General features: G+C 36.3%; 2 protein-coding genes across 2 annotated transcripts; both read right to left on the reverse strand.

Annotated features, from left to right (window-relative positions):
• Nucleotides 1-40,418: 40,418 nt before the first annotated feature.
• On the reverse strand, nucleotides 40,419-40,963 carry LOC143559872 (blue copper protein-like). Its single transcript, XM_077048314.1, has 2 exons — nucleotides 40,741-40,963; nucleotides 40,419-40,627 (listed from the first exon to the last, which is right to left on the reverse strand). The coding sequence occupies exons 1-2, from the start codon at nucleotides 40,961-40,963 to the stop codon at nucleotides 40,419-40,421; spliced, it is 432 nt and encodes a 143-aa protein (XP_076904429.1).
• A 5,347-nt stretch (nucleotides 40,964-46,310) lies between these two features.
• Nucleotides 46,311-46,855, reverse strand: LOC143559882 (blue copper protein-like). Its single transcript, XM_077048321.1, has 2 exons — nucleotides 46,633-46,855; nucleotides 46,311-46,519 (listed from the first exon to the last, which is right to left on the reverse strand). The coding sequence occupies exons 1-2, from the start codon at nucleotides 46,853-46,855 to the stop codon at nucleotides 46,311-46,313; spliced, it is 432 nt and encodes a 143-aa protein (XP_076904436.1).
• Nucleotides 46,856-72,089: the final 25,234 nt, after the last annotated feature.

Consider the following 72,089-nt stretch of genomic DNA (forward strand, 5'->3'; position numbering starts at 1 on the left):
ACATATTTTTCAAATTTGAACTTCCACTCGGTGAACCCCTGATGAGATAGTAAACAAGGTACACGAGTAGCAGTTCCCATGATTGAGTCCAACTCTTGATATAGAGCAGCATTTGAGGATGTGTTAGTCAATTGGTCCATTTTAAAACTAAAGTCCAAAGTAAGTAGTCCAAAAATAAAGACCCAATAGAACAAGCCCAAGATCAGGGAACCCAACAACTAATGCCCATCCAAAACCAAAGACTGAGAACCCTGATGATTCACCGAGAACCCTGAAGTCAACCGAAAACCATGAAAATCAACCGAGAACTCCCAAAATCTCCTGAGAACACTGAACTTTTTCCGAGAACGATTAGGAATGCTCGAGAACGACCAAATATGACCGAGATCACACAAAATTGGCCGAGAACAATGAGAAGATGCCGAGAACCCTTGATTACAGCCCGAAAATGATCAAAACTTATCCAAGAACACCCAAAAGATTGACTTGATATACTTTGAAAGTAAATCAAATCCCGAGAATGAGGGGATTTGAATTTACACCAAATATTAAGTCAAATCTATCCCAAAACAGTCTCAACCAACCCCGATGAAAACGAAGAACACTGTTTTAATGATTTCTAGAAATCTTTCAAAGTTGATCAACCAAAAGCACAATGCGAGATTAATGATATCACCTTACCCAATCCTAGAATAGGTCTATAGGCTCTTATACCAATTGTAAGTCCCGCGAGAGAATCTTTCAATGTGATATCACGCAAACTCGTTGTTAGGCGAAATCTATCAACAAATGGATTCAATATAAAGCAAATAAACACAATAAGAACACAATAATAACGCTTTAAAACACACATTTATAACGTCGCATGCTTAAGCCTTTCGTAAATGATTACAAAATGATTTTACTTCTCTCGTCCCTTTCTCTCTCGTGAACGTCCAACCAAAAATAGTTAACATTACATCATATATATATACGCATGCTAACCCCGAGCCCAAACACACTAAGCCCACCGAAATCATGGATTTCGGTTTACATCTAGTATACCAAAAATAAGCCCAATAACCTAAGCGTAAACAATTAAGTGTGTCCATTCTTCTAGTCCTCTACCAAATTAAAATTTATGGTGCCCATGAAACCGTCCAGCTTTTCATCCTAACTTGCCACTTACATATACCTAAATTATTTAAATGGCTATCGAAAGACGAACAAACTGCGGAGGCCGTTGAGATCGAGTTTATGAAATAATCAATATCATAAGTATAAATATAATCTAGACAGTTTTATCGGTCCATTATATATTATATTAGATATAATCCAGATTATGCCCATGTTTGTGAGTTTAACATTAGAAATTAAAAGATCATAGTAAGTTCTTTAAATAACTGTTGTTGGTGTTAAATAAGTTAAAAGATTCACATCCAACTTGCAAATCAAAATCAATAACTTTAACCTATTGAGTCTACATTACAGACGCAACCACTTAAATGAATGCAAGATATAATACTTTATTACAAGGTCATGGACTCATGGGTTCAAGTGGAAGTTAATGAATCATAACCGACCATACCTATTTCGACCCCTACAAAAACTTCCCATTTGACTAATTAGCCAAATGCCCATTTTGCCACTTTCAATTAAAAAGGATCTCTTCTAACAAGTACAAGGAAAGCATATAAAGAAGTCTTTATATATTCAAAAACTTGAGTACGTTATTTGCACCAAAATGTAATGAACCAACCGTTTTACCATTTGATGTAACAGCTCCGTGCTCCGTCACATGATTTGTAATTAACATAAATATGTAGTTAAAAAGAGTTATAAGTAAATTATGATCTATGTAGTTCTACTTTGACTGCAAAATCTAACAATAGATTTGAATAAAAGTACAAAACCATGCATTATTCAACATGAAAAACGACGAAACAGTTTCCCAAATACTGAGAATTTGTTATTTATCCAGCACCACTCTTTCAACTTAATCCGTAATCACACAGTTAGAGACTAAATTTACACCTTAAATGATAAAATTAACATTAAATACTTGATAAGCTAATGTTCCGGAACCAAAAATGAAATCAAAAGGGAATCAGTGATTCTATAAATTCATTGAACTCAATGAATACCTGAGCTCGTCTAGCTAGAGCTTGGATCGTTTTACTTGCGTGAGCTAGAGCTAGATTCGTTTAACTTACGAGAGCGAGAGCTCCGCTTGATTCAAGCTCTTTTTCTAAATGTCTATTTAAAATTATATGAACAAATACATAAAAACAACGTAAATAACATAAAATTGAAATCAATCAATGATTCTATAAACTCATTGAACTATATATAACATCAAAATTAAAAATGATAGTAGCTTTGTAAAATAAGCTATACTAACAAATAAATTTCCCTTACAAATAACGGTCATACCTTTATCCCGAAACCCTTTTAGCTTTCTTAAATTATCTAAAAATATTATTTAACCATACAAATTTAGCAAATAATAAACAAAATCAACCTGGTTTGTTTGAAACCAGGATGATTGAAGATTTCATCAAACCCTAGGGTTAAAAACTCACACAGCCATACAGAAGGAAGATGATGATGATTACAATTTGGATTCGGATTAGATATATGGACAATATGAGAAGTTGAAAATGATAAGAGCTGATTACTCATTAATTTGAAACTGTCGTTTGTGTTCCCCAGTGATATTGTTTGCTCATTCATTGGAATTAAATGGCAAGTTAATCAAACCATTAAATTGTCCGGCAAACACTTAGTTTAATTGTCGGCTACTGAAACAAGAAGCATTTAATTTTACAGGTGTCTTATTTGGATGGGTTGAATTACTATTTTGTCATATTATATGCTTTATAGATAATATAGATATAGATTATGATTTGTTAAAGCGTATAAAGAAGATATATCGACTTGGGTAATTAATACGTATTTATTTTCTTAATCAAAGTAAATAACCTCATTTAAAATAAACACTAACTAAACCAAGAATGTTGTCATGAATACAATAAGATAAAATCAAACTTTAATTTTTCGATTAAAAGAAAAATACGGATGACATTGAGCTAAATGAACACAATGTTGGTTGATTAAAAGCATAACGTATATCACTAATCTGCATAAGACAACTAATTAGCAAACAAGGTACGGATCCTTACCCCTTCCTTTGTTATCTATTTCGATTGTAATTAATAAACCTTGTTGACTAACAGCTGGAACTCTTAACATCTATGTGTTTCATGGTTCTTACAATTATTTGTTTCACTACAACAAGAACTATGAAACCTATATGTTTCAGGAAGGTAATATGAATTTCAAACATCTTGGGAAACAAAACATTGATAATGTATCCGGGTGTGGTGGATACACTATGGTACATCCTATATATAAACGATCAGCAATATTGGCAGGGTATCATGAACCAAGATTTGCCGGTTTCATGTTACACTTGGTTTTCCAATATGTTATACGTTGGCTAGTAATATATTAACTGCATGTTCATTCATATTCAGCTTATATATCTTGTTATTGATATTTAGTTTTGCCTTAAAGCATGTGATTGAATTATGACTATACTGTACTCATTGTCGCATTTTCCGATATTAATGTTTAATTATTTGTTTGATTTGACGTTTTTAGAGCGTGCATAAGGTATTCTATTGAAGTACCATTTCATTTGTTGTATTATGTTACACGAACATTCCTACATGTGGTGGTGATCGCAAGCATGACATTGTGGCATCAATGGTGTGGCACTGGTCGTGACGGTGAGCCTAAATTATGGCGTCTCTTAAGAAAAATTGTAGTCCATGGCTATTAGGAGGCGTATGGATCGATCCTGTGTAATGTGGATATGTATGGTATGTTAGTGGATGTTTTAGTGTATGCCAACACCGCCATCGCGTTGTCGGATGCATATTTCTATAGTGAAATGTAGCTCCAGTGGTATGTTATATGCTTTGTATTTCGGTACCATCCATATGATACGATTTATTTGATTGACTTGCTTTACTTTGCATCGTATAATTTTATGTTATGTTGTAACATCATCTATTTATACTTGTTGTAACTTGAATCTGTTGTTCCCTACTGGGCATTCGGCTCATTTCGTAATTTTTCCCTCACACAGGTTCACATGTCACGTCAGCCTTTTCCGGGTTGGGGTGTTAAAAAATTTATATCAAAAGGTAGATAAAAATAAAAACGTTGCGAAAATATGTTTGCATTTACTTAAAACATAATATACTCAAAGATATTTTTAAGGAAATAGTGTAATAAAATTAATATTTCTTAAATTTATAAAAAATGGTGTGGATAAAGATGAAGGTGTGGAAAAGTTAATATTGCTTAAATTCATAAAAAATTAGCAAAGATATTGGGAAAATCGTAACTTATTTTAACAAAATTGAAACACACGTGGTATTAAATAATACAATTACTCTTTGGCCTCTCTTTAAACTTGTAAATTATGCTTTAAATATTGTGAAACTCTTAAAATGTTAATATTAATTGAGACTGTAGCTCCTGCTTTATGTATAGCTAATAACTATTATACTTATGTAGTTAGGTTTTTAAAACATGTTGGAACACTACAAAAAACTTTTGATTGCTAAGTATAAAGTTAATTTATTGGGTATTTAACAATTAAAAAAGTTGAGGGAATAATGTAAAAAAAGGTTACCAACTTGTTATAGATATCTTCAATCTAGTAGTAAGACACGTGAATTTCAAAGTCGAGTATGTGTGGTGTGTGAAATGATGACCGAACAGAAGGGGAATGCATACTTGTTTTTTGAACCAAGGTTTGAACATATTACTTGTCGTCAATATATAGTAAAATCTTGTGATATTTGAACACAAAATTTAGCTGGCTACAAAAGCTAAACAATTGATATCGATGATAAAAATCTAAATTTCATTATTATGTAATTTTACATTTAACTTAATTATTTATTAAAAAAAGAAGGTTCATGACCGAAATTGGCTCTAACCAACATAAAATATTATTAACACACAACAAATTTATATATATATATGTATATATGTATATATATATATATATATGTTTATATATATATTACGTTCGAGAACATAACAACTTGTCATGTCCTTGTTAAGTATCCAGAATTTCATTTTGCTTTGACAATGGCGAGAAACTTCATGCCCTTCATACAATCATCCCCAACATGACTCATGAAACCAAATTTTCCTGGTGCTGTAAGGACTATCTCATGACGTCCAAGCTCCCTAACATCCACAATACGTGAAGCACCACAACATCTGTTAATCCCGTCTTCGTCAACCACCAAGATACAATGGTTAAATGTCAAATCAAACACTGCGTCAACAAGTAATATAATTTAGTTAGTTTGCTTGCTTGCCTCCTTCATGACATACATAATTACGTGCAAAAATAACAATGAGTCATGTATGAAGATGACAAGAATATACCCAATATGTCTCCAACACGGAAATCCTTCCCCTGGACCCAAGCATTGTAATCAACACCTTGTTGCCATCCTTTATCATCTCCAACTATATACTTTGTTCCTTCCGTACATGGTCCAGCACCTGTTACCACAATATGTTTATTTCCTACCGCAAGATCGTCCGCCCGAACTACAACTATTGAAGTTGTTATAAGAATGAAGATGCACAATTGTTTGATACCCATTTTGTTTATAATTTTGATCTGTTTGGAGATCAAATATATAGAGAATGAAAGCTTGCTAAAATTTCTCTACATCTCAAATTTTCTTGAACAAGATATTTTGTAGCCTAATAATTTGTTAAAATATTCTAAAATTAGTCGTTTCAATAGTAATTAAACCCATAAACACACAAAAACACACACACATATATATATATATATATAATTTTCTACCATAAAATCCTACGTGTCGCTCTCACGTGGCTCCCCACCCCTTCTAGAGCCACTAGATTGCTTGATTTCTGAATAGAGGTCTCTTATTGATTAAGCCTTATAAACTCGCGGGTCATGGTATTACCCGTCAGATCCTCATAACCCGGATATAAAATAACCCATTTCTTCACCGTTTCTTCACCATGGCTTTCATTGTAAACCTTAATACCTTACAGCTCTTCCACAACTTCGTTTGTTTGATTTAAGATGGACTGAAATAGAGATTCACTACAAGATTAATTGTTCACTTAAATCACGTTTCAGTCTTCGTCTTCAATGTTGCTTTGCGGCATCCATCAATCAAAGACATGATGATTAATTTAGAAAGCTCAAATCAGGGTTCTAGGAGTCACAGTTGCCGTATGACTGATTGCACATTTAATCTGATTACTGATGTGTGACATTGAATCCAGTAATAGTGAATCTTGTCAAGCCCCTCGATTTCAGCGGGAACTTACTTAATCATGTCATAACTCACACAGATTAATGTGCCGATAAGAGAGTTGTAACACCCCGTAACCGCAGCGGAAACGTAAACGGGATGCAACAGACACATCTGATATCAACAGCATTGCTTATAAAGAAAACACCACTACATTAATTCACACCATATTACAATGTTCTGAGTTTAGTTATCGTCTAGGCGATAGCACATAAGTTTTACCAACAGTACATTAACATAGTTAATACAAAAAGATCATTAAGCTTCCACAAAAAGCACGCATTATCAAGCATGTAGCAATTATTCCAGTTTGGGAGTACCTAAAAAGCATGTAAAGAAAAACGGGTCAACTACGAATAGTTGGTGAGTTTCACTAATTTAAACAAAATGACAAATCATTATAATAATCATATATTAGCGATGTAATATGCGGAGCCCATAAGTGAAACCTCTGGGGACACTGTTAACCCAGTACTGTACCCATTCCGGGGGCAATGTTAACCCAGAAACACTCCTAGGGACTTCTGGGGACACTGTTAACCCAGTACGGTACACATTCCGGGGGCAGTGTTAACCCAGAAACACTTCTAGAGATATCTGGGGACACTGTTAACCCAGCACTGTACCCATTCCGTACGAATCCCGTACAATCAAATATTTATAAATACACGCAAATCCATGCGTTCAGTATGTACTTAAACATTTCAATAGTAACATGCTTCCGCCCCGGGAAAATATTTAAAAACAGTTCAGAAAAAGGGGCTCGTGAAACTCACCTTATCGTAGGCAATTAGGTATCACAGTACACCAGCTATTGGTCCGGATCTGTAATACGATCCCTAAGTTCGTTACTATACATTCATTATTAACATAACTTTAACCGTGTTAACCGGTACATCTGGGGACACTGTTAACCCAGTACTGTAACCGTTCCGGGGGCAATGTTAACCCAGAAACACTTTTCCGGACTCAGATTGTGATATTGTTTAGAGTTCACTAGTCAAAATTACTATTAGTCGTTTTTCCCGTTTTGCATGCCTAGCACGATTATCCATTTTTACGTTTCAAAAATGAGTTTGGTCACACACTACCCGAAAATAGTGGTTGACTGATAATTTAATTAAAGATGTGAAATTAGAGCTCGGTTTAGACGCCCCGATTGGCCGCGGGACCCGTTTCCGTCTTTAGCGTACCGGAAACTGTTAAAATTACTCAAATCATCCGAATTATTTTCGGATGATTTATTTTTACTTGTTTAAATTAGTTACATGAAAATAATCCATTTTTAGGGTTATTATACACCAGTCAGCTCGCTTACGCGAACTTTACCGGTTTACGCTTTTTAAGCTTTAAAAGTTTGTTTTTATCTTCTTTTTAGCACAAATAAATATCCGTTTAATCTCGGATCTTGAAATTTTGCACAAATCACTTTTTGACAGTGGGGATTTTTATAAAAAAATTTCCAGAATTAATTTTTATATTTAAAATTTATTTATCTATTTTTAAACACCATTTAAACACTAAATATGTCGTAAATACCAAACGATCTTAGAAAAATCCCAAATTTTTCCTGGATGACCCCTGCCATCCACATAGTCCCCTGTAATTTTTACAGAACCAAAATCTCATTTTACATGCCATTTTCACTAAAACCGAGCTAGAAAACCCTAGAACTCGTTTAACCGAAAAGCCTACTTAGACTTTTCCAACTGACCTCAAATTTTGTGTGTGACTTATACATTTTATAAAAAGCTTATCTGAAATTTTCCAGAATTTTTCATGATATTTAACTATTTTTCACCATTTTTGGCCAAAACCGAGCATTAAATTCACCAAATATTCATCCTTTGTCCAAAAATTACCAAAAATTCACAGAACTCATATTTTCATGACCTAAATCTAAACGAGTCACAATCTGTCCAAAACTTAATCATCACACAAAAACCGAACGACCTTGTGTTTCTAGCTTCAAATCGCAAGGATCTCGCTTTCTAGCCTTTGCTATCAACTAGATACAACACCTACAAGCACAATAACACCACACCAAGCAAGTTACACCCACAATCAAGCCATTTCTTTCATGGTTTCGGTTATGATATAAAAACAAAGATTTAACCGTAAAAATTCGTTTTTGGTTCGTTTAACCCCTTTCTTGGACCAAGATCCCTTGTATAACTCGTATACATCACTTGATCATGCAAGAATCGGTTCCATCTCGGGTTTTCACCCTTTTTCACTTGGAAACCTCATTTTCTTGCAAGAACACTCAAGAAACGAAGATAACACGTACATAACACGATCTTTACCTCGTTGTTCTTGCTACAAAACTCGGTTTTTAGTTTATGATCTTGAGAGAATTGAAGATTGTTGAAGATTTTTTTTAGAAAAAAGAATAAAGGACTTGGGGGATATCCCCTATAGTCCGATCGGTTCAAGTGGGGGGTGGGGTGGGACCCACCTCTCCATTCCTATCCACATATTTGGATTCTCGTAATCCGGATAATGTTTTGGATAATCTGGTTCAGTTCGTTTTTCGGTTAAATGTTTAATTCGGCTTAAAACGAGGCTAAAACGGTCGTTTTTCGGCTTAAAAATGAAATTTATATAAAACCGATTTAAAAACTTCAAAAACTTAAACCATGACATTTATTAACTTAAAGCATCATATTATTAATTATTGCGCATCTTTTTCGGCTTGATCGATTGTCTCTTGCTCGGTTTGGTATTAAAGGTTTTGTTTAACGTACCGACGTATCATTAAATCGAAAATTCTTTTTCTGTGCTTTAATTCACTTATCCCGAAGCTTTAATACTTCGTAAACATCACTAAATATCATATATCTCGTCTATAATGTATCCTCGATTCGTTCGAGCTTCAATAACCGTTATTCGGTTAATCGTATTTCCACTACGATTAACTGTATAATCGAGTATAATCCGTAATGTGAATCATACATACTCGTATAAACGCATTATAATTCATATATTCATTATTAAATAACACATAAATAGTATATACTGCCTAGGGTATACCTGAATTTGCCGGAATCGTTACAAGAGTTAACGACGGGTTGCTATATTTAGAAAGATATCCGTTTGTTAAAGGTGGAATCAATAACAAACATACGGTTGCTATGAATAATCAAAGGTAGAAAGCACACACAGGATTCACTCAAAAGATTTCCATCTATATAATTTTCATCATACAAAGTGGATAATCGATTTAGGGTTTTTGGAATCCTAGGACAGCCGTCACATGATATATTCTATCTCAATAAATGTGTCTGTCTATCCTTATTGTGCCCCCTTGGCGGCATGCCCTAAACATTCTATTTATAGGCCTGCCAACCTAGGACAACTGTCATTCCTTCTGGAAACCCTAAATACAATCATACATATTCAAAATAAACTAAGTGTAAAACAAGTCCTCCGGGTAGGCTTTTCATAAATCTTCATTTTCCGAGTACGCTGTGTACTCTGCCATCCTTCAGGACTTGGTAACATAGAAGTGTACTCGAAATCAGTTTCCGGGTAAACTTTACTTGAAAAGTATTTTACCAACTTCAGTCTTCTTGGCTTGGTCAAACTTTGCCCGACAAATCCTTACGAGCAACCTTGTTCTTCAATGATCCATTTCAGCTCTTTGCTATAAAATAACTTATTAGCAAATTGTACTCGGGAGTACCGTTCCTTTATTGTGCTGAACCTTGTCCGATATTACTTAGAGATATTCCTTTAGATCATCAAGCATACTTGGACCATACTTATTAATGAATACCTCGCCCGGTCTTCCAATCACTTGGCTTCTTGGACTTGGTTAACCAAACCTTACTCGGAAGAGTAATATACTTGGCTCTGAAGAACAGACTTGCTTGATAAAGTGAACCTTGCCTGGATTTACATAAACTAGTGTACCTCGCCCGGCATTGCACTAATTTGCAAACCCTGCTCGGATATCCACTAAAGAAGACTTCTTGAAGTAAACCTTGCCCGATAGACAAAATATCATACCCGGCTAAGTAAAACCTTGCTAGGATGTCTAAGGTGTGCCCGGATCCATACTTAGTGAATTCTGAGAAGGTTGAGAAGATTCCAATCTTCCATATACTTCATTCTGGTCAAATATTTGACTCAACAATCTCCCCCTAAGGTCAATTGTTTGACTCAGATTCTATCTTTGTCATTAATTATTCTCGATCATCGTATTCATCAAAGGTATTTTTTCACTAAATCAGTTTGTTTAGACACTTATTTGTTCTGATTTCGTTTGAGGTCACAAACCCTAAATGGAATTAGGATTTCATTTGAGATTTTGATTTTGTATGAAACCTTAATTATGCAATCAGATTTGATGGTTCACTTATGTTGATTATCGTTGGTCTGTATTGTTATATATTATTTCATTTATTTTGTTTCTGCAGATTACTAACTTACATGAATCTTATTCACCCAGGGTACCACAGGATGTTGCAGGTACATGTGGAAAAAGCTTGGTTTTGAAATGGGTCACAGGTTAGCAGTGATCAAAATCTCAAATGAAGGCATTACAACTTGCAAGAGAAGACAGAAAATCTAGTCAACAGATCCTGAACCAGAACCAGCACTCAAGTTCAGTTCTTGTGCAGCAATAAAGGTTCAGGGAAAACATTTATTGATACTGGAGCTCTAAGAAAGCATTCTCACAATCACAGAAAAAGACTATGTTTTCTATTATAAGAATTGTGGAAAGGTTAGTCTATTTTGACATTTATGCGGTAGCAATTATATGGTTGATTTATCAAAGTGCCAAAGCAGTGAAACTTATGCTACTTTGTTTGAACACGTTAATCTAACATTCAGATCACAGATCTGATATATATAATTAACCCTAATACGGATCTAGTTCATCATTGCACTTGATTGTATGTTATCGTTATATTAGTTGTATGTATTTGTATAATATTAATATTGAAGCTTGGGAGGATATTTGGGCAGAGGTTCGATAATCTAACTCAAAACTTAAATATACAGTGGACTGAAACCACTATAAATAGAAGATTGATCTAGTTCGTTACACATTCCGTAACGAACTAGCATCCACTTCGTTACATATATAAAATATAAATTACTTAACAAATCACCCCCTGATTCGTTAAACATCCTTAACGAATGAGGAGGGACATTAACTTAGAACTAGTTCGTTAAACATCCTTAATGAACTAGCCTATACTTTAACGAACTACAATAATAACTTAATACTTTATTACTTAAATAAACGACAAATACATTAACGATAAATACAAAGACTCGAGACGTAAAACTGTGTACTAACTGCCAATCTCTGCAACTATGAATCCCGTTCTCAAAACATACACGCAAAACGCGTTGGAACTGCATATCCAGATCATAATCTTCATTGCGCTCGAACAATATCTTATTCTTGTGTAGCACGTCGTTGTCGGTCTCGGTTAAGTTAACAAGCCACATCGGATCAATGATCTTGATTAGCTCGGTCTTCAAACCATTGCCCAGGACAATGACGGCCTCGATAGTTCGGTTATCTTAATACCAGCGGTTGAAAGATAGATGCATGTGTTTATTCAAAGTCTTCACTGGTACCCGCTTCATGGTCTTTGGCGGCTTAACCTTGAGGATCAACTTTCTCCAACCCGTCCTTGGATTAATTTCATCTATACGTTTTCGGGTTGGAACCTGAGGATTTAAGAACTTGAAACTAGAGTTGACTTCGAACAACAATTGTTGATGAAACCAATCTGCTATTCGGTCACCCCCTCGGTTGATAAATGGACGACACGCGAGGGTACGAACATCCCAATACGGTAAGGTGAGAACATCCATTATCTTCTCATAATATTGAACCCCCTTTTCCCATTTAACAATACACACTTTCAAATCAGAATCAAATAACCAAGAAATGGTATCACCTTGAACCTTTGACACGTTCTTGAATGAAGTCACTTGGTTGGTTTTGGCACGAGCAGCGGCCTCATCCTTCTGCTCTTGATCTACATACCTATACGCCTCGATAATCTTACGGGTTCTCTTGCTTCGATAACCAAACCATCTTTCTATATCAGCATCGGTCAGGTTTTCAATCGGATTGAATCTCATATCAACCACACTTTTACCCTTTGATAACTTATCCAAGTTATCCTCAGCTACTTTAAACATTCCTCATTAAATATTGTAGCACCTTGATCAACATTTGTGTGTCTAAATAGGTCAGGATACTCCTCAGCTGTGACATCTTCAACCTTGACCTCCTCATCTTCATAAATAAAGCTTATATTCATCTCAATTGTCGGATCATTTAAGAACTCTTCATCTTTCATAACTTCTACATCAGGCTCATCTTCTAACATAGTCAATTGATCATCATTTAAGCTAAGCAGTAATGAAATCCGCTCTCGTGTTAGAGATTTTTGCACAAACTGCCCCTCTTCGATCTCATCCCGATTCACCACACCCCTGACCACCCCCGATCCATCAACAAAGATTACAGTGTTAGCTTTGATCATCTCAATAGGTTTAGCAGCTGTGTAATCTTGATAAACGATGATCACCTTGTCCGAGTCACCAACTCCATTAGTACCAGCACCTGAGGATGAACCATGAGATTTTTTAGGCTCACCTCCTGCACCAGACTCATCCGAATCTTCTTCATCATTCTTGATCTTTTTCAGTGCATCATCCTTGCAAGTTAACTCCAAGATCAGATCCTCCTATTCTTTGATCTTCACCCCCAGAGACTTAACAATCTCACGAAGATCTTTTGCTTCCTTTTGACAAAAAGATATATATATCCCATCAGCCTTTGTTGATTCTCCATCATTCATTCTTGAGTCACACGGTCAGCAGACATTTGATTTTCGTATAAATTAAGTAGACTCTGAACCATATACATCTGTTGATCATGTGTTATAGAATGAAACGAAGCTGGGATAGGCTGAACGTGATCTTGAGGTCGGTTAAGCCTCAAGAATGAGAAATCCTTTGGCTGTGGAGGCAACATAGTCGGTGTAGGAGAAACCACCGAGGTTGCAGTTGAAGGCCTTGGTATAGGAGATAAAACGGTTTGAGGAATCATATAAAGCCTAGGATCAAACGTAAGCGTGGTCGTTAAAGTAAGCTTTGGAGTGCTAGTAGTAAGCGGCACCGCCGGGCGTTGAGGTGTAGACGACCTTGGAGTTTGAACTCCGAACGAAATTCCAGCACCAGCTGACACACGTCGCTTAGCTGATCCCTCGGTTGCCAATTCCTTGCCCTTTCTCTTTCGTTGAGCGGCAATTGTAGCAGCTAAAGCCGCTTCAACCACAGCTTGTTATTCAAGAATAGCCGCATCACCATCACCACCATTACCACCATCACCTCCATCATCACCGTCATCACCACCATCATTCCCACCTAGTCCCTCCTCACGCTCAGAATCCGAATCGTCAGGATGCAGCGATCATTGTTGAGACATACATACTTCGGATTTACCAAATGACCAATCAACCGTTTGGTCGGAGGAGGATCCTTCCTGTAGACTTTTATCCTCCGAATAGTATCAACTCTCATGTGCACGATTGGCATCACGTCGTTGACAATAGCTTGATCGATCACCAGATTAGGAATCAAGTCTACGATAATTAATTGGAGGAAACGAGGATACATTAAAAACTTCTTTTTCTAAATCGTTTGAAGACAGTGTTCTTTAAGATGATAGAAAATCATCTCTGAAAAGTTGAACGATTTGTTGAGAACCAATGCAACGAATGGTGATTGTAACATGCCTCGACATTCATCATACCCACCCTTACGACCTCCCAAGCAATGGATCAATACATGTAATAAATACTTATAGGTCGGGCATAAACCGTTCTTGTTGTACATCGAGTCTTCAATGTTGCCACCATAGAATACCCGACGAAACAGACCCTTGATCACCTTTTTATCAAACTCACATGGATGATCAACGGTTTCTCCAAAACGAAGCACACGTCGGATTACGTCAATATCAACTGTGATCGGAATTTGGTTGATTGTCGCTACAATGTGATTCTCCACTTCAATATACCTTTCCGTACTCCAAAATTGGCGAACTATACTGAAACGAATGTCAGGATTTGCAGTGATTGCATAGTGAATACGCGAGCATCGTAGAAACTCCAATAACCCTCCCAAGATGTTCTCATCCACAAAATTTGTACCAACAAAGGCACAAATATTGTGTTTCTTATCATAAGGAAGCACAAGCAGATTTTGTTGTTGTTGTTGATCAGCAATTGGTGGATCTTGGTCCATGTTATCAGCCATGACACTAAATAAATAACATCGAGAATCAGTAACATTCAAAAATTATAAAACTTTGTAAAATTTTGAAAGTTATCATTTAAAATTAATAAGAAAATTAATTTAATATGTCATTCATTAACAATATACTGATTCGTTACAATATTATAACGAATCGTCTGTTTCACTATCAAGTAAATAAATGACGAATTAAGAATTAGCGAATTACGAAGAAAAGGTAACGAATCTACCATCTAGTTCGTTATATTTAAAAAACAATATGTTTCGTTATAGAATTAGACACGAATTAGTTCCAATTCGCTAAGTTTAACCAATGACCACAGCTTAATCTTTGACTTATCTGGTTCAGGTCAAAATTACCAAGAACACTAAAAGTGATAAACGCAAATCCGATATCAATTACCCCATAATCATCGATGAATATCCGAACAAATGACCACAAGGATCTCGGAAACTCATTGCGATTAGAGTGGTATCGATTTGGGTTTCCAAAACATGGTATAATTCTCTTAAATTAGGGGTTTAAACAAAGCATAAAAACCCAGTAATAAAAGTTAATGATTAACCCAGCAATCATCAATCAAAACATGATCAAAGATCACTATGGATCTCGGAAATCCGTTCCGATGATAATGACATCAAAATATAGGAATCAAGCACCCAAATTAAGGTTTATGAAAACCTCAAAAACACGGTAATAATCTTGTATAATTAACCTATCAAATATGTATCATTTTTGACGAAAAACACAAAGGTTTGATCGTCTATACCTTAGGAACACAGTGGTATGATCAAAAATACGAGATTCGAAGATCGAAAAATTAGTGGAAATTTTGTGAGAGTAACAATACTAAGTGAAAAAGAATAAGATGAATAGTAGGACGGTTCGTATGCAAGCCGTCCTATATACTGACATAGCACAACTCCCAATGTAACGAATCAGATGATTCGTTACGTAAATTAATAACGAAACAGATTTTATTATTGTTGTAATTCGTTTGAATGATCTAATTCGTTATTCAATTAACGAATTACTCTTTATTTAATTTTAAATGAAAAAATGAATTAAATATTTAAAAAAAATAAAGAGTTTAAATAATGCAAAGTTTAACTTAAAAATGAATTACCGAGGACCTTTATCTCGATAATCAAATACCTTAAATCGTTTCTCGTTTAGAAACTTATAAATTAAATTAAATAATAATAAATAATAGTGTACGGTTTTGTTGTCAGTAGCAATCGAATAAGTTAATTATACTTTGTTTATTAAAAAATAAACTGTTTACAAAAGAAATATCCAAAAAATAAAAAGCATAGAATAGAAAATATTTTTGTGTTTTTGCATGGTTTTTCAAAAATAGTATTTTTGAAGAAAAACACAAAGGTTTGATCGTCAATACCTTAGGAACACAGTGGTATGATCAAAAATACGAGATTCGAAGATCGAAAAATTAGTGGAAATTTTGGCAGAGTAACAGTACTAAGTGAAAAAGAATAAGATGAATAGTAGGACGGTTCGTATGCACGCCGTCCTATATACTGACACGGCACAACTCCCAATGTAACGAATCAGATGATTCGTTACGTAAATTAATAACGAAATAGATTTTATTATTGTTGTAATTCGTTTGAATGATCTAATTCGTTATTCATAATTAACGAATTACTCTTTATTTAATTTTAAATGAATAAATAAATTAAAAAAATGAATTAAATATTTAAAAAAAATAAAGAGTTTAAATAATGCAAAGTTTAACTTAAAAATGAATTACCGAGGACCTTTATCTCGATAATCAAATACCTTAAATCGTTTCTCGTTTAGAAACTTATAAATTAAATTAAATAATAATAAATAATAGTGTACGATTTTGTTGTCAGTAGCAATCGCATAAGTTAATTATACTTTGTTTATTAAAAAATAAACTGTTTACAAAAGAAATATCCAAAAAATAAAAAGCATAGAATAGAAAATATTTTTGTGTTTTTGCATGGTTTTTCAAAAATAGTACATATTTTTGGATTTTTGTTAAGTTTGAGCAGAGAATCATATTGACTGAATTGCCCTTCCATCACAGTTTTATATTTCAGCGATATTATGGTTGGCGTTAAGTCGGTCATTGATATTGTTATCCACTTAAATCTTATAACAAATCTTCAAGCATTTTTGTGATATGATTAATGGTTCAATTAGCGCAGAGAATATCAGAAACTATCAGCCTCTAATCTCGGTTCAAGCTTAATTTGATTTTTGCCAAATCACCCCAACTTGACTTAAACCATTATTGTGTTGTTTAAAATTTAGAGGATTTTATAACTTTTGAGCAATGCATCAAGTTTCCTTTACTGTGAATACTCATGCATGAGTCCATCTGACGGCTTACATACATTGTATCCCGTGGGGTCCGTTTCATATTGGTAATGAGACGCGCGCAAGGGAGGAACAGATGTATGACTAACTGCGGATTTTGATCAAGTTAGTAATTTAGATTGTACGAAGTACAGTAGTGATCAATTTTAATGACTTTGGGTTTGCTCTAAAAGCGAGTGAAATATTCATGTTTATAAACTCCAAGATGATTAAGCCGCATAAAGACTCACAGTGTCCAGAATCCTAACGCTTGTTATTTGCTTTATTATATTTTTGGGTGATCAACAGCTATAAGGCTTGAGTATGACCGGTTATTACATTTCTGCCATCCTTACCGAGATTTTTGCTGGAGACTAGCACCTCTTTCAATTTGGCTTTTCTTTATGTTTTTGTCACATATTTTACTCTAACAACTTGTTTAAGACCTATCAATGCACCAATGATTAAGCACTCAGTCTTTTAAGCTTATTTCTTGCTGGATTTGAGGTCAAACAATCAATGTACTATCATTTTATCTTTTTGCTTCAAAAACTCAAAATTTTTTAGGAGCATAAAACAAAATGAATTTAAACGCCCGAGTTACTTTCTGTCTATAGATTAATGATTATCCTATCAATATATAAGTATATAATAGGACCAACATTCAAGCATGCTCCACAAACTTAAATAACCGACATAATTTTCAGCGAGAAAATAACATAAAAAGCATAATGAATGCCCCATTACTTTCCAATGTCATGTAAATGGCTATCCCAAATATTTACAAGAAATTATCAGGACCAAACATATACAAGTATATGTCCTTCAAGTAGAAGTAATTGACATAATTTTCAGCGAACGTAAGCAAAAATCTTTTTGGTTTTTCTCTTTACATACTTAAAACACAATTTTTTTGTCTTTTTCGGGTTTTTCTATACAAACGAGAAATTCACAATCTTTTTGACTTTTTCAAAATTTCTAAATAAAAACTAAGAAATTACAATCTTTTTGTCTTTTTAAATTTTAAGATGTTTTTGGATTTTTATATTTTGAAACATAAAGACATGAAAACACTATTTTTGCAGTTTTAAATTTTTCAATGTTTTTGGATTTTATCTATACAAACGAAAAGCACAATCTTTTTGTATTTTCTATTTTCACCCCCAAAAAGCCAAAAGCAAAATAAAATTTAAGATTAAAAACAAACTAAAACTAAAGATAGTTATCCTAGGTTCAGGATATCAGCAAGGGTATTTAAGCCATTTAAACCAAGCAATAATTGAAAACGCGTTTTATCAAATGCTTTGGTAAATAAGTCAGCTCTTTGAATATCAGTATGTACTTTCTCAAGGTAAATTAATTTCTTTTCAAAGGAATCCCGTATGAAATGATATCGAATTTCGATATGTTTCGTTTTAGAGTGTTGTACGGGATTTTTGGTGATGCTAATGGCAGCAGAATTATCAATTAAAATGGGAGTAGTAAGAAACTTCAAACCGTAGTACCGAAGATGTTATTGTATCCACAAAACCTAGGAACAGCAACTCGAGGCTGCAACATATTCAGCTTCGGCGGTTTAAGTGGAGACCGTTGTCTGCTTCTTACACAGCCAGAAAACAAGTCGGCGTCCTAAGAATTGACATCCTGCTGTAGTAGACTTGAAATTAATCTTGCATCCTCCATAGTTGAGTCAAAATAAGCGGTAAGATCAAAAGTATCGTCTTTGGGGTACCATAACCCGGTGTCAGGATTGCCCCTCAGATATTGAAGAATACGCTTGACCGCTGCCAGGTGAGTCATTCGGGGACTTGCTTGGTACCTAGCACATAAACAAATAGCAAACATTATGTTGGGTCGAGAAGCAGTAAGATACATCAAAGAACCAATCACAGCTCGATATAGGGTAGGATCAACAGAATCTTCCCATTCATCCAGTGATAAATTGTGACCCACGGGGAGAGGAGTAGAAGGGGTTTTTCCGGCAGTAATCTTGAATCGGCTCAAGACATCGTTCACATAATTTGTCTGGTGAATGAAGATTCCTTTCGCAGACTGATGAACCTGCAACCCTAAAAATAAGTTCATCTCTCCCATCGAACTCATCTCGAACTTGGTTTGCATTGATTTCTCGAACTCCTTACACAACGCGTCGTTTGTTGACCCAAAGATTATGTCATCTACATAGATCTGAACGAGGAGAAGATCATCACCAATATTTTTATAAAACAAAGTGCAGTCAACAGTCCCATGTTTGAAACCATTATCCGTCAGATGGTCGATGAGCGTGCCATACCAAGCTCTCGGGGCTTGATGTAGACCATATAATGCCTTGTTTAAGCGATAAACTCGGTCAGGATAATCGGTGTCTTCAAAACCCGGAGGCTGTAAAACAAACACTTCCTCGTGAAGTTCACCATTGAGAAAAACACTTTTGACATCCATTTGATAGACTTTTATGTTCTTATAAGCTGCATAGGCTAGAAAGATTTGTATGGACTCCAATCTTGCGACCGAAGCATATAATTCAGTGTAGTCAATACCCTCTTGCTGATGGAAACCTTGCACCACTAACCGTGCCTTGTTTCTCACAATCACTCCACGATCGTCATTCTTACACTTATATACCCACTTATTCGGAATTGTCTTCTTGACTCTAGCAGGTTTGTCAATAAGATCCCAAACACCCAAACGTGCAAATTGCGTGGCTTCTACCCAAGAAGGATCTTGAAGTGCCATACGAGGAGTCGTTGGCTCAACTTGGTATAGAAAGCTAGTGAAATTAGCAAGATTTACAATTCCAGACGAATGTAAAGCTGCATAAGTACATAAAACATTATTTTTCACTTGATGAAGCAACTTGATGACGTGTTTGAACTCCCACATCAAGTTCTTTAATAATGTTTTCTTTCGGGTGATAATTATGAATCCTAAGAGTGAGATTCTCATGAACATCAACAGTTTCAAATAAATTAGTGTAATGTTCACCCAGCTCTTGAGATGAAGCATCACTATCAAGTTCAATAACTTGATCAACAACAGGAGTGTCATCAGACGAAGTAGATGCATTATCAAAGAGAACTGGAGAATCGTTATCAGGATCTTCAGTTGGAGCATTGGTTGGAACTCAACATCATTAGAACTTGAAAATCTTGGAATTACCAGTTGTTCTTCAAAGTAAGCACGGACTAAATCTTCATATGGTTGATCAGTTGTTGGAGTAAATAAATTAAATAAGCTATCATAGTCAAACATCCAGTCGGGACCTTTCCCTTGAGAAGGAGTAGTTTACTTTTGACAGTCCACATGAAACCATTCTTCAACACAACCAGACGTAAAGTTAAATACTCGTTTCTTAGGAGAAGCATACCCCAAGAAATACCCTTCAATGGCTTTTTCATCAAACTTTCCCACATCCTTTTTCAACATTGTACAAGGACACCCAAACGGTTCCAAGTACTTTAAATTAGGTTTTTGATTATTCAACAGCTCATAACTTGTCTTCTTGAGTCTCTTAACTGTTAGAACTCGATGAGTGTATAACAGGCAGTATTCACCGCCTCATTCCGAAATTGGACAGGAAGCTTTGAATCAGCAAGCATAGTTCTAGCATCTTAATCCATGTTCTGTTCTTTCGTTAGCAACACCGTTTTGTTGTGGTACGTAAGGGGCACTGTATTCTCGATGAATTCCTTTTTGTAAAAAAAGAAATCCAATACAGTATTTTTTAAATTCATTACCATTGTCACTTCGAATTCTCCTCACTTCCTGTTTGTAAAGTGATTCGATCTTAGTGATTAAATTTTGAACAAGAACCGGTGTTTGATCTTTCGAACTCATAAATAAGACCCATGAGTATCTTGAATAATCATTAGTAACTACCAAGCAATACCAATCTCCATAAATACTCGCACGATTCATTGGACCGAAAAGATCCATATGAAGTCGCTTAAGAGGAGTATGAATGAAATTTAATAACTTAGAGGGATGTGACTTTTTCTTCTGTTTTCCCTTTTTGAAAGCAATACAGTGATCGGATAACTTAAAGTTCTTTAGAGACACACCTTCAACGAACATGAATGTGACCAATTCTATGATGCTATAGAATAGAATCTTTCTCGGTTTCCTTCGAGACAAAACATGTTTCGATCGATGTTGATACTTTAGAACTCATATTTAAGACATAAATATCATTCGATCGAGTTGATCGCATGACAACCTTGTCCTCGGGAATCACGTATCCCGATTTCAAAATCAGACACTCTTTATCTGTAAATATTGTAGTGTATTGCTTGTCACATATTTGCGACACACTCATTAAATTATGGTCTACCTTGTCACTGTAGTTAACCTTCTCAAAAGTAATATGCCCATTCGAAACATCACCTTCTTGTGTAATCATACCACCAGAATTCCCAGCAAACACCACATAACCTCATTGGATATTTCTCAAATTTGTTAAGAGGTCGAGATTTCCAGTAATATGATGAAAACATCCACTATCCATAATCCAGTTTTCACCAGTAATGGTCTTGGATGTACCCTACACACAAATGAAAATGATTAGTTCAAAAACGCAGCCCATGCCTCAGCCTTGGGCACCTTTTGGTTTTCATGAGAAACGTTAAACTTAGTTAAATTCAATTGTTGTTCAGCAACTTGAGAATAAGTTACAGGCTTCTTAGACTTTCGTCTTAGATAAGCAGCTTGAACTACATTTGAGTTCACATTTTTGCATAACGGTTCGGTTGGAACAAACTTTGGTTTAACAGAACCATGAGTTTCATTCACATGAACAACCTTTTGAGGATTCACGTTTGAGAACATAATGTGAGTATCATCATCATATGACACAGGTCGTTTCAGAATTTCTGTTATCAAAGGTACTGATTTTTATTTATCTTTGACAAATGGGTGAAGATTCCGAGAACTCTTCTGACCACAGTTTCTCACCACATGTCCTTGTTGACCGCAAAGGAAATAGCTTCGCATGTCCACATGATTGTGTTGAGATTTAGCAGTAACATATGATACAGAAGGTTGATGATGACTCACGTTCTTTGTAAAACTCTAAGCTAAATCATCAGATAACTCGGATATCTTTTTCAAATAAAAATCTAAGTTAGAGAAATTTGAGAAACTTTTCAAAGTATTTGTTCCCGTTGACTTTACAAATTGGACTTTCTTAGCATGTTTTAAAAGTTGCTTAGCATTAGTCAAAGGATCAGATGAAACTGATGTTTTAGCTTGAGCATACTGACATTCAAGATCTTGAATCATTGAATTTTCATTGTGAAAAACACTCTCAATCAGTTCCGGTTTAATGATACTTATTGAAATTTCTTTCTCAGTGAACATCGTGTCTATCCCATTTAATTTAAACACACGACCAGTAGATGGCTTGGAAACATTTGGATTTATGAAACGCAATAAATCCTCATCAGAAATTTTGGATTTTTCTGGTTTCTTAACCCTCACTGGTTTGACTTTAACATGAGTATCTTGTTTCACCTGAGTTGTGTGAGAACCATACACCGCCTCCTCAAATTCATGAGGTTCACATAGTATGTGATTAGAACATGGAATGTTCTTGTTCTTGTGTATGATTTCAGGTTCGAACATATCCTCAATGATGACTTTGTCAACATTTTCAACAAAGACTTTGTTGCTTTGAACATGTGGTTTCTGAGTTGTAGGTTGGGCTTTAACAGTTTCAGGTTTAACTGGTTTTGCCTTTTCAGAAATCACAGATTCTTTAACAATCACATCCTCTTCTTTTCTAGCTAAAGGATTTGGTTTGTAAATATTTTGAAAATGTGGTGGAATTTCAACAAAACCTATTCCTTTCTTTGAATATTTTTGCTTACCAGATACTTCAATTATTTCATTTAGCAAAAAGGAAGAGTTTCTGAATTTGCTCAATTTGTTCTTTAAATCAAGAACCTCATTTTCAAGCTCGGTTATCTTTGATCTATGTTTCAAAATTTCTTGAAACTTTTGATCATTGATAGTCATTTTAACCGATAACTCAGCCTTAAGATCATGATTACTTATAGTTAAGGCCTCAATTTTCTCTCTTGAATTCATTTGAGAGGTTAAGGATTGTCTATAAGTGTCTTTTAACAAAACAATTTCTTTTAGCAAATTATCATTTTGAAGTTTTAAGGAGTCTATCTTAGGCTTGTTGATTTCACAATCGGCAAATGAAACATTAGCAGAAAATTTAGAAGTTGAAGTACTAACCTCATTTTGCTTAGCCATGTAAGCAGACGTGGTTGAATCACTGATTTTTGCCATACACGCGAAAGTGGTTGGAAGCTTTTCACTTGAATCATCTGAATCAGACTCGGTATCAGCATCCGAAGATAGTTCACTTCCACTTACATCTTGAAAATTCTCAGGAAATCCAAACATTACCAGATTCTCTTGATTGTTATTGCACAACAATCTTTATGACTAGTCATCCCCATCCAAGTTAGACAACATTGCTTGGCCTCCAGAAGATTTTCCCGCATCACTTCCACTTTTACCAGATGAGTTCTGATCTTGCTTTCCGGGACCAGTGTACTCCTTCTTTGGCTTATCACATTCTTTTGCAAAATGACCAAACGCTTGACAGTTCTAGCACTTGACCTTTAATTTATCAAACCCCAATTTCTTGTTCAAAGATGGAAGATCTTTAACCTTTCTCTGTATAAACATTTTCACTTTCCTGACTATCGTAGCCATATTTCACTTTAAGTCCATCAGTTCCAAATCATCAGGATCAATTTGGTCATAGTCTTCATCAGTCAAATCGCTTGTAGCAATTTTACTACGAACCAAATTCTCATAGGAAGTCATGAAGGCAGATAAGAAAGCAAAATTTTGTTCGGCCTCCCTCATGTTCACATTTGGTTGTGATGAGAATTGATTTGATGGTGATAAATTCCCAGATCCTCCAGATGAATCAGAAAAACCAGATGATCCAGTATTTCCAACTGTGTAAAAACAAGCACGTGGATCACTATAGATATTTGTTGCATTATTGCTTGCAGTTTGTGTTAGAAATGCAGTGATGGGAGAAATGGTTTAACTTAATGGCATACTTCCACCATAAAATGCAGGATCTTGACTATCTTTTGACGACTTTGGACATTTAAGATCGTATTCTCGTGCTTCGATCTTTTGAATAAATTCTGATGCCGTCAAATCTTCATTGTTGAAATAATTATTCTCTTTCAGAACCATCAAGAAAGTCGAGTAAGAACTCGGTAATGCACATTTAATGGTATCAATTTTATCAATCTCAGAAGTTTCCAATCTAATCTTATCCATCTCAGCTTTCAAATGATTAAATCTTGTTGTCATCTCTTCAACAGTTTCACCCTTATGCAGGTTAAAGTTTCTAAATTGAAACTTGAGCATAACCTTTTTGCTTTCAGCGGTGTTACCCATACTTCTCATACGAATATGTTGGAATAATGAGGCACAAATCTTTATACTCCCTACTTGGTGAAAGATGTTTTCAGGTAAAGCCATAGTGAGAGTAGAATAAGCTTTTGTCTCAATTTCTAATGTTTTCTTCTCCTCAACCGAATATTGCGAGATAGCTTTAGGTGTAAAACCAATAGTCTGTGACACCCGTCGATTTCAGGTTAACTCCGTTAACTCAAACTCCGTCAATTCAAACTTAAGATCATTGGATCCATAACGCACATCTCATTACATTTAAGACGCTTGACAACTACTACATGTGTAGTCTTTCGGGAATTGCACCGAAACGCAAACGAGTTGACGCAAACAATTGGTGAATAAACGAAAAACGTCAAAACAATAATTATGTGATAATTATGTGTTAGACATATGTGATACTTGATTATATTATGTGTGATGCTAGACAAGAAACAAGAACTAGTTAAAATAAGCTAGAAAAGTAACATTTGAAAGTTGAGGGACTTAAGTGTAACATATTGTTATTAAATAATATTAATATAAACCCTAACTCCCTCTCCCCCCCCCCTCCCTAAACCGACGGCTCTCTCTCTCCCTCTCCTTGCGATCGGCAGCCCCTCACCACCACCATATCACCCTTGTTTGATCTTGGTTTTCACAATTGAAGCATCCTACACTCGTTTCTAAGCACCTCTCACGTGTCTCTTGGCTATTCCTGCATTTTTAAGGTATAAAATATGAAACCCTAACTATTGAATATCATGTATTAAGTGTTTTATGATTGATATTGGCTAGAGGATGATTGATTATGTGTTAGTGTTTGATATTGATAGTCATATGTGATTTTGAACGGTGAAAGATTGATGAATCATTGATTGTTTGTAAACCCTAGAGGGTTATTACTGATTTTGGTGATTAATTACGTTCTTTACATGTTTGGAGTTATGTCGTATGCATAGGATGCATGTTAGATGATTGTTTATGCTTGCTGAGTTTTGACAGCAGTGATTGTTAAACTTTAACGATGTGTAACTTGTTAAATATAAAAGCAAACTGAGCTAATTATGAGTCTACAAGGTAGTACTCTGAGTCTAGTTTTCAGAAAGTCCAGCCACGCCTAATTTGGAGGTGTTTTGGTTAGTCAAATGATTTAAATGTGATTAAAGGTCAAAACTAGTACTGGACAGATTGTAAGTTATGATTAGACAACTGTAACTAAATGTTAATTTGGAAATTGGTCGAGTTTATTAACACCACAGGGTACTATGTTGAGTCTAGTTTCTATAAAGTCCAAGTTTGTAATTTTTGGTCGAGTACAAGTTAACTTTTATGATTTTACAAAAACGTTGTGCAAATCTGAATTGTGAGACCTGCTGTTAGGTTGTTTTGTAAATATTATATCTCGTGAACTACAAGACCAAATGGGTTGGTTCCAATTCTGGAAGTTAACATGTTGAGTTGAGAATCAAACCCAATTGGTCTTGCATTGATTAGATTTTTCATTTAACGGGAATTTCAAATAAAATTCTGTTGCGCATGAATTTGACTGTTATGAGTTTGCTGTAATGTTTTGATCATTGTGAGAAATCTATGTGGAATAAAAATATAATAAAATATGTTCTGGAAACCTAACATATGTGTGCTTTTTTGACAATTTTTGGTGAATTAGTTGAGATACTATGATCTGTTGAATAGGGTAGTCTTTCAAGTAGAATTCTGTCGTGACGAAATTAGTTGCTGAACTTTGTGAAAATGCATGAAACGTGCTTGTTACTGGATAATTGTTATGTTTTGACCAAATTGCCCTTGCGGGGAATATTTGCTAAATATGTACACCATTAACACTTAACACGTAAATAGTTGTTCACACACGTAACGTATCACAAATGTGCTTGTTAAGTCACACACGAGTCACAAACGAAACACGAAACGTATTTTGTGCATAGGTATTACGTGCCGAGTCTAGAGACTCGATAATAGTTCCGACTCTTAGAAAATCTCCTTGTTGTTATAGAACGCTAGTGAGAGTTTTCTGCGACGCGCATCACTTGGTTGACTTGTTTTCGGGAATTCTTCGCAAACAGTGAGTTTCACTTACCCCTTTTAAACTCTTTAAACGCTTTTCACTTGGGGGAGATAACATACTCCGAAAACGCTTTTAGATTTTGTTAGTAAATTATATATCACTTGTAAAGGCTAAGTGGCAAACGAAACAATTGAAGTCCTACACATCGAACCGTTTAGTATTGGAAAATAGCGAGTCACTGTTGAGTAGTACTACTGGGTTTGACAAACCCCACCCAACGCTAAGCTCGACTGGAGGTCGAGTGGGTGTAATTTTGGCTAACACATTACCATGGTCGGGATAGACCTGGTGGCAAGGCACATGATAAACAGTCAGCTTCGGTGTCGAACACTTAGTAATACTTGTTGTATAGGCTAGCTACCTATCGATATATAATTGATTTAACACTATCTGGTAAACGCTAAACGCTAAACGCAAAACGCTGAACGCAGAACGCTGAACGCAAAACGCTAAACGCTAAACGCTTTATTTTATATAAACTTGTGAACTCACCAACCTCGTGTTGACACTTTTAGTATGTTATTCTCAGGTAGCCGAGGCGGGCGCGCGGTATAGGATCATGCATGGTTTTGAACATTACTGTTATGCAAACATGTTTTAAACTATTATTACTTGGGTTTTTAAGTCGTTCTGCGTGGCGCAACACTTGGTTTATGCTTTTACGCTTCGGCACTTATTTTCATCAATGTTTTTATGGTTTGATTATAACTAATGATTACGATCCTGTTAGTTCACACCCTCTAACGTTAAAACTCCGTTAGTGGATTTTGAGGGTGTGACAGATTGGTATCAGAGCCATTGGTTATAGCGAACTAGAAATTGCATGCATACTAGACTATAACCGCGACGACCCATTAGTTATAATGATACGCACTGCATATGTTTTGTGTAGTCTTTGTTGTCTTATCTCTTTTCCTCATTCACTCATACGCGCGCATACACGGCTTACCTGTAGGGATGTCGATGCCACCGTCATCATCATCCGATTAAATGACTCATGCGCATGGGAAGGAACCGCAGTTACCTACCTCATCGCCACCCCGAGTAGTCCCGGAGCTAGAAGCCCCTGCACCGAAGAGGTATCGCTTATCCGGAGGCATGTACGAAGACGAAGTTAGCTGGGATTGGTACCCGAATATGATTAGGCGTATGGTCTATCGCGAACAAGTTCCCCCACTACCTCACCCAAGTCGTCCTGCTTACCCCAACACCCTACCACCTATAACCGAACCTGTAGAGAGTATGCTCGCAGCTGTTGTTTCTTTTTTGGAGCATGACGTTGGTTATATGCGCTATACGAGAGCGAACGTTTCAGGACTGTTAAAGGATGGAACCGAAACTAAAGAGGAAATTTCCCGCTGACAGTGGCGATGAAGGAAATGCAAGAGGCTAGTGATCAACAGATGAAGATTATGAGAAAAAATGCAAGCCGAGATGATAGACTTGCAAGAGCAACTCCATGTGGCAAGGACCCGAACCGAGATAGCTTTAGAGCGTTGCGACGTCTTACAAATGCAAGTTGCTCAGAACGCAGCCGAACCTGAGGCGCAGCCGAAAGAGGAACCCGAAGAAGATCCCGAAGAGGAGCCCGAGGAGGATTCCGAGGAAGATCCCAAGGAGGAACCCGAAGAGGAACCGGAGGAAGAACCGGCTGAGGAGGAGGCACACTCAGAGGTGTCCTCAGACGATGACATCTAAGGATGATAACACCTAGATGGAGGGGTTGTCTCCATCCAAACTATTATTTTCTATTATTTTAAGGATTGGTCTTAAATACTTTGTAGCGAATACAATGGTTTTAATCATGAATTATTATTTGGATTAATATATGGTTGTGATGTGATGTTTGTTCCTTTTATTTCTCTCTTACCTTTCTTTTTATTACATGTATGGTGTGTTGCATATGAAACCGAGAATTCATGTTTAACATCTATCCTGTGATTCTAGGAAATGGCTGGAAGAAACGCTGGACACGGTCGCGGTAACATCAACTTGACTGCAGCAGAACTCCAAACTCTGCTGAACGACCACGCGACGGCCGCTCTAGCCGCACATGTCCAGAATCAAGCTGGAGGTCCAACTGGAACGTGTACTTTCAAGAACTACCTGGATTGCAAGCCCAGTTCGTTTAAGGGCACTGAGGGAGCTATAGGCTTCCTGCGTTGGGCTGAGAAGGCCGAATCAGCCTTTGAGATGTGTAATTGTCCACCTGCCAGTAGGGTCAAATTTGCTGCTGGGACACTTGAAGATTCTGCTCTCACTTGGTGGAATTCAAATGTGCAGATTCTTGGATTGGAACTGGCTAACGCTATGAACTGGGAGGAGTTCAAGAATATGATGCGTGAAGAGTATTGTCCTCGAGAGGAGATTGTAAAGTTGGAATCCGAGTTTTGGTCGTTGAAGATGGTGGGTTCCGAAATTGAAGCCTACACCACCCGTTCTCACGAGTTAGCTGTGATGTGTCCATGGATGGTAGACCCGCCTAGTAAGAGGATTGAGATGTACATTGATGGGTTAGCACCACAAATTCAGGGCATGGTGACGTCTTCCAGACCAGCCACGATTCAACAAGCGATCCGATTAGCTCACAAACTGACGGATCAAGCAGTGACCCAAGGTGCGTTACCACCTAGGGGTTCAACCACTAAAGCCCGTGACAACCTGAGCACTGACAACAACAGCAACAACAACCCGAGTAATGGAAAGAGAAAGTTTGACAACACCAGATCCTCATCCTCGAACCCCCCACAGCAACAACACTACCGTAAGCCCGAACTCACTCGGAGCTTCAATAATCAGGGTCACAACAATAACAACAACGGTAGCGGGCAGGGTTTGAGCGGCTATGCTGGGAAACACCCGAAATGCAACAGGTGCAACTATCATCATGCTGGCCCGTGTGATCGCGTCAAGTGTTTGAGATGCGGAAAAATGGGTCATCAGGCCAAGGAATGTAGGGGAGACCTAGCGGAAAAGGGTGCTCCTAAACCACCTACGACGAGTAAGGGATGTTTTGAGTGTGGTCAAGAGGGTCATTTCAGGAAGGATTGTCCCAAACTAAAACAGAACGAGAATAATGGAGGCAACAGCGGTGGCGGAAGCAATGGTAAAGGAAGAGCTTTCGTCATTGCGTCGGGTCAAGCCCGCAACGATTCATATGTGGTGACTGGTAAGTTTCCTGTGAACGACTGTTTTGCTTCTGTTTTGTTTGACACTGGAGCTGATAGGAGTTTTGTGTCGAAAGCCTTTAGTAAACTCTTAGACTTAACTCCAACCCCGTTAGATGCTAAGTTTCCTGTTGAATTAGCTGACGGAAGGTCTATAGAAACGACTCATGTACTTGCGGGATGTAAGTTGAAACTGTCAGGTCATATTTTTGATATCGACCTTATACCTTTTACGCTTGGTAGTTTCGATGTCGTTGTCGGCATGGACTGGTTATCTGAGAACCGAGCGGAGATTATATGTCACGACAAGATAGTCCACATCACTACCCCTTCCGGCGAGATCATTTCGATTCAGGGCGAGAAAAGCGATATGACCACCAGCGTCATCACCCTCATGAAGGCGCAGAAGTATCTACGAAAGGGGCACCCGGCAATTTTAACGCATATTGTCGAGAAACCCGTAGAGGAGAAGCAAATCGAAGATATACCGATTGTGTGAGATTTTCTGGAAGTTTTCCCGGAGCATTTGCCCGGAATCCCTCCTATTCGACAAGTCGAATTCCAAATCGAATTGACCCCCGGTGCAGCGCCCATAGCACGAGCCCCGTACCGACTCGCACCGGCGGAGCTCCAGGAGTTGTCCACTCGGTTGCAAGATTTGTTGGATAAAGGTTTTATCCGACCTAGATCATTGCCATGGGGAGCCCCTGCCTTATTTGTTCGAAAGAAGGACGGGACTTTCCGCATGTGCATCGACTACAAAGAACTAAACAAGGTGACGATTAAGAACCGTTAACCCTTACCCCGAATTGATGATCTGTTTGACCAGCTTCAAGGATCGAGTTACTACTCGAAGATCGATCTGAGATCTGGTTACCATCAACTAAGAGTGCGCAAAGAAGATATTTCAAAGACGGCATTCAGGACTCGGTACGGTCACTTCGAGTTTTCAGTTATGCCTTTTGGCTTAACCAACGCACCAGCCGTATTTATGGATCTCATGAATCGAGTATGCAAGGCGTACCTCGACAAGTTTGTGATTGTTTTTATTGATGATATTCTCGTCTACTCCAAGAATGAGGTTGTCCACGAAGAACACTTGAGGTTAATTCTGGAATTGTTGAAGAAGGAACAACTGTACGCTAAACTCTCGAAATGCGAATTTTGGCTTCGCGAGGTTCACTTTTTAGGACATGTGATCAACGAGAATGGTATCCATGTCGATCCCGGTAAGGTAGAGGCTATCAAAAACTGGGAAGCACCTAAGACTCCGACTGAGGTGCGGCAATTCCTAGGACTGGCTGGCTACTACCGGCGTTTTATCGAGGGATTTTCAAAGATTGCTCAACCCCTCACCGCTTTGACTCACAAGGGAACTAAGTACAATTGGGGTGACGCGCAAGAATCCGCCTTCCAACTGTTGAAAACCAAACTCTGTAGCGCCCCTATTCTAGCCCTCCCCGAGGGAACAGAGAATTTTGAGGTACATTGTGACGCATCGATACAAGGTCTCGGTTGCGTGTTGATGCAACTCGAGAAGGTTATAGCCTATGCCTCTCGACAACTACGGATTCACGAGAAGAACTACACGACCCATGACTTAGAACTTGGAGCTATGGTGTTTGCCCTTAAGATATGGAGGCATTACTTGTACGGTACCAAGTTTACCATTTACACCGACCACAAGAGTCTCCAACATATCTACGATCAGAAGGAGCTGAACATGCGACAGCGTCGTTGGGTCGAGCTGCTTAAGGATTATGATTGTGCCATCAAGTACCACCCTGGAAAGGCCAATGTTGTGGCCGACGCTCTCAGCAGAAAAGAAAACGATAAACCCAGGCGAGTGCGAGCATTGCAACTCACGATTCATGCCAACTTACGCGATCAGATTCGCGATGCGCAACTCGAAGCCTTGAAAGATGATAATCTTCCATCAGAACTCATGCGGGGCATGAACAGGCAACTCGAAACCAAATCGGACGGGGTCCGATATTTCGAGAACCGGATTTGGGTTCCACGATACGGAGAGTTGAGAACTCTAGTGATGGACGAAGCTCACAAGTCCTGATATTCTATCCACCCTGGCTCAGATAAAATGTACCATGACTTAAAGGCACTATACTGGTGGCCAAACATGAAAGCCGACATTGCCAACTACGTGAGCAAATGTTTGACTTGCGCAAGAGTCAAAATAGAATATCAGAAACCATCTGGCCTGCTACAGCAACCGGATCTTCCAATGTGGAAATGGGAACACATTTCAATGGATTTTATCACGGGATTACCCAAAACACCGACGGGATACGATACCATCTGGGTGATCGTTGACCGATTGACTAAGTCTGCACACTTCTTAGCGATTAAGGAATCGGACAAAATGGAAAGATTGACTTGCATCTACATGAAGGAAAAGTAATGTCTAGACACGGAGTGCCTGTCTCAATCATTTCTGATCGAGATTCTCGTTTCACTTCGCACTTTTGGAAGTCACTACAGAGCGCACTAGGCACCCGTCTTGATATGAGCACTGCATACCATCCTCAGACGGATGGGCAAAGTGAACGCACCATTCAGACCTTGGAGGACATGTTGCGTGCATGCGTGTTGGATTTCGGAAAAAGTTGGGAACCCCACTTACCCTTTGTAGAATTTTCGTATAATAACAGCTACCACGCAAGTATTAAAGAAGCGCCGTTTGAAGCGTTGTACGGACGGAAGTGTCGATCACCTCTCTGCTGGGCAGAGGTGGGTGACAGCCAAATCACTGGTCCAGAACTGGTACTCGAAACCTCTGAAAAGATTGTTCAAATCCGAAACCGCATGGCAGCAACACGGGATCGTCAAAAGAGTTACGCCGACAGGCGCCGAAAGCCTCTCGAATTTCAAGTGAACGATCAAGTATTACTCAAAGTCTCACCTTGGAAAGGTGTGGTTCGCTTTGGGAAGCGAAACAAACTCAACCCACGATACGTTGGTCCTTACCGAATTACTGAGCGCGTTGGTCCGGTGGCGTATGCCAACAGAACTCAGTGGCGTACACAATGTATTCCACGTATCCAATTTGAAGAAATGCCTTTCCGATGAAACCCAAGCAGTTCCTTTGGACGAATTGCAAGTTGATGAACAGCTACGCTTCATTGAAGAACCAGTCAAAGTTTTGGATTGGGAAACCAAAACACTCAAGCACAGCAAGATTCCAATCGTTAAGATTCGTTGGAACTCGAGACGTGGACCGGAGTTCACGTGGGAACGCGAGGATCAAATGATAAAAAAGTATCCTCACCTTTTTGAAGGGCTGACCAAACACAGAAAACCACGAAACCCAGCAAACCGTCAGAAATCACCGGAGGTATAAATTAAATTTCGGGACGAAATTTCTTTCTACTAGGGGATGATATGACAAACTGAAATTTTTTTTCTTACTTTCAGACACTCATCGCGACTTGACTCAAATTTTCGGGACGAAAATTCTTTAACATGGGAATGATGTGACACCCGTCGATTTCAGGTTAACTCTGTTAACTCAGACTCCGTCAATTCAAACTTAAGATCATTGGATCCATAACGCACATCTCATTACATTTAAGACGCTTGACAACTACTACATGTGTAGTCTTTCGGGAATTGCACCGAAACGCAAACGAGTTGACGCAAACAATTGGTGAATAAACGAAAAACGTCAAAACAATAATTATGTGATAATTATGTGTTAGACATATGTGATACTTGATTATATTATGTGTGATGCTAGATAAGAAACAAGAACTAGTTAAAATAAGCTAGAAAAGTAACATTTGAAAGTTGAGGGACTTAAGTGTAACATATTGTTATTAAATAATATTAATATAAACCCTAACTCCCTCTCCCCCCCCTCCCTAAACCGACGGCTCTCTCTCTCCCTCTCCTTGCGATCGGCAGCCCCTCACCACCACCATACCACCCTTGTTTGATCTTGGTTTTAACAATTGAAGCATCCTACACTCGTTTCTAAGCACCTCTCACGTGTCACTTGGCTATTCCTGCGTTTTTAAGGTATAAAATATGAAACCCTAACTAGATGATTGTTATGTTTTGACCAAATTGCCCTTGCGGGGAATATTTGCTAAATATGTACACCATTAACACTTAACACGTAAATAGTTGTTCACACACGTAACGTATCACAAATGTGCTTGTAAAGTCACACACGAGTCACAAACGAAACACGAAACGTATTTTGTTCATAGGTATTATGTGCCGAGTCTAAAGACTTGATAATAGTTCCGACTCTTAGAAAATCTCCTTGTTGTTATAGAACGCTAGTGAGAGTTTTCTGCGACGCGCATCACTTGGGTGACTTGTTTTCGGGAATTCTTCGCAAACAGTGAGTTTCACTTACCCCTTTTAAACTCTTTAAACGCTTTTCACTTGGGGGAGATAACATACTCCGAAAACGCTTTTAGATTTTGTTAGTAAATTATATATCACTTGTAAAGGCTAAGTGGCAAACGAAACAATTGAAGTCCTACACATCGAACCGTTTAGTATTGGAAAATAGCGAGTCACTGTTGAGTAGTACTACTGGGTTTGACAAACCCCACCCAACGCTAAGCTCGACTGGAGGTCGAGTGGGTGTAATTTTGGCTAACACATTACCATGGTCGGGATAGACCTGGTGGCAAGGCACATGATAAACAGTCAGCTTCGGTGTCGAACACTTAGTAATACTTGTTGTATAGGCTAGCTACCTATCGATATATAATTGATTTAACACTATCTGGTAAACGCTAAACGCTAAATGCAAAACGCTGAACGCAGAACGCTGAACGCAAAACGCTAAATGCTTTATTTTATATAAACTTGTGAACTCACCAACCTCGTGTTGACACTTTTAGTATGTTATTCTCAGGTAGCCGAGGCGGGCGCGCGGTATAGGATCATGCATGGTTTTGAACATTACTGTTATGCAAACATGTTTTAAACTATTATTACTTGGGTTTTTAAGTCGTTCTGCGTGGCCCAACACTTGGTTTATGCTTTTACGCTTCGGCACTTATTTTCATCAATGTTTTTATGGTTTGATTATAACTAATGATTCCGATCCTGTTTGTTCACACCCTCTAACGGTAAAACTCCGTTAGTGGATTTTGAGGGTGTGACATAGTCTCATCCCCAATCATTGGAATGGTGTAAACTTCATCTAAACAATACGAACAATCAGGGTGAATTGACCCTAGATGAGCACTGGAACGGGGTTCCCATTGCATTAACATATTTTAGGAAGCTAATGCATACAAACGTGGACAACTTGAATGTGAACCGATCTCGGTATCCAGTTGTAACATTTGTTGCATTAACATATTTTGGGAAGCTAATGCATACATACCGGCCATGTTTGCTAAAATAATCAATTTTCTCAAACTTCAGGGGTTAAATTGAAAATTAATGTAATGAACTGTGAAAAGTAGATAAAGAACTATGAACAGTAAGTAACGAATCACAACTTAACGAAGTTAGGAGTATTCAGGTAATTAAATAGAAACAGTAATTGTGACGAACTGGTTCACGAATTAAGTCATGTAACGAATCAAGTGGTCTACGAATCAGATGATTTTCTTTAACGAATCACTAAGTGTCTGCTTAGCGAATTAAGTGACGAATAAGCTTCAGTTGATGACGAATCAACCTATAGCGAATTAGGTAGTTACAACGGTTGTAACAAACACCTGACAACAATTGCCACATGGCAAAAGTTGTTATGATTACAGTTAACGAGGAGATACACGTGACACACGAATTAGGTAACACGAATTAAAATACGTAGCGAAATGGTTCATGAATCAGCTAATAACATTAACGAATTAGCCAAAAGGTTAACGAATTAGACTAAAAGGTTAACGAATTAGGTTGAATATTCAAATCTTCAAACCTTCAAACTCATATTTACCAAATTTCTGGAAAAACATATGAACACTCAACCCGGTCATAAATCTATAATACATAACCAAAACACCACCAAATCATTCAATTCACCTATCAATAAACTCGTAAACACAACACAAATCCAACACAAATCATTCCGTAATCAATTACTAATTAACTCGCATCCGATCTAACCAAAACAATCCCATTTTTTTGTCTTAAACCAGATCCAATCCAATAACCACACCAATCCGAACCAAATATCAATTCCAATTCACAACCACTTCCCAATACATTACACACCACAAAACCAATCCAATCAATCCATAACAAGTTCGAATCAAACTCAATTTGATCAAACTCAAACCGAATATAAAACTATATCAAAGTAACACTTAATAGTCCTTAATTAACGAATTAACTATCAAATAAAGAGCAAAAAGAGCACCGAAAGCTCTAATACCACTTGTTTGAACACGTTAATCTAACATTCATATCACATATCTGATATATATATATATATATAATTAACCCTAATACGGATCTAGTTTATCATTGCACTTGATTGTATGTTATAAGTTATATTAGTTGTATGTATGTGTATAATATTAACATTAAAGCTCGAGAGGATATTTGGGAAGAGGTTCGATAATCTAACTCAAAACTTAAATAAACAGTGGACTGAAACCACTATAAATAGAAGATGGATCTAGTTCGTTACACATTCCGTAACGAACTAGCATCCACTTCTTTACATACATAAAATATATATAACTTAACGAATCATCCCCTGATTCGTTAAACATCGTTAACGAATCAGGAGGGACACTAACTTAGAACTAGTTCATTAAACATCCTTAACGAACTAGCCTATACTTTAACGAACTACGATAATAACTTAACACTTTATTACTTAAATAAAACGAGAAATACATTAACGATAAATACAAAGACTCAAGACGCAAAACCGTGTACTAACATTCTTTTATATAATTAACTTATGGTCGAATTCGCAATGCTAAAGTTGATGCCAAAAATTGTAGATATGATGAATGCGCAAGTAAATTATAGAAGGATCAATGAATAGTTCAAATCCTTACTTCTCAATTTCATGGAAGCGCAATTTTATTTAAGGTATTAACCTTCGTATGTGGTACATTTATTTAGAAAGTCTACAATTGGTTTCACTACACAAATAATCATTTAATTAACACTTTTTCTTTATTATATTTTTGTGATGTATTGACAATTAAGAATGTTAGGATGTTATGCCCATGGGGTGATTTTCTATTTCTTCTTTTAAACCAGAAAAATAGTTTATCTAGGATTAGTTTATTTGAAGTTGGAAAAGTGTTTGTTTATTATTGAATGGATTATATCCATTTGTGAATTTCTTTTCAAACCCATAAATGGTTTAATATTTTTCCACCTTGCAAATGATCGTTAAATTTGAAAATGAAGTTTCTCATCACCTACCATCACAATTGAGAAATTAGTGGGTAATATACATTTATCTCTCACTTCATTTTTGTTTTGGTTTTTAATCAAATATTTTAGTTGGTTATTATTCAAATCAGTTTTATATCTTTATATGCAAAATAGTAATAAAATTGTGGTCATAATTATGACACTTTTTTACTTACAAGTGATGCTTTGCATAATCTAAGGACTAACCTATGTGGTCTCGCAACGAAAATCGTAGAAACTCAAATTCGATAATTTTGAACATCATGCTTAAAAAATATATAGAACTTGAGTTGTTACAATGCTTATTTAATGTTATTTATTTTGTAGACGTACTTAAAAAATATATCCCATGTTCGGTGACGCTTTCCCCGTAGTTGCTATTGGAGCCCAATTTACAGTCGTGCATCAACCTGATGGAGGTATGCTTCAATCTTTACTGTTTTTCTTCTGTATTTTATCATATTAATTAATCTTCTATTGTGTGCTTCACACATGTTAAACAGGTCTCAAGCGAATGATGTTTTTAGGCAACTGTGAGTCCACTTGAAATCTTCTGTTTTAGGAATTCTTAATTTATATTACTCTTTTTTACTCACACGGCTACTGTTAGTAGAAATTTATGGTAATGATTGGTATGTCCGACTATTGAGGTTAAACATTGTAGTTTTAATATGACACAATTGACTGTTATTACATACAGTATAATCTTTATGACCCTGAAAGCTTCATATTTAATTACTATATTGTCTTTAAAATAAATTAATAATATGTTAATTTGTATTGTATGAGAACTGCATGCACAATATTAATCAAGTCAATAATATTTTACTACTCCTGACCAACACGACAATGATCGTGGTAAAAAAAACAATACAGTTTAAGATTTAAATTCAGGATCTTGGTGGATTACTCGGTAGAGATTCTGCCACTGGAAATGATAAGCGTTGATTACTCATTAATTGAAAACTGCCGTTTGTGTTCCCTAGTGATATTGTTTGCTCATTCATTGGAATTAAATGGCAAGTTAATAAAACCATTCAATTGTCCGGCAAACTATTCGTTTAATTGTCGGCTACCGAAACAAGAAGCATTTAATTTTACAGGTGTCTCCTTTGGATGGGTTGAATTACAATTTTGTCATATTATATGCTTTATAGATAATATAGATTATGATTTGTTAAAGCGTATAAAGAAGATATATCGACTTGGGTAATTAATACGTATTTATTTTCTTAATCAAAGTAAATAACCTCATTTTAAATAAACACTAACGAAACCAAGTATGTTGTCATGAATACAATAAGATAAAATCAAACTATAATTTTTCGATTAAAAGAAATATACGGATGACATTATGAGCTAAATGAACACAATGCTGGTTGATTAAAAGCATAACGTATATCACTAATCTGCATAAGACATAAATAAGGTACGGATCCTTACCCCTTCCTTTGTTATATATTTCAATTGTAATTAATAAACCCTGTTGACTAACACCTGGAACTCTTAACATCTTCTGGTTTCATGTTTCTTACAATTATTTGTTTCACTACAACAAGAACTATGAAACCTATATGTTTCAGGAAGGTAATATGAATTTCAAACATCTTGGGAAACAAAACATTGATAATGTATCCGGGTGTGGTGGATACACAACGGTACATCATATATATAAACGATCAGCTGTATTGGCAGGGTATCATGAACCAAGATTTGTTGGTTTCAAGTTACACTTGGTTTTTCCAATATGTTATACGTTGCCCAGTAATATATTAACTGCATGTTCATTCATATTGAGCTTATATATCTTGTTATTGATATTTAATTTGGCCTTTAAAGCATGTGATTGAATTATGACTGTATTGTACTCATTGTCGCATTTTCCGATATTAATGTTTGATTATTTGTTTGATTTGACGTTTTTAGAGCATGCTTAAGGTATTCTATTGAAGTACCATTCCATTTGTTGTATTCTGTTACACGAGCATATTCCTACTTGTGGTGGTGATCGCAAGTATGACATTGTGGCATCAATGGTGTGGCACTGGTCGTGACGGTGACCCTAAATTATGGCGTCTCTTAACGAAAATTGTAGTCCATGGCTATTAGGAGGCGTATGGATCGATCCTGTGTATATGGATATGTATGGTATGTTAGTGGATGTTTTAGTGCTTTCCAACACCGCAATCGCGTTGTAAAATGACTAGTTCTATAGTGCAATGTAGCCCCAGTGGTATGTTATATGTTTTGTGTTTCGGTACCATCCATATGATACGATTTATTTGATTGACTTGATTTACTTTGCATTGTATCATTTTATGTTATGTTGTAACTTCATCTATTTATACTTGTAACTTGAGCCTGTTGTCCCTATTGGGCATTCGGCTCATTTCGTAATTTTTCCCTCACAAAGGTTCACATGTCACGTCAGCCTTTTCCGGGTTGGAGTGTTAAAATATTTATATCAAAAGGTAGATAAAAATAAAAATGTTGAGACAATATGTTTGAATTTACTTAAAACATAATATACTCAAAGATATTTTTAAGGAAATAGTGTAAGAAAATAAATATTTCTTAAATTTATAAAAACTGGTGTGGATAAAGATGGAGGTGTGGAAAAGTTAATACTGCTTAAATTCATAAAAAATTAGCAAAGATAATGGGAAAATTATAACTTATTAAAACAAAATTGAAACACACGTAGTATTAAATAATACAATTACTCTATGGCCTCTCTTTAAACTTGTATATTGTGCTTTAGAAATTGTGAAACTCTTAAAATGTTAATATTAATTGAGGTTGTAGCTCCTGCTTTATGTATAGCTAATAACTATTATATATATGTAGTTAGGTTTTTAAAACATGTTGGAACACTAAAAAAAACTTTTGATTGCTAAGTATAAAGTTAAGTTTATTGGGTATTTAACAATTAAAAAAGTTGAGGGAATAATGTAAAAAAAGGTTACCAACTTGTTACAGATGTTTGAAATCTAGTAGTAAGACACGTGAATTTCAAAGTCGAGTATGTGTGGTGTGTGAAATGATGGACGAACAGAAGGGGAATGAATACTTGTTTTTTGAACCAAGGTTTGAACATATTACTTATCGTCAATATATAGTAAAATCTTGTGATATTTGAACACAAAATTTAGCTAGCTACAAAAGCTAAACAATTGATATCGATGATAAAAATCTAAAATTCATTATTATGTAAAAAAGAAGGTTCATGACCGAAATTGGTTCTAACCAACATAAAATATTATTAACAAACAACAAAAGTATATATATATATATATTTATGTTACGTTCGAGAACATAAAAACTTGTCATGTCCTTGTTAAGTATCCAGAATTTCATTTTGCTTTGACAATGGCGAGAAACTTCATGCCCTTCATACAATCATCCCCAACATGACTCATGAAGCCAAATTTTCCTGGTGCTGTAAGGACTATCTCATGACGTCCAAGCTCCCTAACATCCACAATACGTGAAGCACCACAACATCTGTTAATCCCGTCTTCGTCAACCACTAAGATACAATGGTTAAATGTCAAATCAAACACTGCATCAACAAGTAATATAAATTAGTTAGTTAGCTTGCTTGCCTCCTTCATGACATACATAATTACGTGCAAAAATAACAATGAGTCATGTATGAAGATGACAAGAATATACCCAATATGTCTCCAACACGGAAATCCTTCCCCTGGACCCAAGCATTGTAATCAACACCTTGTTGCCATCCTTTATCATCTCCAACAATATACTTTGTTCCTTCTGTACATGGCCCAGCACCCGTTACCACAATATGTTTATTTCCTACCGCAATATCGTCCGCCCGAGCTACAACTATTGCAGTTGTTATGAGAATGAAGATGCCCAATTGTTCGATACCCATTTTGCTTATAATTTTGGTCTGTTTGGAGATCAAATATATAGAGAATGAAAGCTTGCTAAACTTTCTCTACATCACAAATTTTCATGAACAAGATATTTTGTAGCCTAATAATTTGTTAAAATATTCTAAAATTAGTTGTTTCATTAGTAATTAAACCCATAAACACACACACAAATATATATATATATATATATATATATATATATATATATATATATATAATTGTCTACCATAAAAATCTACGTGTCGCTCTCACGTCGCTCCCCACCCCTTCTAGAGCCACTAGATTGCTTGATTTCTGAATAGAGGCCTCTTACTGATTTAGCCTTATAAACTCGCGGGTCATGGTTCTAGCAGTCAGATCCTCAAAACCCGGATATCAAATTACCCATTTCTTCACCGTTTCTTCACAATGGCTTTAATTGTAAACCCTAATACCTTACAGCTCTTCCAAAATTTCGTTTATTTGATTTAATATGGACTGAAACAGAGATTCATTACAAGATTAATTGTTCATTCAAATCCCGTTTCAGTCTTCGTCTTCAAATTTGCTTTGCGGCATCCATCAAACGAAGACATGACGGTTAATTTAGAAAGCTCAAATCAGGGTTCTAGGATTCACAGTCGCCGTATGACTAATTGCACATTTAATCTGATTACTGATGTGTGACATTGAATCCAGTAATAGTGAATCTATTTGACTTCCGCATAACCTTTTCACTGCCATAACGAAAAGAAACCCGCTATCTCTAATCGCCCTAGCTCTTCTAATTAAGTTTGATTGAAGTTCCATTCCCAAATCAAACTCTTAAATCCTCTTATTCAAATTTCAGATTCTATCTTTGTCGTTAATTATTCTCGATCATCATATTCATCAAAGGTATTTTTTCACTAAATCAGTTTGTTTAGGCACTTATTTGTTCAGATTTCGTTTGAAGTCAACAAACCCTAAATGGAATTAGGATTTCATTTGAGATTCTAATTTTGTACGAAACCTTAATCATGCAATCAGATGTGATGGTTCACTTATGCTGATTATCGTTGGTCTGTATTGCTATATATTATTTCATTTATTTTATTCCTGCAGATTACTAAGTTACATGAATCTTATTCACCCAGGGTACCATAGGATGTTGCAGCTACATGTGGAAAAAACTTGGTTTTGAAATGGGTCACAGGTTAGCAGTGATCAAAATCTCAAATGAAGGCATTACAACTTGCAAGAGAAGACAGAAAATATAGTCCATAGAACCTGAACCGAAACCAACACTCAAGTTCAGTTCTTGTGCAACAATAAAGGTTGAGAGAAAACATTTATTGATACTGGAGCTCTAAGAAAGGATTCTCAAAATCACAAAGTAGAAGACTATGTTTGCCATTATAAGAATTGTGGAAAGGTTAGTCTATTTTGACATTTATGCGGTAGCAATTATATAGTTGATTTATCAAAGTGCCAAAGCAGTGAAACTTATGCTACTTTTGATTTTCTTTAATATAATTAACTTATGGTCGAATTCACAATGCTAAAGTTGATGCCAGAAATTGTAGATATGATGAATGCGCTAGTAAATTTTGGAAGGATCAATGAATAGTTCAAATCCTTACTTCTCAATTTCATGGAAGCGCAATTTTATTTAAGGCATTAACCTTCGTATGTGGTACATTTATTTAGAAATTTTACAATTGGTTTCACTACACAAATAATCATTTAATTAACAATTTTTCTTTATTATATTTTTGTGAAGTATTGACAATTAAGAATGTTAGGATGTTATGCCCATGGGGTGATTTTCTATTTCTTCTTTTAAACCAGAAAAATAGTTTATCTAGGATTAGTTTATTTGAAGTTGGAAAAGGGTTTGTTTATTATCGAATGGATTATATCCATTTGTGAATTTTCTTTTTAAACCCATAAATGGTTTAATCTTTTTCCACCTTGCAAATGATCGTTAAATTTGGATATGAAGTTTCTCATCGCCTACCATCACAATTGAGAAATTAGTGGGTAATAGGCATTTATTTCTCACTTTATTTTTGTTTTAGTTTTTAATCAAATATTTTAGTTGGTTTTTATTCCAATCATTTTTATATCTTTATCTGCGAAATAGTAATAAAATTGTAGTCATAACTATGACAATTTTTTACTTACAAGTGATGCTTTGCATAGTCTAAGGACTAACCTATGTGGTCTCGCAACGAAAATCGTAGAAACTCAAATTCAGTAATTCTGAATATTATGCTTAAAAATATATAGAACTTGAGTTGTTACAATACTTATTTAATGTTATTTATTTTGCAAACGTACTTAAAAAATATATGCCATGTTCGGTGACGCTTTCCCCGTAGTTGCTATTGGAGCCCAACTTACAGTCGTGCATCAACTTGATGGAGGTATGCTTCAATCTTTATTGTTTTTCTTCTGCATTTTATCATATTAATTAATCTTCGATTGTGTGCTTCACACATGTTAAACAGGTCTCAAGCGAATGATGTTTTTAGGCAACTGTGAGTCCACTTGAAATCTTCTGTTTTAGGAATTCTTAATTTATATTACTCTTTTTTACTCACACGGCTACTGTTGTTAGTAGAAATTTATGGTAATGATTGGTATGTCCGACTATTGAGGTTAAACATTGTAGTTTTAATATGACACAATTGACTGTTATTACATACAGTATAATCTTTATGACCCTGAAAGCTTCTTATTTAATTACTATATTGTCTTTAAAATAAATTAATAATATGTTAATTTGTATTGTATGAGAACTGCATGCACAATATTAATCAAGTCAATAATAATATTTTACTACTCCTGACCAACACGACAATGATCGTGGTAAAAAAAACAATATAGTTTAAGATTTAAATTCAGGATCTTGGTGGATTACTCGGTAGAGATTCTGCCACTGGAAATGATAAGCGTTGATTACTCATTAATTGAAAACTGCCGTTTGTGTTCCCTAGTGATATTGTTTGCTCATTCATTGGAATTAAATGGCAAGTTAATAAAACCATTCAATTGTCCGGCAAACTATTCGTTTAATTGTCGGCTACCGAAACAAGAAGCATTTAATTTTACAGGTGTCTCCTTTGGATGGGTTGAATTACAAGTTTGTCATATTATATGCTTTATAGATAATATAGAAATAGATATAGATATAGATTATGATTTGTTAAAGCGTATAAAGAAGATATATCGACTTGGGTAATTAATAAGTATTTATTTTCTTAATCAAAGTAAATAACCTCATTTTTAATAAACACTAACGAAACCAAGTATGTTGTCATGAATACAATAAGATAAAATCAAACTATAATTTTTCGATTAAAAGAAATATACGGATGACATTATGAGCTAAATGAACACAATGCTGGTTGATTAAAAGCATAACGTATATCACTAATCTGCATAAGACATAAATAAGGTACGGATCCTTACCCCTTCCTTTGTTATATATTTCAATTGTAATTAATAAACCCTGTTGACTAACACCTGGAACTCTTAACATCTTCTGGTTTCATGTTTCTTACAATTATTTGTTTCACTACAACAAGAACTATGAAACCTATATGTTTCAGGAAGGTAATATGAATTTCAAACATCTTGGGAAACAAAACATTGATAATGTATCCGGGTGTGGTGGATACACAACGGTACATCATATATATAAACGATCAGCTGTATTGGCAGGGTATCATGAACCAAGATTTGTTGGTTTCAAGTTACACTTGGTTTTTCCAATATGTTATACGTTGCCCAGTAATATATTAACTGCATGTTCATTCATATTGAGCTTATATATCTTGTTATTGATATTTAATTTGGCCTTTAAAGCATGTGATTGAATTATGACTGTATTGTACTCATTGTCGCATTTTCCGATATTAATGTTTGATTATTTGTTTGATTTGACGTTTTTAGAGCATGCTTAAGGTATTCTATTGAAGTACCATTCCATTTGTTGTATTCTGTTACACGAGCATATTCCTACTTGTGGTGGTGATCGCAAGTATGACATTGTGGCATCAATGGTGTGGCACTGGTCGTGACGGTGACCCTAAATTATGGCGTCTCTTAACGAAAATTGTAGTCCATGGCTATTAGGAGGCGTATGGATCGATCCTGTGTATATGGATATGTATGGTATGTTAGTGGATGTTTTAGTGCTTTCCAACACCGCAATCGCGTTGTCGAATGCCTAGTTCTATAGTGCAATGTTGCCCCAGTGGTATGTAATATGTTTTGTGTTTCGGTACCATCCATATGATACGATTTATTTGATTGACTTGATTTACTTTGCATTGTATCATTTTATGTTATGTTGTAACTTCATCTATTTATACTTGTAACTTGAGCCTGTTGTCCCTATTGGGCATTCGGCTCATTTCGTAATTTTTCTCTCACAAAGGTTCACATGTCACGTCAGCCTTTTCCGGGTTGGAGTGTTAAAATATTTATATCAAAAGGTAGATAAAAATAAAAATGTTGAGACAATATGTTTGAATTTACTTAAAACATAATATACTCAAAGATATTTTTAAGGAAATAGTGTAAGAAAATAAATATTTCTTAAATTTATAAAAACTGGTGTGGATAAAGATGGAGGTGTGGAAAAGTTAATACTGCTTAAATTCATAAAAAATTAGCAAAGATAATGGGAAAATTATAACTTATTAAAACAAAATTGAAACACACGTAGTATTAAATAATACAATTACTCTATGGCCTCTCTTTAAACTTGTATATTGTGTTTTAGAAATTGTGAAACTCTTAAAATGTTAATATTAATTGAGGTTGTAGCTCCTGCTTTATGTATAGCTAATAACTATTATATATATGTAGTTTGGTTTTTAAAACATGTTGGAACACTAAAAAAAACTTTTGATTGCTAAGTATAAAGTTAAGTTTATTGGGTATTTAACAATTAAAAAAGTTGAGGGAATAATGTAAAAAAAGGTTACCAACTTGTTACAGATGTTTGAAATCTAGTAGAAAGACACGTGAATTTCAAAGTCGAGTATGTGTGGTGTGTGAAGTGATGGACGAACAGAAGGGGAATGCATACTTGTTTTTTGAACCAAGGTTTGAACATATTACTTATCGTCAATATATAGTAAAATCTTGTGATGTTTGAACACAAAATTTAGCTAGCTACAAAAGCTAAACAATTGATATCAATGATAAAAATCTAAAATTCATTATTATGTAAAAAAGAAGGTTCATGACCGAAATTGGTTCTAACCAACATAAAATATTATTAACAAACAACAAAAGTATATATATATATATTTATGTTACGTTCGAGAACATAAAAACTTGTCATGTCCTTGTTAAGTATCCAGAATTTCATTTTGCTTTGACAATGGCGAGAAACTTCATGCCCTTCATACAATCATCCCCAACATGACTCATGAAGCCAAATTTTCCTGGTGCTGTAAGGACTATCTCATGACGTCCAAGCTCCCTAACATCCACAATACGTGAAGCACCACAACATCTGTTAATCCCGTCTTCGTCAACCACTAAGATACAATGGTTAAATGTCAAATCAAACACTGCATCAACAAGTAATATAAATTAGTTAGTTAGCTTGCTTGCCTCCTTCATGACATACATAATTACGTGCAAAAATAACAATGAGTCATGTATGAAGATGACAAGAATATACCCAATATGTCTCCAACACGGAAATCCTTCCCCTGGACCCAAGCATTGTAATCAACACCTTGTTGCCATCCTTTATCATCTCCAACAATATACTTTGTTCCTTCTGTACATGGCCCAGCACCCGTTACCACAATATGTTTATTTCCTACCGCAATATCGTCCGCCCGAGCTACAACTATTGCAGTTGTTATGAGAATGAAGATGCCCAATTGTTCGATACCCATTTTGCTTATAATTTTGGTCTGTTTGGAGATCAAATATATAGAGAATGAAAGCTTGCTAAACTTTCTCTACATCACAAATTTTCATGAACAAGATATTTTGTAGCCTAATAATTTGTTAAAATATTCTAAAATTAGTTGTTTCATTAGTAATTAAACCCATAAACACACACACAAATATATATATATATATATATATATATAATTGTCTACCATAAAAATCCTACGTGTCGCTCTCACGTCGCTCCCCACCCCTTCTAGAGCCACTAGATTGCTTGATTTCTGAATAGAGGCCTCTTACTGATTTAGCCTTATAAACTCGCGGGTCATGGTTCTAGCAGTCAGATCCTCAAAACCCGGATATCAAATTACCCATTTCTTCACCGTTTCTTCACAATGGCTTTAATTGTAAACCCTAATACCTTACAGCTCTTCCAAAATTTCGTTTATTTGATTTAATATGGACTGAAACAGAGATTCATTACAAGATTAATTGTTCATTCAAATCCCGTTTCAGTCTTCGTCTTCAAATTTGCTTTGCGGCATCCATCAAACGAAGACATGACGGTTAATTTAGAAAGCTCAAATCAGGGTTCTAGGATTCACAGTCGCCGTATGACTAATTGCACATTTAATCTGATTACTGATGTGTGACATTGAATCCAGTAATAGTGAATCTATTTGACTTCCGCATAACCTTTTCACTGCCATAACGAAAAGAAACCCGCTATCTCTAATCGCCCTTGCTCTTCTAATTAAGTTTGATTGAAGTTCCATTCCCAAATCAAACTCTTAAATCCTCTTATTCAAATTTCAGATTCTATCTTTGTCGTTAATTATTCTCGATCATCATATTCATCAAAGGTATTTTTTCACTAAATCAGTTTGTTTAGGCACTTATTTGTTCAGATTTCGTTTGAAGTCAACAAACCCTAAATGGAATTAGGATTTCATTTGAGATTCTAATTTTGTACGAAACCTTAATCATGCAATCAGATGTGATGGTTCACTTATGCTGATTATCGTTGGTCTGTATTGCTATATATTATTTCATTTATTTTATTCCTGCAGATTACTAAGTTACATGAATCTTATTCACCCAGGGTACCATAGGATGTTGCAGCTACATGTGGAAAAAACTTGGTTTTGAAATGGGTCACAGGTTAGCAGTGATCAAAATCTCAAATGAAGGCATTACAACTTGCAAGAGAAGACAGAAAATATAGTCCATAGAACCTGAACCGAAACCAACACTCAAGTTCAGTTCTTGTGCAACAATAAAGGTTGAGAGAAAACATTTATTGATACTGGAGCTCTAAGAAAGGATTCTCAAAATCACAAAGTAGAAGACTATGTTTGCCATTATAAGAATTGTGGAAAGGTTAGTCTATTTTGACATTTATGCGGTAGCAATTATATAGTTGATTTATCAAAGTGCCAAAGCAGTGAAACTTATGCTACTTTTGATTTTCTTTAATATAATTAACTTATGGTCGAATTCACAATGCTAAAGTTGATGCCAGAAATTGCAGATATGATGAATGCGCTAGTAAATTTTGGAAGGATCAATGAATAGTTCAAATCCTTACTTCTCAATTTCATGGAAGCGCAATTTTATTTAAGGCATTAACCTTCGTATGTGGTACATTTATTTAGAAATTTTACAATTGGTTTCACTACACAAATAATCATTTAATTAACAATTTTTCTTTATTATATTTTTGTGAAGTATTGACAATTAAGAATGTTAGGATGTTATGCCCATGGGGTGATTTTCTATTTCTTCTTTTAAACCAGAAAAATAGTTTATCTAGGATTAGTTTATTTGAAGTTGGAAAAGGGTTTGTTTATTATCGAATGGATTATATCCATTTGTGAATTTTCTTTTTAAACCCATAAATGGTTTAATCTTTTTCCACCTTGCAAATGATCGTTAAATTTGGATATGAAGTTTCTCATCGCCTACCATCACAATTGAGAAATTAGTGGGTAATAGGCATTTATTTCTCACTTTATTTTTGTTTTAGTTTTTAATCAAATATTTTAGTTGGTTTTTATTCCAATCATTTTTATATCTTTATCTGCGAAATAGTAATAAAATTGTAGTCATAACTATGACAATTTTTTACTTACAAGTGATGCTTTGCATAGTCTAAGGACTAACCTATGTGGTCTCGCAACGAAAATCGTAGAAACTCAAATTCAGTAATTCTGAATATTATGCTTAAAAATGTATAGAACTTGAGTTGTTACAATACTTATTTAATGTTATTTATTTTGCAGACGTACTTAAAAAATATATGCCATGTTCGGTGACGCTTTCCCCGTAGTTGCTATTGGAGCCCAATTTACAGTCGTGCATCAACCTGATGGAGGTATGCTTCAATCTTTATTGTTTTTCTTCTGTATTTTATCATATTAATTAATCTTCGATTGTGTGCTTCACACATGTTAAACAGGTCTCAAGCGAATGATGTTTTTAGGCAACTGTGAGTCCACTTGAAATCTTCTGTTTTAGGAATTCTTAATTTATATTACTCTTTTTTACTCACACGGCTACTGTTGTTAGTAGAAATTTATGGTAATGATTGGTATGTCCGACTATTGAGGTTAAACATTGTAGTTTTAATATGACACAATTGACTGTTATTACATACAGTATAATCTTTATGACCCTGAAAGCTTCTTATTTAATTACTATATTGTCTTTAAATTAAATTAATAATATGTTAATTTGTATTGTATGAGAACTGCATGCACAATATCAATCAAGTCAATAATATTTTACTACTCCTGACCAACACGACAATGATCGTGGTAAAAAAAAACAATATATTTTTAGATTTAAATTCAGGATCTTGGTGGATTACTCGGTAGAGATGCTGCCACTGGAAATGATAAGCGTTGATTGCTCATTAATTGGAAACTATCGAGTGTGTTCCCCAGTGATATTGTTTGCTCATTCGTTGGAATTAAATGGCGAGTTAATTAAACCATTCAATTGTCCGACAAACTCTTCGTTTAATTGTCGGCTACCGAAACAAGAAGCATTAAATTTTACAGGTGTCTTCTTTGGATGGGTTGAATTACAATTTTGTCATATTATATGCTTTATAGATAATATAGATATAGATATAGATTATGATTTGTTAAAGCATATAAAGACGATATATCGACTTGGGTAATTAATACGTATTTATTTTCTTAATCAAAGTAAATAACCTCATTTAAAATAAACACTAAATAAACCAAGAATGTTGTCATGAATACAATAAGATATAATCAAACTTTAATTTTTCGATTAAAAGAAATATACGGATGACATTATGAGCTAAATGAACACAATGTTGGTTGATTAAAAGCATAACGTATATCACTAATCTGTATAAGACAACTAATCAGCAAACAAGGTACGAATCCTTACCCCTTCCTTTTTTATTTATTTCGATTGTAATTAATAAACCATGTTGGTTAACACCTGGAACTCTTAACATCTTTGGGTTTCATGTTTTTTACAATTATTTGTTTCACCACAACAAGAACTATGAAACATATGTTTCAGAAAGGTAATATGAATTTCAAACATCTTGGGAAACATGACATTGATAATGTATCCGGGTGTGGTGGATACACTATGGTACATCCTATATATAAACGATCAGCTATATTGGCAGGGTATCAAGAACCAAAATTTTCCGGTTTTATGTTACACTTGGTTTTCCAATATGTTATACGTTGGCCAGTAATATATTAACTGCATCTTCATTCATATTCAACTTGTATATCTTGTTATTGATATTTAATTTTGCCTTTAAAGCATGTGATAAAATTACGACTATATTGTACTCATTGTCGCATTTTCCGATATTAAATGTTTGATTATTTGTTTGATTTGACGTTTTTAGAGCGCGCTTAAGGTATTCTAATGAAGTACCATTTCATTTGTTGTATTCTGTTACACGAGCATATTCCTACTTGTGGTGGTGATCGCAAGCATGACATTGTGGCATCAATGGTGTGGCACCGGTCGTGACGGTGACCCTAAATTATGGCGTCTTTTAAGGAAAATTGTAGTCCATGGCTATTAGGAGTCGTATGGATCGATCATGTGTTATATGGATATGTATGGTATGTTAGTGGATGTTTAAATGTATGCCAACACCGCCATCGCGTTGTCGGATGCCTAGTTCTATAGTGCAATGTAGCCCCAGTGGTATCTTATATGTTTTGTATTTCGGTACCATCCATATGATACGATTTATTTGATTGACTTGCTTTACTTTGCATCATATCATTTTATGTTACGTTGTAACTTCATCTATTTATACTTGTTATAACTTGAGTCTGTTGTTCCCTACTGGGCATTCGGCTCATTTCGTAATGTTTCCCTCACAAAGGTTCACATGTCCCGTCAGCCTTTTCCGGGTTGGGGTGTTAAAATATTTATATCAAAAGGTAGATAAAAATAAAAATGTTGCGACAATATGTTTGAATTTACTTAAAACATAATATACTCAAAGATATTTTTAAGGAAATAGTGTAAGAAAATAAATATTTCTTAAATTTATAAAAAATGGTGTGGATAAAAATGAAGTTGTGGAAAAGTTAATACTGCTAAAATTCATAAAAAATTAGCAAAGATAACGGGAAAATTATAACTTATTGAAACAAAATTGAAACACACGTAGTATTAAATAATACAATTAATTGAGACTGTAGCTCCTGCTTTATGTATAGCTAATAACTATTATACTTATCTAGTTAGGTTTTTAAAACATGTTGGAACACTAAAAAAACTTTTGATTGCTAAGTATAAAGTTAAGTTTATTGGGTATTTAACAATTAAAAAAGTTGAGGGAATAATGTAAAAAAAGGTTACCAACTTGTTATAGAAGTTTGAAATCTAGTAGTAAGACGCGTGAATTTCAAAGTCGAGTATGTGTGGTGTGTGAAGTGATGGCCGAACAGAAGGGGAATGCATACTTGTTTTTTGAACCAAGGTTTGAACATATTACTTATCGTTAATATATAGTAAAATTTTGTGATGTTTGAACACAAAATTTAGCTAGCTACAAAAGCTAAACAATTGATATCGATGATAAAAATCTAAAATTCGTTATTATGTAATTTTACATTTAACTTAACTATTTATTAAAAAAAGAAGGTTCATGACCGAAATTGGCTCTAACCAACATAAAATATTATTAACAAACAACAAAAGTAAATATATATATATATATATATATATATATATATATATATATATATATATATATATATATATATATATATATATACGTCCGAGAACATAACAACTTGTCATGTCCTTGTTAAGTATCCAGAATTTCATTTTGCTTTGACAATGGCGAGAAACTTCATGCCCTTCATACAATCATCCCCAACGTGACTCATGAAACCAAATTTTCCTGGTGCTGTAAGGACTATCTCATGACGTCCAAGCTCCCTAACATCCACAATACGTGACGCACCACAACATCTGTTAATCCCATCTTCGTCAACCACCAAGATACAATGGTTAAATGTCAAATCAAACACTGCGTCAACAAGTAATATAATTTAGTTAGCTATCTTGCTTGCCTTCTTCATGACATACATAATTACGTGCAAAAATAACAATGAGTCATGTATGAAGATGATAAGAATATACCCAATATGTCTCCAACACGGAAATCCTTCCCCTGGACCCAAGCATTGTAATCAACACCTTGTTGCCAACCTTTATCATCTCCAACTATATACTTTGTTCCATCCACGCATGGTCCAGCACCTTTTACCACAATATGTTTATTTCCTACCGCAAGATCGTCCGCCCGAGCTACAACTATTGCAGTTGTTATGAGAATGAAGATGCACAATTGTTCGATACCCATTTTGCTTATAATTTTGGTCTGATTGGAGATCAAATATATAGAGAATGAAAGCTTGCTAAAAGTTCTCTACATCACAAATTTTCATGAACAAGATATTTTGTAGCCTAATAATTTGTTAAAATATTCTAAAATTAGTCGTTTCATTAGTAATTAAACCCATAAACACACTCACACAAATATATATATATATATATATATATATATATATATATATATATATATATATATATATATATAATTGCCAACCATAAAATCCTACGTGTCGTTCTCACGTCGCTCCCCACCCCTTCAAGAGCCACCAGATTGCTTCATTTCTAAATAGAGGCCTCTTATTGATTTAGCCTTATAAACTCGCGGGTCATGGTTCTACCCGTCAGATCCTCATAACCCGGATATAAAATAACCCATTTCTTCACCGTTTCTTCACCATAGCTTTTATTATAAACCCTAATATCTTACAGCTCTTCCACAACTTCGTTTGATTGATTTAAGATGGACTGAAACAGAGATTCATTACAAGATTAATTGTTCATTCAAATCCCGTTTCAGTATTCGTCTTCAAAGTTGCTTTGCGGCATCCATCAATCGAAGACATGACGGTTAATTTAGAAAGCTCAAATCAGGGTACTAGGATTCACAGTCGCCGTATGATTGATTGCACAATTAATCTGATTACTGATGTGTGACATTGAATCCAGTTGTAACAACGTGAAAATTTCGAGTTCAAAGTATCAACTTTCCAAAGTCTAGGGACTAAAATTGCCAAAATCCAAACATGAGGGTTAAAAATAAAAATTTGGTTTCCCTGACCCGTCGCGCTACGCGATAAGTCAGAAGAGACTCCCATCACGTACCGCGATGGGATGTTTGAGAATATGTAACACGTGTGTCACGTGGCACACGGTGGCACTATGTGCTGCCACGTGTCACCACATGGCAACACTGTTGCCACGTGTCGCCACGTGGAGCGGCGCATGTGGCAGGTCTTGTTTGATCCCTTTTAATTACAACTCGTTCTAATCAATACCTTAGATCTGATCCAGATCTATATGTTGATATTGATAATACGGATCTAACTCTTTTAATAACTTAGCTTGATTGTTAGTATATATATTATAAATAATATTAATCGTGAAGCTTGAGAGAGAGAGAGAGAATACTTTTAAATATTTCTGAATAATGTTAATTCTCTCAAAACTTCCACATTCTACAAGTGAACAGTGGTTCACTATATATAGAAGAAGAAATGGTTCGCTAACATCCCCTAGCGAACCAGCTTCCCCTTCGTTAACTAAATTAACTTAACGAAACACCCCCTGATTCGTTAACATCCCCTAACGAATCAGGAGGAAATACATTATAACGTCCTAGTTCGCTAACATTCCTAGCGAACAAGACTTAACCTTAACGAACTAATCTTAGTTCGCTGACATTCCCTAGCGAACTAGACTGAACATAGCGAATTAGATAAATAAACATTAAATATTACATTAAAATAATCAAATAAACATTAATGATAATTACAAAGACTCGAGACGCAAAACCGTGCACTAACAGACACCCCCTCGTCTTGAGCTCTTTGTCTTTAAATTATTTGAAACGCTTAGTCTGCCAATCTATGCAACTATGAATCCCATGTTCATGGCATACACGAACAACACATTGGAATTGCATAGCCAGGTCGTAATCTTCTTGGCGTTCAAACAAAATTTGCTTCCTGTGTAGCACGTCATTGTCTGTCTCTGATAAATTAACCAACCACATCGGATCGATTATCTTGATGAGCTCAGTCTGTAGTCCTCGACCACGAACAATAACGGCCTCGCCAGTACGATTGTCATAGTACCTACGGTTGAAAGATAGATAAATATCTTGCGGCATTGTCTTCACAGTAACTCTTTTCATTGTCTTTGGTGGCTTCACTTTCAAAACAAGTTTCTTCCAGCCGGTCCTTGGATCAATCTCATCAGTACGTTTACGTCTTGGGACCTGGGGCTTGAAGAACTTGAAGCCATGATTGACCTCGAACAGTAAGTGTTGATGAAACCACTCAGAATTTCGGTTGCCCCCACGATTGATAAATGGACGTCTCGCGAGGGTGCGTACATCCCAACACGGTAATGTTAACACATCCATTATCCTTTCGTAATATTGCACACCTTTTTCCCATTTCACAATACATACCTTAAGGTCTGAATCATAGAGCCAGGAGACAATATCGCCATGTACCTTAGAAACAGTCTTGAAGGTAGTCATCTGATTTGCCTCAATCCAAGCAGCAGCAGTATCCTTTCTTTCTTTATCTACATACCGAAAAGCACTGATGATCTTTCCCACTTTCTGGCGTTTGAACCATCTTTCAATGTCATCATCAGTCACTTCTTTGAGTGAAGGAACTGTTCGCTGCACAATCTTCTCCAAATAATCCTCAGTTTCTTTAATTACGTCTTCATGAAATACCGGAGCACCTTGATCAACATTTGCGTGTTGATACAAGTCCGGGTACTCTTCAGCAGTAACATCCTCCATTTCAATCTCCTCTTTCTCATAAATAAAGTCTGTATTCACAAATACTGGATCATCTTCCATTTCGTTCTCATTGATCACTTCGACATCGGGCTCAGTCTCTAATGCAGTCAGCTGATCGTCATTTAGCCCAAGTAGAATCGAGATCTGCTCCCTTGTCAAAGATCTAACCACAAACTCACCGATCTGTATCTCATCGTTGTTCACCACACTTCTAACCATCCCCAATTCATCAATAAATATTACCGTGTTAGCCTCAATCATCTCTATCGGCTTGGCCGCTGTTGGATCTTGAAATGAAATTACCTGTTTGTTTGAATCGTCAGCGCCACTCACACCAGCACCAGAGGATGAACCATGTGATTGTTTAGGCTCACCTCCTGCATCAGACTCGTCAGGATCATCATCATCATTTTTTAGTTTCTTGAGGGCATCTTCTTTACAAGTTAATTGTAAAATTAACTCATCTTGTTCTTTTAATTTTACCCCCTGAGACTCAACAATCGCACGCAACGACTTGGTCTCCTTTTGACAGAACAAAATGTAACTCATCATTTTTCTTTGATTCTCCATGAGTCGTTCTTGATTGAGTCGGTCAGCTGCCATTTGATACACGAAACCCTAGGTACAGCTTGCAGGAATCAGACGATTCGTTTAACTTAAAGTTAGCGAATTAGCCCATTCGCTAACTCAATTCGTTACCTTATTTTAGCTAATCACAATGTGATTCGTTAAATTAAAGATAGCGAATCAAAACACGATCGTGTCATGATTCGTTAAATATGTATAACGAAGGGATGATTCGTTACAGAGTGCGGAAGCGAATTAGGTTAGCGAACCAAAAGCTAGTTCGCTAAAGAATCATCTAGTTAGTTAACCATACATAACGAATGGATTTTAGCGAATTAAACCCCTTTTATTTAATTTTAAATTAAATAAATAAATGAATAAATTAATGAAATAAATCAATAAGTTAAATTATCGAGAAACCCTTATAACCCGACAACCTAATACGTTAAAATTGTTTCAGATTACCGAAACTTAACTTAAATTAAAAATTTTAGTATAAAGAAAACGAAAATATTTTTGGTATTTTGTAAAAATTTAAGAATTAAAGAATGTATTTACAGAAAAATATCCGAAAAAAAATAGGCAATCTTTTTGTATTTTTCAACGATTTTACCAAAAGCAGTACATATTTTTGTAATTTTGTCGAGTTTGAGCAGAGAATCATATTGACCAAATTGCCCTTCCATCACAGTTTTATATTTCAGCGATATTATGACTGGCGATAAGTCGGTCATTGGTATTGTTGTCCACATAAATCTAATAACACACATTCAAGTATTTTTGTGATATGATTAAATAGTTCAATTAGAGCACAGAATATCAGAGATTATCATCCTCTAATCTTGGTTCAAGCGTAATTTGATTTTTGCCAAATCACCCCAACTTGACTTAAACCATTATATTGTTGATCAAAACTTTTGATACCAATTGAGAAATTTTGAGCAATGCATCAAGTTTCTTTTACTGTGAGTGAGTATGCACGAGTCCATCTGTCGGCTTACATACATTGTATCCCCTGGGGTCCGTTTCTTAATGGTATTAAGACGCACGCAAGGGAGGAACAATTGTATGACTAACAGCGGATTTTGATCAAGTCAGTAATGTAAATTGTACGAGGTACAAAGGTGATCAAGTTTAATGACTTTGGGTTTGCTCTAGAAAGCGAGTGAAATATCCATGCATATGAATACCCAGATGATTAAGCCGCATAAAAACTCACAATGTCCAGAATTTTAACGCTTGTTATTTGCTTTATTTGATTTTTGGGTGATAAACACATATAAGGCTTGAGTATGACTGGTTATTACATTTCTGCCATCCTCACCAAGACTTTTCTAGAGACTAACACCCCTTTCAATTTGGCGTTTCTTTATGTTTATATCACATACTTTACTCTACTGGGTTGTTTTAAGACCTACCAATGCACCAATGCAATTAAGCACACAGTCTTTTAAGCTTACTTTTTGCTGAACTTGGGGTCGAAATAGTCAATGTACTATCATTTTTTCTTTTTGCTTCAAAAACTCAAAATTTGAGGAGCATAAAAACAAAATACAGATAAATTTAGTCGCCCCAGTTAACTTAAGTTAATAAATAAATGGCTGACCATCAATTCACAAGTGAATCATAGGACCAAGACATGCAAGCATGCTTCACAAACTTAAATAACCGACGTAATTTTCAGCGAGAAAATAATCTAAAAATCTTTTTGGTTTTTCTCTGTACAAACTTTAAAACACAATATTTTTGTCTTTTTCGGATTTTTCTGTACAAAACATAAAACACATTCTTTTTGGTTTTTCAACAATATTTTTGAATTTTGAAAAATTTTTAATGTTTTTGGATTTTATCTATACAAATGAAAGCACTTTTTTTTTTGTATTTTCTATACTTTTCACCCCCTAAAATCTAAAACATAAAAAAATAAGACTAAATCTATAAAGCAATTAAAAAATAATTATCCTAATTGTAGGATCTCAGCAAGTGTATTCAATCCATTTAAACCAAGCAAAAAAATAAAACGTGTTTTATCATACGCTTTGGTAAATAGATCAGCTTTTTGAAAATCAGTGTGTACTTTCTCAAGATCAATTAACTTCTTTTCATAACAATCCCGTATAAAATGATATCGAATCTCGATATGTTTCGTTTTAGAATGTTGTACGGGATTCTTGGTGATACTTATAGCAGCAGAATTATCAATCAAGATGGGAGTAGTAAGAAACTTCAAACCGTAGTCGCGAAGATGTTGTTGTATCCACAGAACCTGGGAACAGCAACTCGAGGTTGCAACATATTCAGCTTCGGCAGTTGAAGTAGAGACCGTTGTCTGCTTCTTACACTGCCAGGAAACAAGCCGGTTTCCTAAGAATTGACATCCTGCAGTCGTTGATTTGAAGTTGATCTTGCATCCACCATAATCTGAGTCGAGTAGGCGGTAAAATTGAAAGAATTATCTTTGGGGTACCATAACCCGATGTCAGGATTTCCCCGTAGATATTGCAAAATACGCTTGACCGCCGCCAGGTGAGTCACTCGGGGACTAGCTTGGTACCTAGCACACACACAAACAGCAAACATTATGTCGGGTCGAGAAGCAGTTAAATACATTAGAGAACCAATCATAGCACGATAAAGGGTCGGATCAACGCTATCCTCCAATTCATCCGGTGATAAATTGTGACTCACTGGAAGAGGAGTTGAAGGGATTTTCCGGCAGATATCTTGAATCGGCTCAAGACGTCGTTCACATATTTAGTCTGATGAATGAAGATTCCCTTATCGGACTGATGAACCTGCAGCCCTAAAAAGAAATTCATCTCTCCCATCGAGCTCATATCGAACTTTGTTTGCATGGACTTCTCAAACTCCTTACATAAAGTGTCGTTTGTAGACCCAAATATAATATCATCAACATAAATCTGGACTAGAAGAAGATCATCACCAACAGTTTTATGAAATAAAGTGCAGTCAACAGTTCCTCGTTTGAAGCCATTATCAGTCAGATGGTCGGCGAGTGTGCCATACCAAGCTCTCGGGGCTTGATGTAAACCATACAGAGCCTTGTTTAAACGGTAAACATGGTCAGGATAATCAGGATCTTCAAAACCAAGTGGTTGTTGAACAAACACCTCCTCATGTAATTCACCATTGAGAAAAGCACTTTTAACAACCATTTGATAAACCTTGATATTCTTGTAAGTAGCATAAGCCAGGAAGATTCGAATCGACTCTAATCTTGCGACTGGAGCATATACCTCATTATAATCAATACCTTCTTGCTGATGAAAACCTTGCACCACTAGACGTGCTTTGTTTCTGACAATCACCCCTCGATCGTCCTTTTTACATTTAAATACCCACTTGGTCAGAATAGCTTTCTTGACTCTAGCAGGTTTGTCTATTAAATCCCAAATACCCAATCGTGCAAACTGCTGTAATTCCTCTTGCATAGCTTCTACCCAAGAAGGATCTTCAAGTGCCTTACGAGCTGTCGTTGGCTCAACTTGAGATAGAAAGCAATTGAATTTAGCAATATTCACAATTCCCGAAGAGTGTAAATTAGTGTAAGCACACAATACGTTATTGTCGCTTGACGAAGCAACTTGATGACGTGTACGAACGCCCACATCAAGTTCTCCAATGATATTGTCCTGTGGATGATATCCATGAATCCGAAGAGTAGGATTTTCAGGAACAACAACATTATCAAATAAATTAGTGTAATGTTCACCCAACTTAGGAGATGAAACATTATCACAATCAAGATCGATAATTTGAATCTCAGCTTGATCATCATCGGAAGAAGTAGAGGCACTATCAATAACAACTGGAGGAACAACTTGAGATTCTTCAGTTGTAGCATCAGGTTGAACTTCTTCTACATGAGAATTTGAAGAGCTTGGAATGTTCAAGTGTTCTTCAAAGTAAGCTCTAACCAGATCTTCATCAATGTGATCAGTCGAAGGAGTAAAAGAATTAAATAAGCTATCGTAGTCAAACATCCAGTCTGGACCTTTCCCTTGAGGAGGAGTTGTGTACTTTTGACAATCCACACGGTACCATTCTTCAACACAGCCAGATGTAAAATTAAATACTCTTTTCTTTGGAGACGCATATCCCAAGAAATATCCTTCGATAGCCTTTTCATCAAATTTACCCGAATCCTTCTTCAACATTGTACACGGACACCCAAATGGTTCCAGGTACTTTAAATTAGGTTTTCTGTTATTCAAAATTTCATAGCTTGTCTTCTCGAGTCGTTATACTGTTAGAACCCGATTGAGTGTATAACAAGCTGTGTTCACTGCTTCACTCCAAAATTGAATAGGAAGCTTTGAATCAGCAAGCATTGTACGTGCAGCTTCAATCAGAGTTCTATTTTTCCTTTCAGCAACACCGTTTTGTTGTGGTACATAAGGTGCACTATATTCTCGGTGAATTCCCTTTTGAATACAAAAGAAAATCCAAAATAGTATTTTTGAATTCAGTACCATTATCACTTCCGATTCTCCTCACTTTTTGTTTGTACAGTGATTCTATCTTGGTAATAAGGTTTTGTACCAAAACAGGTGTTTGATCTTTTGAACTCATAAATAACACTCATGAATATCTTGAATAATCATCTGTCACTACAAGACAATACCAGTCTCCAGAAATACTCGCACGATTCACTGGACAAAACAAATCCACATGAAGTCGTTCAAGAGGAGTATTAATGGAATTCAATAACTTAGATGGATGTGTCTTCTTCTTCTGTTTGCCCTTCTTGCATGCAACACAGTGATCAGATAACTTAAAGTTCTTTAACGAGACACCCTCAACTAAATTATTTGCTATTAAATAATTCATCTTTCTAACATGAATGTGACCCATTCTTCGATGCCATAGAATCGAGTCTTTCTCGGTTGCCTTTGAGACAAAACATATTTCGATCGATGTTGATATCTTTGAACTCATGTTTAAGACATAAATATCATTTGATCGTGGTGATCGCATGACAACCATGTCCTCGGGAATAATAAAACCCGGTTTCAAGATAAGACACTCTTTGTCAGTAAATATTGTAGTGTACTTTTTATCACAAATCTGCGATACACTCAATAAGTTATGATCAACCTTTTCACAATAATTTACTTTTTCAAATGTAATATGACCATTTGAAACGTCACCCTCTTGTGTGGTCATGCTCCCAGAATTCCCAGCAAACGCTACATAACCACCTTGAATATTTCTTACGTTGGTTAATAGGTCGAGATTTCCGGTGATATGACGAGAACATCCGCTATCCATGATCCAGTTTTCACCAGAAATGGTCTTGGATGAATCCTCATTGATCTTAGCCATGCAAGCAAACATTGATTCAGAAGACTTGTCGCATGAATCGTCAGAATCAGATCCAGAATCATTATCTGAAGACATCACACTAGCAGTAGCATCTTGACAATCTTCATGTAACCCAAACATAGATAAATTTGCTTGAACATCATTGCACAGTAGTTGTTGTGACCAATCAGTCCCGTCTGCTAACATTGCTTGTGTTGTTGAAGAAGATGGTTTCTTTTCAGCATCACTTCCTCGTGGTGAAGAAGCATTTTGACTTTGACCACGAGGTCCAGTGTATTCTTTTCTTGGTTTATCACATTCCTTTGCGAAATGCCCGAATTCTTGACAATTATAACACTTCACCTTCAATTTGTCAAAACCCAACTTCTTGTTTAACGCTGGAAGATCTTTTCCAGTTCTCTGCATGAATCTTTTAACCTTACGAACGATCATGGCCATATTCCATTTCAAATCCATGATCTCTAGATCATCCGGATCTATCTGATCATAATCCTCATCTGTTAACTCACTTGTGGCAATTTTACTACTTACCAAGTTTTCATATGAAGACATAAATGCCGTCAGAATAGCAAAGTTTTGCTCAGCTTCCTTCATATTCACACTAGGAGGTGTAGCAAATGGATTACTACTAGTAGAACTTCCAGAACCACCTGAATTACCAGCAGAGTAGAAACAAACTTTTGGATCATTAAATATAGCAGATTCTTTTTCACTTGCGGCATGAGTAAGAAAAGCAGTGATTGGTGAGATTGTTGAACTCAGAGGCATACTTCCACCATAGAAAGCCGGATCTTGATTTTCTTTGGAAGATTTTTGACACTTAAGAACATATTCTCTAGCTTCGATCTTTTGTAGAAATTCAAGTGCTGTCAAATCTTCATTCAGAAAATAATCATTCTCTTTCAAAACCATGAGAAATGTTGAATAGGAACTAGGAAGTACACTCTTGATAGTGTCAATTTTTTCTCTTTCAGAAATTTCCATTTTCATCTTGTCCATTTCAGCAATTAAGTGACTAAATCTTGTAGTCATCTCTTCAACTGTTTCTCCTTTCAATAAGTTAAAGTTTCGAAATTGAAACTTGAGCATCACTTTCTTACTCTCAGCTGTGTTTCCCATGCTTCTCATCCGCAGATGTTGAAACAAAGATGCACATCTCTTGATACTACCAACTTGATGAAAAATATTCTCTAGTAAAGCCATAGTCAAAGTAGAATATGCTTTTATCTCGATTTCTAAAGCTTTTTTCTCTTCTTGTGAGTATTGAGAGACAGCCTTAGGAGTATACCCAATAGTATCATCACCAATCATTAGTACAACATAAACTTCATCAAGACAATAAGAACAGTCAGGATGAACAGATCCCAAATGTGCACGAAACCGAGGTTCCCATTTGGCAAAGTCACTGAACTTCATCAATCTTGGACATTTAGAATGTGAACCTATCTCTGTATCAAGTTGTAACATCTGTTGCATCAACATATTTTGAGACGCCAATGCATACATACCAGCCATAGTTGAAAATAAACAAATAATAAAATATCTTAACGAATCAATGAACAGTAATAGCGAACTGTGAACAGTTGTAGCAAATCAAGACTTAACGAATCAAGTCTTAACGAATGAGGAGAATAGGTTAACGAATCAAAAGTCAACTAAGCGAGTCAACTTTAACGAATCACAACTAAGTTTAACGAATCACCCAAATGACGAAACAGATAACGAATGTGATAAAGGCTTAACGAATCACAAGTCAACTTAACGAATTGACTAAACGAATTAACCAAGTCAACTTAGCGATTTGATCAAGCGAATTGACCAAGTCAACTTAACGAATTGATCACACGAATTAACCAAGTCAACTTAGCGAATTACTAAGGAGTGCTTAGCGAATTAAGATAACGAATCAGCTACAGTTGATAGCGAATCAACACTATAGCGAATTATAATATAACGAATCAGGTTGTTACAACCGTTTGTAACAAACTTGATTCCTTTCTGCCACGTGGCAAAAAGTTGTTATGGCACAAATTCCAAGACAAACACGTGTCAAACAAATCAGTTATCTAGTTAACGAACTAGATAACACGAATTAGTTAACTCACACGAATCAGTTAGCGAACTGATTAGCGAATGGCACGAATTGATAGCAAATCAAATTAAAGACATAGCGAATCGCTTGAAACTTTATAGTGAATCACATTCATCTTCAAGTCTTCAAACATTCAAGAACAATTTTCCAGAAATATGAAGCTCAAACCTAGAACCTTATCAATTCCAAATCTGTAATATACACTCAATTCTTAACCAAACTTAACAAATAACATACTAAACTCTTCGTAATCACAACGCGATTTCAACCCAACACATCTCGTAATCGATTAACACCATACACGAACCAATTTCGATCAAAACAACACCCCTGTTCACGGACTCAAACCGAAAACACAATACACATCACAAATCCAATCCACAATCCAATTCCACTCAATTGAACCTCAATAATACCTTAACTAAACCAGATTCAATCTAATCCATCCATATTCAATCCAAATCAACCCAAATTGATTCAAATTCAATTCAAACAGAAAATAAACACAAATACTATAACAATAACAATCAAACCAAGTGAATTAAGCCCCGAAAGCTCTGATACCACTTGTTTGATCCCTTTTAATTACAACTCGTTCTAATCATTACCTTAGATCTGATCCAGATCTATATGTTGATATTGATAATACAGATCTAACTCTTTTATAACTTAGCTTGATTGTTAGTATATATATTATAAATAATATTAATCGTGAAGCTTGAGAGAGAGAGAGAATACTTTTAAATATTTCTGAATAATGTTAATTCTCTCAAAACTTCCACATTCTACAAGTGAACAGTGGTTCACTATATATAGAAGACGATCTGGTTCGCTAACATCCCCTAGCGAACCAGCTTCCCCTTCGTTAACTAAATTAACTTAACGAACCACCCCCTGATTCGTTAACATCCCCTAACGAATCAGGAGGGAATACATTATAACGTCCTAGTTCGCTAACATTCCTAGCGAACTAGACTTAACCTTAACGAACTAGTCTTAGTTCGCTGACATTCCCTAGCGAACTAGACTGAACATAGCGAATTAGATAAATAAACATTAAATATTACATTAAAATAATCAAATAAACATTAATGATAATTACAAAGACTCGAGACGCAAAACCGTGCACTAACAGGTCTACGCTATATGTCAGCAGACATATATCGCGCTACGCGATAGGTCTACTCAACGACCCATCGCGTACCGCGATGGTCCCAGAAAACGCCTATAAATAGCGGCTATGGGATCTCATTCCAAGCATCCCAAATCAACTCTCTAACCTCTCTCTATAAATATCACTCTCTATCTAAAAATCCTCGTAAAACATGCCAGGTTTTCTTCGATAAGCTTGCCTCAAATCTCGTTTGTGTATCATTGTTTCCTTGAAGTTCATACCACCCTCCACCCACACATAATCAAGAAGGTGTTGTTATAATGGCGAGGAGTCTCGAAAGTCGTATCCTCAAGTGTTGAAGATTTGGCATTCCTCGATTAGCGTGTCGAGAAAAGTGAAGCGGCGTTGGAGTGCTTCTCGAGTCCTTAGGGTTTCTATACGCCACTTAAGGTTAGGCGTAATATCAAATTCAATATAAATTTATATTCAAGGCTTAAGCCTTAAGTCGAGGTTATACTCGATACCTCGATAAAAGAAAAGAAAAGAAAACATAACAAAGAACGAATGAAAATATGATTATTTAATATTGTGAATGCATATATATGTGTGTAAGTATATATGTATATATTCTTTGTTATGTAAAATATTATTTAATGAATAAAGAGTATTCTTAAATAATAAATGAAAATGATTACGTTTCTTGGAGAAGAAGAAACGTCAGCTTTTTATATAAACTAAAGGTTTATAATTTAGTTTTAAACTAAAGGTTTTCAAGTAAATAAGAATTGAACTAAAGGTTCAATCGAGGATTCAGAAACGACTAAAGGTCTTAAGCCGGATCGTGTATCCGACTAACAAATATTTATACTCGTACTATAGGTGCGAGATAAAGAAAGAGAAAGACGCTTGGATGGTGAGTGAAGCCGATCCTAAAGAGGCAAGGTGAATACGCCCCCAAACTTTTATAAACTTGTTTTCAAATGAGTCAATTTGTTATATGAAATTGTTTACAAGGAACTACGTGTTCCTAAAACCATTATAACTATGGGTATGAACCTAGCCCTCAAGCTATGGTATACGTATGTCTGGATCCTTACATAGGTGGTACTATGCGGTGAATGGGCACATCGCACCACCCTTGGTCGTAGGACGCTCTCCTGCAGGGAGTACGACTGTATGTGTATATTTACAAGTACTTAACTAAGTCGAATGCTGTGGTGTTTGCTGAGGTGATCTAGTGTAGAGGCTCTACTTTATAATGTGTTATTTGACTTTGTTATTCCTAAGCCACGTTGGGCCGAGGCAGGCGTAGTCTCGAGGGGTAATAAAGTAAAAGAAGTTATTTTGCGTCAGCGTGTTCACCAGCATTCGTTGCTGGCGTATTTTCTTACATTTTGCAGGTGAACAAGTTTAGCGCTTGGAGTGTCGAAGCGCTATTGATATATCCGATGGCTCGGATTCATTTTGAAAACTTAATATGGTGGTTTGTAAATATTAAACAAGTAAATGTTTTGTAACAACTTAAACGGGTGTTTATATTCCCGTCTTTTATATAAGTTACATTTTCGATCCTAAAGGATTTGTAAGTCTTTCGCAAACTAACGCAACTCTGATTTATTTACAATTACGATACCAACTTATGGGTCATACTCCTAGGTCTTAGATGGGAGTGTGACAGGTTGGTATCAGAGCCATCGATCTTAGCGAATTGGGTATCATAAAATAATACCCAAGCTTCAATCCAAGTTTAGGAAATAATTGTTTATGTGTTTTAGGGATAAGATAGGCTGGTAACCTTTCTTTTCCACCCTACATTCTAAACCACCCATAACATTAGATGTCATTCAAAGCTCACATAGAAGACTTTATGCGCAAGGCAAAGGAGGCCGGAATTGCCGAACCCTACCCCGAAGAAAACATGAGCGATGGTTATTATGAAGCATACTTCAACCAGGATATGGAACACGACTTGACCAAACACGTGTACTACCTCAGAAACAGACACTACCCAATAAATGTGCCCGATAGTCCACCAAAACAAGGAATTGAGCCACCAAGACACTCAAGTTACCATTCACCAACTATACCGATGTATAATCCCTCTGAAATACCGACGTACCATCCAACAGAGATCCCCACTTACCAAACCTCTGAGATACCACAATATTATCCAACAGGGTATCTACCAAACTCTCAACCATCCTCCGAGTGGATGAAATATCTCTCTGAACAACAAGAGTGGCATGCCGGAAGTTCCACCTTCAAAGAAGTAAATTCCCTACCAAACAACGGTGAAGGACCATCCCGTAGACCTAAAATGAGGATAATGATGCCTTCTGAGACTTTCCAGATACCATCAATAAACATTGAAATCACACAACCTATAGAGGAAGATGAACCAGAAGAGGAGGAACCGGAAGAGGAAGAGGAACCAGAAGAGGAGGAAGATCCCGAAGAAGAGAAGGAACCCGAGGAAGAAACGGAGGAAGAACCGAAAGAAGAGCATCCTGAGAATCCTAATGAGATGTCAAGCTCAATGAATGGATCACTTAATTACCAAAACCCAAGCAATGGTTCTGCGGACCCATATGTCCAATATCTTGACAAACTCAAGAACCAAGCTTCATCAATCTTCCCACCATTCCAAGGAGAAATCCCATCAATCCAAGAGCAAGCCGACGAGATTCGAGAACAGAACCAAGCTGCAAAGATTTATCTCTACCTTTCGTCCGACATGGATTATGTTCCGTATCCAGAACCGACGAATCACTACGAGATGGTGACACTTGGATACCGCGATCCACCTACGCAGTATGGATACCCCAATGTAATCCCGCAATCGTATGAAGAACATCTGGATCGTGCACTACACGGCGATTGGAGGAAGAAGGTAGACGAGGAAGAAAAGAAAAAGAAGAAGGTAGGAGAAACACTTCTCCGTAAGTGCAGCAAGATAACGAAGATTGTGAAGTGGTTCATGAAGGACTAAAGATGGTGGCCGTGTGAAGATTATTTGTGTAATATAGTCATGTATGTTGTATGTATAAATAAAGAACGTTTGAAACGTTCGCATGTAATGATAGGACCAGCTATATATATCGTGGGAACGATATATATATATATATATATATATATATATATATATATATATATATATATATATATATATATGTGTGTGTGTGTGTGTGTGTGTGTGTATTATAAAATATATATCCTTGGGATATATATATAAATGTGTAATAAATAAACATGTGTTTAATAAAAAGAAATGTTGTTAAATTTCAGACGTAATTGAAAAAGAAAAAGAAAAATGTCTGAACAAAGTAACAATAATGGAAACGTTCGAAAAGAAAAAGAAATGAGAGAGAAAGGGAAAGGCCTCGAGAATGAGCGAGAGGAAGAAATTCCCGAGAATATATGAACAAAATTCAAAAGATGATTAAAGATGCTGTTAGGGAAGAATCTGTGTTTAGATCTCAATCTGGACGAACCAAACATTCTCGATCTGTTAATCCTTCCGTTCATCCTTCGAAATCCCGTCCGGAACCATCTCGTGATGAAGAGAGCGATCATGGGTCTAATGCCGACGAAGGTGTTAGGCAAAAGTTTAAGAAGTTAAAAGTGAGTGGGTGTACGTTCAAATATTTTAAATACTATGGACCGAAAGAGTTCCATGGTGATAAGGGAGCTATCACAACTGTGAGATGGCTCGAGGAGATGGAAACTATTGTTATCACAAGCAAGTGTTCCGAGGAAGAGAAAATTCAATACTCCGCTCTCATGTTTAAGGGTGAAGCACACGAGTGGTGGAATGCGTTGTTGATGAGCAAGGGAAGAGATGTGATGTACGGCCTAACGTGGGAAGAGTTTAAGGCCATGGTGATGGAAAGTTTTGTCCCATGCATGAGACCGATCAAATCCAAACCAAATTCCTTAATCATAAGGTTGTAGGGACAAACCTCCGAGAATACAATACCAAGTTTCTTGAGTATTGCCGTCTAGTTCCCTAGCTGGTTAACCCTGAGTCCAGCAAAGTAACTCGATATATTTGGGGACTTCCGCGAGAAATCCGCGATATGGTAAGATCTCACTTACCTCAAACCGCTGACTCTGCTATGGATTTAGCCGGTTATTTGATGGGCGGCTTAATCCGCAACAAAAGGAAGATAAGAAGGTAACAACAACTCCGCAAGGGAGAACTGTAGGAGGATCCAACTTTAGAAACTAAGGCGTAAACCGAAACAACTCTACGCCATGCAAGACTTGTAGAAGGTACCATAAGGGCCGATGCAATTTCGCCCCGTCTCCTAAAGTCTGTGAGTCCTGTAATCGTACGGGACATGATGCTGCGAACTGTTGGAAGAAAAAGATGACTTGCTTTAGCTGCAAGGAGATGGGCCATTTAATTTTCGAGTGCCCAAAGAACAAGCCTGCTGCTGGTAGTGCGGAAGGAAGTGGCCAGAACAAAAAGGGAAACGCTCGAGTCTCGTACTCGACACAAAAAGGGCCGCTGACATGCCGGAAACCATAACCAGTATGTTTCTAGTCAACGACACCTATGCTAGAGTTTTATTTGATTCGGGTGCCAATTTAAGTTTTATAGATTATACTTTCTGTAGTCTATTAAACGAACCATTAACTAAATTAGATAAAACTCTAAGCGTCGAGACTGCTAGCAGTAATTCCTATAATTACCTAGTGTACGTAACGAACATATTTGGTATTTCTGACCCCTAAATGATGAATGATCATGCTTGCATATTAAAATGCCTATGATAAATAATAGCGATTTATTTTTATTAATGAGTTGTACGGATTTTGACTTGAATTTTTGCCGGTTGTCACATTCTCCCCATGTTAAAAGAATTTCGTCCTCGAAATTCAAGTTAACCTGTATGCAGTTGGCTCTACTAGAAATAGGTGAGTGTGTTTGCATTCCCCTTCGTCTTCACATTTCCAAGTGAACTCGGGACTAAATATTGAATTCCAACGTACTTTAACCAACTTGATTTGGCTTCTGTTGTGTTTTTGAATCTTCCGATTGAAAACCTCTATTGGTTCTTCAATGATTTGGAGTTTACCGTCAATCCTAATCTCGTGACTAATATCTCGGCATGGTTTTTGGATAACCAATCCATTCCATACACTATGTCTAAGCTTCCGAGCTCAACGGGTAATAGGCTAATATCAAGAGAATGATCCTCGAGGGTAAGGACACATCATTGGATGACTTCATTAGGTTCAATTAACTTATCATTGGCTAACGCTATGACATATTTATCCTTTAATGCACTAGACTCTTTACAAAGAAAATGTCTGAATTAAGCGGAAACGAAACTCAAATTGGCGCTAGTATCGAAAACTATAGAAGTATGTAGATTATTTATAAGGAACTTACCAGTGAGAACATTTGGGTCCTGGCGGGTGTCCCGGGCCCCCATCACAAATGCTCGACCGCGAGCTGGATTGTGGTTCTGATTCTTAAGCTTAGGGCAATCCTTTTTGAAGTGTCCAGCTTCCCCGCATTCATTGCATGCCTGAGTACTCTTTTCAGCATGTGGCAGATTGACTCGGCAAGTTGTTACCTTGTGACCATATCTCTTACACCGGTCACACTGTGTGCACCCTCCGGTGTGAAGGTAACTGCATTTGGCACACTTAGGAAGTGTCCCGACATATCCCCCGGGTTTAGCAATATTGGTTGCAGTACATGCTTTCGCGGTCTTTTTCTTTTTGAACCCACGATAACCGAATTTGTTTCCTTGCTTGCCTTCCCACTTACGTTTGTTATCGACCTTCTTTTCCTCTACAACTACCGCTTTCCCCACACGTGTTCCCTTTTTGGGTAGAAATCCCATTCGTATGGCCTCATCGGTTAAACTGTAGGCTAGCGAGATAGCCTCTTTGATAGTAGAGGGTTTGGATGAGGTAACCATACTTCGAATTTGAGGTGCAAGTCCCCAAACATACTTCTCGATCCTTTTATATTCAGGGTTCACCAAGTGTGGCACCAAACGAGCCAACTCATTGAAACGAGTGGTGTAGGCAATGACTTCAGATCCTACCATAGTCAGGTCCCACAACTCCGCCTTGATTTTCTGAAGTTCATTTCGAGGGCAATATTCGTCTAGCACCAACATCTTCAATTGCCCCCAAGTGAGTTGGTTTGCACCTTCCCTACCCAATGATTCAACTTGGGAACTCCACCAAGTGAGAGCTTCATCAGCCAAGCAACTTGTGGCATATTTCACTTTTTGGTCATCGGCGCAACCACTGATATCTAGCACGTTCTCCGTTTTCTCAACCCATCTCATGATTCCAACGGCTCCTTCTGTACCATTAAAGCTACGGGGTCCGCAGCCAAGGAAGGCTTTGTAGGTGCAACCCCTTTGTCTTTTTTCGGTTTCTGTATAGTCAACGTACATGATTTAACGAGTGATTAGTTTTAGTTGATGACTTTCTTTTCACATGGGCGGAATTTTGTTTTCACTTACCAGTAGTAGTCCTCACTCCAGAGTCATCTCCGGATCCACTTCCTCCACCTCGTGGTGCTCGAGAATCAATACCGGATCCTCCATTCGTTGCTCGGTTGGCCTCGTATTGAGCCAAAGCTGAAGCCACTTGTTGCGAAACAAGCAAGGCGATGTCGGCAGCTGTCATTGGAACTGCATCGCTGGAGTTGTTATTGGTGTTTCTTCGTTTGGAGCCATGTTTGTTTTCTTTCTAATACACACAATATACAAAAGAAATAAGACAATATATACATAACAATATCATCACATGAACGAGAAAGGTAAACAACCAAAGCGCCATACAATATCATAAACATAAAGAAATACTTGCTACATTGTTCATCAAAGACAATACAAAATAGACAGGGATCATCAGTCCTGTCAAATACAAGTTTTCAAAATACAGTACGATAGATATTGCATGGGCACAGTTTGCCCAACATAGGCTAATGAGTAAATTGCGAAAGCAGGCCGAATAACACGGTGAGTCCAGCTACAGCAGTGCTAACAACAGATAACGTCACGGCAGAGGCAACACGACGCTCCAAGTCCTCAACACCATCACGCACCCCAGAAAGTGTCTGACAATCCACATCCATATGTCCTCTCACATCATTTATGGTCCTCCGAGTGCTCCTCACATCTACACCCATCAATCTTAGCTCCTCTGTCATCACCCTCCTCATGACCTCTACATCCTCAGTGAGTGCGCCAATGGAGTCCCCGAATCCTCTACGTATAGTAGCCAGATCCTCACCAAGAACCCTAACCGTATCTTCCATAGCAATCGTCCTCCCCAATACCTCCACAGTCTCAGTATCGATCCTCCCTAGCAACTCATCCCTCACGCCTCCCATCACGCGAGAAGCATTCCTCCTCATGTCTCCTACCGCATCCTCAACCACATCTAGCCTCTCAAATGTCCTAGTCACTTCCTCAGTCACCCTACGTATCACACGCTCTTGTAATGCCCTCATCGCATCCCTAGTCTCTCTAGTCACATCACGAGCTGATCCAACTGGTGGTCGTGAAGGGCGATCCTATCCACCAGGGTCGGTATGGTAAGCTCTAATGGCTCCTCGGTAGTGAGCAAAGGTTGGGGAGTGACTGATGTCTCACCCACCTCATATGTAGACGGAATGTGGTCCTCCCCTCTCCATTTCTTCAAGGTCATCGATGTCCCAAG

The sequence above is a fragment of the Bidens hawaiensis genome, unplaced genomic scaffold (assembly GCF_021521415.1).
Source record: "Bidens hawaiensis isolate Kalapana, Puna unplaced genomic scaffold, B.hawaiensis_p1.1 tig00001093_1, whole genome shotgun sequence".
Classification (NCBI taxonomy): Eukaryota; Viridiplantae; Streptophyta; class Magnoliopsida; order Asterales; family Asteraceae; genus Bidens; species Bidens hawaiensis.

Excerpts from the sequence above, each read along its gene's own strand:
- LOC143559872 (XM_077048314.1), bottom strand. The coding sequence starts at position 40,963 with ATGGGTATCGAACAATTGGGCATCTTCATTCTCATAACAACTGCAATA. Across the intron at positions 40,628-40,740 it reads CCGTGTTGGAGACATATTGG|TGTTTGATTTGACATTTAAC; the intron begins GTATATTCTTGT and ends TTGTTGATGCAG.
- LOC143559882 (XM_077048321.1), bottom strand. The coding sequence starts at position 46,855 with ATGGGTATCGAACAATTGGGCATCTTCATTCTCATAACAACTGCAATA. Across the intron at positions 46,520-46,632 it reads CCGTGTTGGAGACATATTGG|TGTTTGATTTGACATTTAAC; the intron begins GTATATTCTTGT and ends TTGTTGATGCAG.